Source organism: Anomalospiza imberbis, chromosome 2 (assembly GCF_031753505.1).
Source record: "Anomalospiza imberbis isolate Cuckoo-Finch-1a 21T00152 chromosome 2, ASM3175350v1, whole genome shotgun sequence".
In the NCBI taxonomy this organism is placed as follows: domain Eukaryota; kingdom Metazoa; phylum Chordata; class Aves; order Passeriformes; family Viduidae; genus Anomalospiza; species Anomalospiza imberbis.
The window spans coordinates 83,677,046-83,749,134 of NC_089682.1; the positions used below are offsets into that span (position 1 = coordinate 83,677,046).

Genomic DNA, 72,089 nt, shown 5'->3' on the forward strand with positions numbered 1-72,089 from the left:
CTGCTGCGTGAAGCACATTGGCCAAAGATGATGTCTGTCCTAGGAACCATTGTACCAGAGCTTTTGAGAAATGATACTTTACCAGCAAGCCAACACTGTAAATTTCATATTGGGTCTCAAATGCCTGTAAAGATAAGTGCACTTGGACTTCTTCAAACTGTCAGCTACAGGTCCCTTCCTTAGCTGTCAAACTGCAGTGTCTCTGGGGAGAAACCATGTGTAATTCAGATAGTCTGACAGTGAGGATGTCCTGACCTGCTCTGGCAAAGGACAGCACTCATCACCCTGAAGGGAGACATCTGAGCCTGGACTCATTTCACTTCAGGCCAAGTTGAGAGTCTTATTACACTTTGACTTTTTCCCACAGTCTGTGGAGAGATGCACCACCAGACCCCTTGTCAACACTCAATGAAGATGTGTTTTTGTCCCCAGTGACCCTGAAGGACTGCTCCTGCCACTTAAGTATTCAGTTAAATGCCTAAAATGAGATGAGGTGGCCTGGACCAGACAGCAGCCTGGTGTAGCTGCCTCCACATGAAGTGCAAATCTGCTCCAGTTCAAGTCCAGTCTTGGCAGGCCAGGACCAAACATGCCAGGCCATGCCTGGCATCACACTAACATCTAAGGATGCTAGGTACTGGGACTTTGGGGAGATGACCTCTGCTCCAACCGTTTTAAGCACCATCTGAAGTAGGGAGAAGTCAGTGGGAGAAGCACATCTTCATTTCGTGGTGCAGAGTAGACACCTGGCTAGACCCAGTGGCTATCCCCCGAGGGCTCTCCTCCTCCCAGCTGGCAGTGCTCTCCATTGTGCCTTTGGCATGCTTGAGCCCCTGTCCAGGAGCTTTCCTGGTCCATCACATGCCACCATTAGGGGACAACTTCTGTGTTCTTTTCAGAGCTTTTACTCTGCTTCAGCTCAAACTGTATGTATACAAGGATGAAAAAAAACTCCAACTGAATGAGATCATTTTTCTCCTCTCATCTCAGACATTCAGCCTGCTAGCCAGGGTTACTGGAATAAAGCAGGGAAGCTCTTTTTCCATAGCAAGCCATCTGGTTGACATAGACTCACACTGATGCTAATCTGTTGGTTTCTTTCTTTTTATTATTTTTTTTTTCCTGAGGAACACTTCATCTGCAGCTGTAAATTCAGACCTGCTTCTTCTGTGTGCGGAGCATTCATTTTGCACACATATTTATTACCACATTATGCCCCATTGTAGGTGTCAGGAAATCATTGTTATCCTTGGTGTGTCTACGTTGTTCTAATGTCAGGGATGTACTTTCAAATGGAAATTAAGCAATTATGTTTCACATGGGGAAACCTGACAGACGCATAGATTTTTACACCACTGGCAATGTTGCTGTCACAAAAGCAGACATTGTTCTCAGTGGACTGCCAAAGAAATATAATGTATTTCAAGAGCAAAGTGGGAGAGGGAGGGGAGCAAGAAGGGGGGATGTGGTGTAATTAACTGTGTGATTTGAGTTCATAGATCATGGAGCTGTTTAACTTCAAAATGCAGAAGTGACATGACAATGAGGCTACTTAACCCATCCTTGAAAAGGTTTCCAGTAGCCTTTTAAAACACAAATAAATGCTTTCAGCACTATCTTCAACTCCTAGTTAAATCAGGATGCTACTGCATGTTGATTATTTGTAGTGCTTATTTAGGAATTGGTCTTATTAGCTACTAAGATAAGTGCTGTAGGAACAAAGAGCCATGCTGGTTCCCAGTTTATTGAACATCAGCCCTCTAGCCCTGTTGGCTAGGTGGTGTCCCTGGAGCAGGGAGATGGGCAATCCTTCACCTGGTGAGGAATGTGTGCTGCAGGTTGGTACCACACATGCTCTAGGGATGGGAACATCCCGCTCGTCCCCCACGGCTCTGTTGTTGTAACGAAGCACGCAGAGCCCATCTGGAACCTCGTGCAGCACAACCCGCCTTCCCTCCTCCTCCTCCCACCTCCCCCCAGCTATTTTTGGTTTGTTGCAGGCTTTATTCAGCAGCCTTTTGTGTAACTCTCCTCTGCCCTTGGTCATTAGCTTCATACTACTCCCTCGGGTGTAATAGACCAACAGCAGTCCAAAGCCAGGAGCCAGTGAGCTCAGGCAAAGGGCTGTACTCGTGCCCAATTGAAAGCAATAGAATTCTGGGGCCCAAGGAAGAGAATATCTTAAAAATGAAGTATTTAAAAAATATTTCAATCAAATCCCCACGTTTTATAAAAAGGTCTGCTAAGAAGCACAGCAGTGTACATCATAAACCAAGCCTTCACTTAAATGGAATTCTAAAAAATAAAAATAAAAAATAAAAAGGATATCTTCAAGGAGAATTTATTTGTTTCATGGATATTTTAGATGGGCAAATCCTGTAGCCCCGAATAAAACAAAATTCTTACAATTGAGATTGAGAGGACTAACTAGTCTTCAAGACTTCCGTAAGCCAAGAACTGCATGAAGATGACCGAGAAAATGGCTGTTGCCTCAAGGAGCTCATAGTAAAATACAAGGCACCACAAAACCACTGAGATGGGGAAAAAGTGGAAATTTCTATCCTTCCTCCCCTCCATGAGGCAAAAAAGGTATATTTATCATCCCAGGTCTCAATGGAATTTTGGAGCAAGGGAAGACATGTAACCAGATTTTTGGATGCCAGTCAGGCTTTTAAGCTCTTCCTTTGGCCATTCAGGTCACCTTTACCTATGTGAGAGGGGAATAAAGCCCACAGATGTTTGTTTGAGTCCAGCTGGCTGCAGATATCCTGCTCATAGAGATGCAGAGCAGAAACACTTGTTGGCACCTGGACACTTCTGCTGAACATGAGAGCCTACCCTATCTCCACAGTCCAAGAAGGCTCAGTGGGCAACTGTGCCTACTGCCATAGCTTTCAGGCTGGGAAGCACTGCTGATGTAATTCTCTTCAAGATATGAACCTTTCTTTTCCTGTCTTCCACCTCTTCCTGCCCACTCACCAACCCTGGTCACAGGCTCTAGTTTTAATTATTTTCCTGGCTCCTCAGGGAAGACATCTCTTTTTCATTAAGACGCACCACTCCTCATTCTTCTTCCTGTCTTATTTATTTCTTTATCTCCTGCAGAAGGTAAACCATATGAGACCTGAAAGCTCTCCTTGAAGAGTTTGTAGATCACTGGACAAATAAGTGCTGCTCTAACACCAGTAGATTAATACCACATAGCTTCCTCGACAAGATGGAAAAATCAGTGTCCCACAGATCAGGTGGGAAAAATGAACCAACAGACTCAAATTATAGAGCTCCCTGTAGGTGCAGAAGAGGAATCAGTATCAGCATCATCTGTGTTTCTGTCAAGCGAGGCTGGGGTGGAGGGACACATGACCTTTTTTGGCCTTCTGCAAATACATGTTTTACAATAACTTGGCAAAATGTCCAAAATGTTTTCTAGGAATACTTGCAGCTGATAGGATGCTGAAGCAGGTAAACAAGTTAGTGACAGTGTCAGGACAGTGGGCCACAAGCAAACCATGAAGCACTGCCAAACCCAGGTGTAAAGAGCACAGACCAACCCAGGAAGCAATGGATGTGACAAAAAGGCATGATGTGGGCTCAGTGTACTCCTGATGGACCACCCTCACCATCCCCTATATTGTGGCTAGCAGGGAGAATGTGATTCTTGGCTATTAAATTGCAAAATCCTGAGTAGGATCCAGATTTTTAATGAAATACTCCAATCTATTCAACTTTCCCTCCTGAAAAGTGACAACTTGGAGTACAGATGGTGGTTATGTTCTCCACCTCACAAAGGAGGACAAAAACAAGTCCATCTCTTCCACAGAGGAACTCCATACATCCAAAAGGCTTCTTCACATAGACAATAATCCCTCTCTGCATCTTTTCTGCTTTGTTCCTAAGCTTGTATCAATCTGCCACAACTCTCCACTTGGGCAAACTCTCCACTTTGTCAGATGCGTCCCACCTGTTCCTAGCAGTGGGTTCCATAGTTGTCAATGCCCAATTCCTGTTGGCACCAGATGTGCAGCCAGGTGTTTACCCATTGCAGCTTCCCAAGCCCTTCCCTTCACTCATGAAGACGAGGTATTGCGAGCATAATAGCTTAGGTTATGTCAACCAAAAAACAACCAAAAACTGTTTATACACACTGTTAGTTTAAGCTCAGTGCTTCCAAACCCCTGGACAGAATTCAGATACACAACTGCCCTTCTGCCCAACAGGATTTGTGTGGTTACACTTTGGCAGAGTTGAAAATACTTGCACACACGTGGAACAGAACACATGGACACAAGTATGAGGACATCTGAGAATGTCACTGTTTGTAGTCATTCTGTAAGCCCACTGGGACAGACACCTCATCTCTCAGTGGCTTCAAAGCCAAGTAGGACTCTTTTGTACACTGTAAAAATAAACAGTTTTCTATGAAGAACTGCTGAAAAAGGCCCTGGCAAACTGCACCAAGAATCTTTCTGATCCTTGCAAGTGCTACTGGCAAACTCATTTCTATAGTGGTTTTCTCTTAAAAGGGTCCAGTAACATTTTCTCCTTGTCATGGTGTATCATGTCCATTTTAATGAGTTACTGCTTTTTAGTAGTTGCCTGCTATCTAGTGGTTTACACATACCACTGGCACAAGTAAAGAAGAACTTTTAAAGCATGACTTCCAGATAAAATGAGAGCACGGAAAAGTGCTGAACCATGGTCCTCTTCACTTCCCTGTGTTATTCCAGCTCTCTTTTCTCTCTGCCCTTCCTACCTCCACTCCTTTATTTCCAGTCTTATTAGAGTGATAGAATTGTTTGGGTTGGAAGTGCCCTCTGGTGATCATTTAGTCCAGTTTCCCTGCCCAGGGTCCCTTGGAGCAGGTTGCACAGGCATGCATCCAGGTGGGTTTTGAATATATCCAGAGTGGGAGACTCCACAACCTTCCTTTGAGCCTTTTATTCCCCCCATATTTTCCTGCAAAAAAACACCTCCAAACAAGCCAACAACAAAACCCTCTGATCTCTGTAGATCATTTGGCCCATGCTGCTTGTCATTAAGCAATAGTCCTGGAAGGGAAATGCTCAAGTCAGACATATGCATACAGGGACAACTTGCTTTGGAAATAAAAACCACAGCAAATAATCCTTCCTGAAGGTCTCCTCTCTGCCAAAGCTGCACTCTAAACAATGGGCTGGGGAAAAGGTACATAGTACTCACTCTTGCTGCAATTCTGTGGTAGCACATCCATTACAGATTTCACAGAACTATAGAACAGCCCATGTTGGAAGGGACTTCAAACCATTAATGGTCCAACTATTCACTGAAGAAGAGCCTAGAGGAGATTATCTAGCACCCTGTCCAACTGAACCTTGAAAACCTCCAGTGATGGGGACTCTACAACAACCCATGAAAGGTTGTTCCAGTAAATGATTGTTCCTAATGTAAACAATTCTGTCTGTGTCAAGACAAAAGCTCTCCTAGTGCAACTTATACTTGTTGCCCTTTGTTTTAATGTCCTGGGATGACTTTATGGTGCTTGCATCCCCAATTGTTTGTTCTCTTTATGCTGGATATTACGTTCTGCACCTTTAAGACTGGTTCTGAGAGCGAAGAGGGGAGAGAAGAAGTGCAGAGTTTGTATCCTGCTCCTCGACATCTTGCTCCTCAACTGTGTTGTCTGCAGCATGGACAGACGGCGGGAAAGAGCTTTCTTTTGATTTTTTGTTAGTTTTTTTTTAGCTAGCTGAGGCAGAGAAGTTCCTGGACTGTGGTTTTTCTTTTTCTTGGAACTGTTCAAACCTGCTCTGGACAGAAAACTCAGAAGAACACCGCGAGCTCACACCTGTGACCCACTGGGGCCAGTGATGCTGCATTCCAGCACCAGAGGGACTGATAAGAGACTGAGTGAGCTGAGCTACACTCCACGAAAAGGACTTTCTGAATTTGCCATCTCTTCTGAGCAGCAAGAGGTTATACTGTTTAAAAATATTCATTTTCTATGCTTGTGAATACTTTGCTTGTTAAATAAACAGGTTTTTTCTACTTTTCTCTAATGAAATCTTTTCCTGAACCAGTTGGAGGAGGGGTGGCTTGAATTTGCTTTTCTAGAGGGACCCCATTCAAAGGTTTCCTCCCAAAATTTGCCCTAAACCAGGACACTTTTCCATGTGACTCCGCAGGAAGACAGAGACAATTCTCTTTGGGAATGTGGCTCTGCAGCACCAGTAGCTGATGCAAGTGGGACTCACTCATTAGGAGCCTTCAGGCATTGGTGGCACCAAGATATTTTGAAATACAAGAAAGGACGTGGTCCAGTGGCTGCACCATCAAGAGATGATGTGGCAGGACGTGATGCTGGGGGAGGAAATTGAAGTCAGAAGAAGGGTGAAACACATGTAAGGTGTTGCAGACACCACACAAGCCACCCAGTGCCATCTGCTGCTGTCTGGAGATGATGTGAGCCCTGTAAAGGGCATGACACTTGGGGACCTCATATGGAAGGAACAGCAGGATTGAGCTCAGTGCTGCTCCATCTGCATCTGGAGGAAAGGTGCTGCAGCAAATCCCACTGCTGATAACAGCAGCCCGATCTCTGTATCCAGTGTGCCCACTCAAGTGGCACCAGATCCCTGGCGAGACCATAGCATGACTGATGCCAATAAAGGTAGAGAAATTCAGCAGAAATTAAATATAGTCTTTTTCATTTGCGCCTGCATTGCTGTTGCCTTCTTCATGTCCAGCTTTATTGTGATCTTTCTCCACATTCAATTCAACAGTTCGTTTTCCACTATTTCCTTCCTCACTGCCTACTTTTTCTTCATTTTCAACATTGCCTTTTTTATTTGAGCCAGCTTTGCTGCCTTCTTCTTAATTTCCATCCTCATTGTTGTCCCTCTAACCTTTCTGCACAGTTTCTCCAGCATAGGATCGACTACAAGAGAAGAAAATACATCAGGTTGGGGTTTTTTCACTTTCACCCCTACTGAATTCACTCTGAACTGTTTTGGAAGAACCTTTAGCAATGCCAGCTTGCACAAGGAATTCAAGAAGAAGTGGTGATGATTCCATTCACAACTAGGGCTGCGGAGAGTTTTGATTTTGGCTGTCCTCATGAATGTGGATTCCTCTGAAGTCAAGGGGAGATGGGGCTATAACAAATTAGCATCTTCTGAAAAAGAATCAGATCCTCAGATTGAAAAGAGAAAGGGTGAACAAAAAAATGACCAAAATCCCAAATCAGAAGCCAAATTTTAAAGCAGAACTTTTCACCTTCCTAATAGCTTCCCCTTTTGAAAACTGATGAGACTCACAGGGCCATTGTTTTACCTGACACACCATTGTTAGCTTTGCAACTGTCTCAGGGTATGCAATGCATTTTAAAAGGGAGCTTTGGAAAAATTAGGGCAATTTGCAATGTGACAGACCCTAAAAGACAATAGTTGTGCACAGAGGGGGGCACAAGAGTTCAGCTTGGACACCTGAGCTATAGAAGCTCTTTAAGAATGTAAAGCAATGTGCTGTTTTCCTTAGTCTTAGCAATGCTTCACGAGATAACTTCATTGAACTAAGAAATGTAAATGCTACTTCATATTTAAATAGATGCTGTGCCATTGCTTTGTTGTTAGCATTGGTGCTTCTCTTTCTTCAGGTAAGTGCTGGTGAGCGATGGGTATATGAAATGGCACAAGCCTTACTTCTTTCCTTTTTTGGTTTCATTAATATCAATAAACCAACTTGACAGCCAAATTAAATACCCATCACCTTTGCTTTGCCCTTTGTTGTCTGGATTTTATACATGAAATGACTGTAACTATCCTAACAGCCTTGAAGCTTCATGTCAGCACTTACAATATCAGGGTGATACCAGGACAATATTTTGGTAGAGGAACAGCTTTTCCTCTGCTTTATTAACAGCTTTATTAACTGTCTGCTATTAAAAAACCTGGAAAATAATTGTTTATCAGTTCCATGTCAGTCTGTGATGGAGAATCTATGTATCACACACGTGATGGCAAAGAATGCAAAATACGTAAAAACTCACACAAATAATCACATCATTCTCTTCACCTCCACTCTCTTCATCCCACGAACACTCAAAGATTCACCACCATATTCACGAAAATGAAAATGTCCAGAGTGTGTAGGCCAGCAACTGTATGCAGACAGAGATGGGTTCTCTTTAGAACACCTGTACAGTAAGGTCCTTAGGGATTAGCCTAACTGCATCAATGAATCTGTCTAAATGAACTTTTAGATTTGCATTTCAATCAGGATTCATTATTTCCTCCAACTCAGTCCAAAAGTTACTGACTACCCTGTGGAGGGTAACGGCACCAGTAGCCTGACTGCACCGTGTTTTTCTTTGCATTCTTCTGCGATACTAGTGAAGAAATAATCAGCAAATTATTCCAAAAGCATTTATTTCTTTCTTGTACATTAATTAAAAATAAAATCTTACAAAATATGGAACCACACACTGAAATATATCATCTTAATTCATACATCAAGCATTTTTTAATGTAAGCTAGAAAAATAGAAATTTCATTTTGGACCCATGTAATAATCTTGCTAAAATTCCTAATATTCCTAATAATAATTCCTAAAATTCCTAATAATATTAATATATTCATAATAATATTCCTAAAACTGATGTTTAAATACTTTTTCCTTAAAAAGGGAAAGTGCACATTGCTTCACCAGACTAACAAAAATAATTCAGTGCAAATTCCTAAAACAGGCATTCAGATTACATTTCCTCTCATATATGATTTCTAAATAGTTATTAGTTCAGGTTTTTCATATTCTGAAACAGAGATTAACAGAATTAGTTGGAAAAAAAATTGAATAAGCTATTGCCTCTGTTCTGGAATTTAGTTTTCAGCAAGGTCATAATAAACTCTTCTTGGAGCTCTTCTTTACTCAAAGTTAGGCAAAATTTGCTAGAGTTGATGCAAAATATTTCTTTATGTTTTACCTAGAACACTTCAAATACATTCAAGCTTTACCAGCCATTTTGGCCATTTGCAATAGGCATCTGTGAACTGGGGTCACAGTTGGAATTTACAGAAGTAAACATTCATTCTGTTCAAAATCTTGTCAATTATTAACTTTAAAAAGTTCTCCAGCAAGGAGTGATATATTAATAGTAGTTTGATATACAGGTATTTAAGTTAAGAACATCAGACTGCATATGACACAAATCAATTCCAGTTCTCATTAGCATCCACTTTCTGCATGTTTTATATAGACACAGGCTGACATTTTGGTTGAAGCCCACTCCACAGAAAGTGTCACTTACATTAATAAATAAAGGATAATTAGGTATTTTTTTTAACCTGAAAAATTACATAGGTTTTGGTTTAGTTCTTAACACAAAATGTACATGTTATCGTATAGATGTTTGTAATGCTTCAATCCCTTAGAATAAAAGAATAAAAAATACAGCTTCTCCATCTGCCCTTCTCTACCCGAAGCTTTAGCACTTAAGTCATAGTGTCCACACAACCTGAGCTAGGTGACACCTGTGAAACAGGTCAGCATTGGACAAAATCATGTAAATTAAACTCAGTGAAATTATTTTTAAAAATGTAGATGTCCTAAAAAGAGTCAATATTGGGTTTTTTTCCATTTTGGTTGATTTTATGACTGAACATTGCACTTCTCATCCAAAAAGGCCACTTTTCTGAATTTGGATAGATTTTGACAAAGAAAGAAGAAATTACATAAAACATGCTATACAAACATATTTTGCTATACAGCTTCTAAAACTTGCAATTACAGTCACTAAAAGCATACATTCTATTAAAAAATGAGTACAAAACATAGAAAATCAAGTATTTAAGACTTGCTCAAGGATGCAGTTGGTCTGATCTTGCAACATACTTGGGCAGGTGCTTAATATTAAGCATATGAGTCATTGTGCCAAGAGAGATTTTATGGTGAACACTAATGCACAAATATTAGACTGGCTCTTCCACTTCAAGATAAGCATGGATGTAAGTGCTTTGCTGGATATGGATCAGGATGCTCAGCACCTAACAGGGCTGCAGGCACCGATCCAGCAAAGCACTTACCCACACGAACAACACGGCTGACTTTAGGATCACTGCTCATGTGCTTAACATTAGGCATGCTCGTAAGTGCTTTCCTGGAAGGGCCCAATAGACCAATCATGTGTAAGCTATAAAATTTGAAGTAGAGTATGTTTAACACACCGCATATTTAACAATGCTAATCTGTTGAGATTTGCTCTTTCTTGGAACAGGGCATGTCCGATGTCAAACATTTATTTTTCAGTAAGTGTGTAAAAAAAGCCGTCATAAGCAGCTTTGTGATTATGGCAAGTTACAATAATATAAGAAAGTCTCCTTATGCTCCTTTCATTTCTTCTTTACACGTCTTTTCTCAGGCATCTACAAAGGAAAGAGAAAACCCTAGTCAAAACCATTACTTTATTCAAATAACCATCCATGCATTTAATTTTGCCCCAATAAAAATCATGTCAGATGCAACTGAACACCTGAAAACAAGCACACTGAAGCCTTCCAGATTTCAGATCTGAATGCAAGTTCTGCCAACTATGCCACCTCTTCCACTGAAAATATTCAAATCACCAATCACTTCTACAAATAGAACTGAGTTTATTACTTAAGACTGAAAACGATGTGCCAGTTTGACCCTTACATATTCCTAAGCCAGTGCTTCTTATTTCCATATTTTCCATGCCCACTAATGTTAATCCATTTGCTATGCAAAGTCTAAAATAGTGCAAATGTGAGAGCGGTTTAATCCCAGATAAACAATTATAAAATCATCACAGCTCATCAGATATTTACATGAACATGTAGAGATGTCATGTTAACACAGAAAAAGAAATAAAGACCACATTTCTATAATAGTGCTGGCATGTTGCTCCATACTATGCTAACCAAGGAAGAAATAGCAAACAGCACTTCATAATGACCTACTGCTACTGCTGGCCAGGCAGGGTAACTATATTTAAATCCTTATTGTGTAGGAAATACTGTTTTATGCACTTGGCACCATATGCTCTTCATAACTTCTTACAGATACATGTAAGTATCAAAGTTACTAAATGTATTTCATGCTTTCCTTAAGGGAGAAAAGTTTTTGTTTTCACATGAAAGCTCTAACGGTTTTTGGAAATGGCTTATTTTTTTTGTCATGCACAAATTCCTGCTCAACTAAAAGCACAGTCACTAATAAAATTACTACTGTGGTAAGTTACAGCATAGCTGACAGCTAAAGCTGAGATGTGGCACTAAAGCAAAATGCATCCCTGGACAGAGGAAGAACTCTAGACTTAGTCCTTGAGCACAGCAGCAGATGTGAAAGCAATGGATGGGTACAGCAAGAAAAAATAAAATCTGGTAGATCAGAAGTTAGCACTAAGACCTCTCATCTGTATCAGATTTTTTCTCTCTCTGTCCCAAATTCTGACCAGAGAAACTGGGACTTTTTCATAGAAGGTTCTTGAACAGCTCAGTCAATGAAAAGGTGCACTTGCAAAATTTATTTCACAAAACTTTTGAACTGATAAAACCCAAACCCCTAAAAATAGCATATTTAAATATCCAGATGAGCTTCTACCATATATCTGTTCTGCTCCATAGCTCCTGTTTCTGACATAATTCTCTCCCATTCTTGGTTTTCCAACAAGCACCCACTCCATGCTTGTCTGCTTTCTCAGCATCTTCTAGAACTGGCTTTTCATTAATAGATACAAAACACTCCTTTTTTCTACCAAAACACTCCCTAACTTGTTGCTTCCTGCACAGAACTTCTCCATTAACATGACAGAATGTGCCTGTTCTTTTTCCTTCTTTTTTTCCCATAGCATCATCTTGCATTTTTGATGGGTGTTTTTCAAAATTGCCATTACTTCTGCATCCCTTCTACTCACATGAATTTGGGAGGTTGAATGTTTTCCAGAATTTAACCCTTCCAGTTCATATCCACAATTGCTTGTTCTGGGCTCATCAAACACTATTTACTATCAGAGATAATAATTCTGTAGATTTCCAAGTATTTTCCTCTATCTGGAATTCCAACCATGCTGACCCTCTGCACAGTTGCAAACTACATCCGACACTTTGTAAAAAACACCAGTTTGAAAGCACACAAGACCCAATAAGAACTACAAAACTGCATGGAACACATGGCAAGGCTTCTCTTTCATTTCTGGCTGGAAGAGTGCGCTACAGAGCTTTTTAACCTAACAGACACCATTTTAATCCAAGGGTTGTAAATGACAGCAAGTAAGTTTGAAGCAGAAAAATGGCTTAATTACTCAAAAAGGGGGAATTCCTAATTTCTCTGAAACTCGCATGACCAAGGGATACAAGCAGATTCCCTACTGAGCTGAAGTAGCAAAGACTGATGTGTTTTAAGAGTGCCTTTCAAAAACACAATTTGTAGTTGATCCACAGTAATGACTCCGTATAACAACTGATGGATGACATTGATTATGGTACAGAATAGGCTAGATCGGTACAAATGATCCCAGTGACTCAATCGCTTTTTCAATTCTATGATTGAGGGAAGCCACATCATCAGCTTTCCCTCTAAATACACAGGAATACTCTGTAATGATGAAAGAACACAGAAAATAGTGGGTAGTGCATTTTAAGTAACAGTCCTACCTTGTGCAAAACTTTGTAAAACTAAACCTTATCTAAGACACTCATACTTAAGCTTTTGAATCCAATGCCAAACTGGCTTCTTAAAAAAACCCCCACCCATTCTTGCCTTTAAATCAATTCTTCCCTGATTATTTTTGTAAGGACCTCTTGACCTTGGAACTAAACATAAAAATACCTCTATATTGCTATGTGCTAAGAGATTTATCATGTAACGCCAAAGAGATGCCAGAACTCTTTAAGGATTAAAATTTATACACAGGAAAATACCAAAAACACGTAAAACATGTGCTGAAACCCTACCTAACTTTTGAAGCATACAGCAAATACAGCAAGCACAAGTTTGTTACACAAAGCACTTTATTGCATTACGTGTACACTGACATTCATTGCCATTTGTTTCCAGCATATTGAAAACAACCCAAATCCCAATACAGAGAGTATCCTTGCCTCAATAAAATACCACCACTGACAATGCTTACATCAGCACTTACATTTGGGTCAAAATTAAAATGCAATGATGCCATCCTACTCTGATGTAACACTGGGTAAAAAACTTCATACGGTTTTAAAAAAATAATGCTCCTTATGAATTTAAGAAAAAAAATCATCAAAGGTGGGCAAGTTTTCAGCCTACAATGAAGTGTAATGGAGAAAACTCCGTGGTTGGCTTGATTGGGCTTGCTCTAGAAGGAGCAGCAGCACAGTATGGTACCCTGCTAAGCCTTGCTTCTAGCTCACAGCACCATGTTAATGCAGCTGAGCCATCTTCCCAATCCAGGCTGGAAAATCAGATATCATGGTACTGCCTTGTCTCACTAAGGCCCAACAGCTCTGTGCCCTGCCAGCTCACAGACCTCTCCATGACACTCGTACCCAGACATGCCCTGATACACTATACTAACAAAAAACTCTAGGAGACATCTTTAGCTTAACATAAAAATAACCACTGTATAAAATTCTTTCAAGAACAAGTCTTCATTTTGATGTTTTAGGTTTGGAGCTGAAGAAAGCAGAAATGGATTTCATTCCGCTCTTATCAACTTTGGCCAGAGCCTTCTGTGCTGCAGACATCTTGGTGTTTGCCTGTGAGTAAAATGATAAACAGAAACAGTTAAACAGCAACTCCATAGGGGGAAAACAGATACTACAAACTCCAAAATACAGAAGTCAAGCGATAAGTTGAATTGCTTTTTTAGTATACAGCCATAAAGATAATGTTATGCAGGCTTTGAATTGTAGGAGACAAACATTAAAAAACAAATTTGAGATTATTCAAACTGAAGAATACTTGTGATGAATTACTTAACCTCAAACAAAGACAGAAAACCAACTACAAGGAGAAGAAGGTGAAACATCTTTCCTTTCTGCAGAATGAGGTATCTCAAATCAAACATTTACTTTGGGATAATCCCTGAGTGTACATTAAGAAGAATAATGCATGCAATAGAACAGATGCATTCTGTACCCTCCGACTCAATCTCATGATTATGCTGTCAGCAGGCTGAATTACAGACCTGCATTACAGATGATGAATAATTCACACTGATTTACTATCAAAGGCTATGCACAGTGAAATAAAGAGAAAAGAGATTAAGAACTAGGAATGAAAAAGGTAACTAACGTTTCTAAAGCACTTTTGAGGCCACTGGGACAACTTTCCAGACTTCTACACCTAAAACACATTTTATGAACCACATTTTATAGAGCTGAACTCTTTTCTTTCTTGTATTTTGAAGTGTTATGTTTTAAATCTCTAGCTGCTTTCCCTATTAAGAAAACTTTGTATTGACCTTTCTTTATGATACTCCTCAGTCTGCAGCACTTCCCAATAACAGTACTTGGGATCAGCTAGATGGCTATGGATACAATGGAGATAGGCAACAATTGTATGATTGTCTGTGTTACTCTACAAACAAAACCACTGCCAAAGTATTTTAAAAAGAGTAGTATACTGTACAGCGTCCAAGGGCTATCTTTTCTTTCCCAGATTCCCTCATCAATGTGCATTATTATTTCAGAAGTAAATAATATTTAATGTTAAAATGAATTATCTCTCCTCAGTTTATTTCTATCATTTATGCTAAGTTCAAAAGCTATAGCATATAATGTGGGGAGGGGGGAAACATGCATATTTAAACTATTTATCACCTTCACTTAGGGGGCAATCCTCTTACTTCCAAACTAGAATATGCAATGAGTACAAAAAAAATCTGGGGTTTTGGGGGGAGGAAGGAATGCATCTGTCACCAGCTGCTTCTCTTTGCAAAGGGATAACGAGTAGTCAGCATTAGACTGAAGGTCACAAGACCAGCACAGCGGGCCTTTTCAGTTCCCCATGGACTGGAGGAAGATTCATTTTCAATGTTCAGAGAAATAAGCCAGTACAAGCCTCACAGCTTTGGCAGACATAGACAGGATCTATTTCTTTTCACATCTCTGTTGCTCTCCTAGGAATAGTACAGTGGCAGGCACTGCTGGACTCAGATTTGGATTGGCCTCCAAACATGCGTTGGAGCTGGCAATCAGTAAGTTCTGTGTTGATTTAACTTCATTAAGTTGACATAAGTAAGTGCACAAGCAATATTTCTAGGTAAAAGTAAAGCCTGTCCTAGCATCCCTTGGAATTTAAGTAAATGCTGCCATCTTCATTTATTTTTTGAGTTACTGAAATTTACCAGTTGCTATCACCAAGCCATAGGATTTGTCATCGAAAGATCTTAAAGAGATTTTCGAGCATTAGCTGAGCATCTTAACACGTGTGTCTGAGTCTGTGAGGCTCACTGGAATGTTCACTGGTGAAATACAGCCCAGCAGTAATAGTACAAAACAGCTCAGTATAGGAAATTAAAACTGTCACATTAAACCTGAAAGAAAAGGTCAAAGAGATATAATTACAGATGTCAGACAATTTTGTATTTGTTTTGTATTTGTGATGAGTTTTGAAGGAGAAAGTTAAGCACTCTGTGCCAGCATTTGCTATTCATCTACACTTCAGCAAAACATGTATGAATGCAAGGCTTGCTTACCTTTTTGGTTTTCAGATTGTCGCTGTTAAATTTAGTATAGTCTTCTTGTGGTTCCACAGGGACATCTGACAATTTCCTTTTCTGAAATGTTAGAGTGAGGAAGTTGCTCTGTCAACCACTTTTATGATGTACACACATGGAAGTTCAAAGCTTTGGCTTTAAAACGTAACCATAGCACCAAAACAGGACTGGCAATCAACTGAAGAATCTGCAGCAAGAGTGGAAGACTTCTGTCTGCAATTGTCTTCTCTACATGTGAATATAAACCATCTTTACAGCATTCAGAAGAGAGCATTCAGTGTCAGGGGAAGCATTTTCTTCCTAGCCTTCTGAAGAGTGACTGTTAGAAACAGCCATGATTGTGACTTTGGTGTCAGTCTATTTAGAGAACTTTCTGGAGCAGCTGGAAGTTAGTGCCTGACAGTCAAGGAACTGTGGTGCTCATGATCTCATGGACCTGTGCAGCAACTCCAGTGCTGTAGCTATCTGCCGACACAAGCCAGTCATCATCTAGTCTGTTGTCTGTTTGTTCACAGCCTTTAGAATTTATTCATTTCTACAGGCTCGCAACAGTGAAACACTGCCATAGCTCCACTGACTGCTGCATCACTTGAATCCAACAGTACATTATGGAAGTTTGGCTCTGCATGTGCTGTGTGCCTTCTAACTTCAGAAATAATGCACATGAACGATTCTCGGCACTCCACAAGATCAGGCCATAAAAATGATTATTTCTTTCCATAAACTGTGAGCTTGTGTTTAGTTTAAAGGTGAAAACTTTCTGGTATGTTTCCAAAATAGAAAAAAAAAGTATGTAGTATTTTACAACACTGTATTTTTATTATTATTATTATATATCTGATATTACTACCCTGTCCTTAATATCCTGTGAAATCTAGACTGGCCTTCCCAGCTTTTGTGCCAGAGTGATTTTGCAAGCAACTTGGATGGTACCATACATTTTAAGATCCTGTTTTATTCATTTTGTTTATGGTGCTTGTGATATCTCTCTCTTTCTCCCCCTCCCTCTTACTCTTTGGCACAGAAGCTAAGTCTGCAGCCTAGATTTCTCAGCTCTTAGAACCAGATCCAGCTGAAGCCTTTTCTTTTGATTTCAATGGAATCTGGATCAGCCTCTTTAGGAGGCTGTTTACTGTGCTTTGATTACATTTTCAAATGACAATCTAATGAAGAATTACTTTTCTCCTCTTTTTGGAATCTGATAAACAAGTTTTTTAAAATTTATAACAAAAATGTTTGCATTTCAGCAAAGCATTTGCTGTTTAGCTGTAGCAAAGCCTAAATATTCTTTGTAAATGTCTCTCATCATCTGCCAATGGCCAGACTCCCTTTGCTGACAAACCGGACAGTGTGATGATTACAACACAAGATCAACAGCTTACAATTAATACAAAGAACATGCAATTTTGATTTAATCATTAAATCACAAAGACCAGGCTGTACCCAGTTTGTTCCTGTTCAAGAAAGAGAATGTGTCATTGCTTTTCGGCTGATCATTGAAGTTTCTACATCTTTCCTCCCTTCAGAGTTTAACGTAATGTCCAAATGTGCAATTATTTTTCCAAAAACGAAATGGATGTTAGAACCTTATTTTGGAATAACCATATATTATGTCTGTTAATACACCTTGCCCTCATGAAGAGAAATGTCAACACAAGTGATTAAAAATGGTCTGAAGGAGATGAAGTTTCCATGTATAAGCTACCTTGCTCCTCTGAGATTGTGAAATAAAGGAGTGTTTTAATCTCTGAAGTTGCAAGGACTAAACATACACACCCTGGTCAGTGCTCTGGAAATTAATCAGATCCTCAGCAAGGTCTCACTGCCCAACAACTGAACAGTTCTAAGCCTCATTTCCTCTGCAACCAAACTGCTGAAATAAAACTGTTTTTAAAAATAGATTCTCAGAACTATCCCAACGGTATAAAAGCTATTCGTACACAATATGGAATGTACATCACATGCAGTTTAATACAGTTGTTTTAACATGCTTATACAGCTAATGACTATCAGTTGGCTCCTGATGTGTGCTTAATATTTCTTACAAGGCATAAAGATAATTCTTAACTGAATCAAAGGGCCAAGTAACTGTGCAGCCAGAACAACTGTCCAGCCACATGGAAATAACATATCTCTGGATATCCATTGGAGAACAAATGCTATTAATAACAGTAGGGCTCAATTATTCCTCTATGTGCTAGCTGACATGCTGCTAAACAGAACAGTCACTGAACCAGCCAGAAATGAGGGGTTTTTTAGACTTTGTTTCGGTAAGTAGCAGGGACACTGCAGGAAAGGCTAGCATGGTACGTAATCTCATTTCAGCAGACATAAGCAGCCCAGTTTAAATTAAATGGAAAGGATTATCAAAAGTGGGGTTATTGGTTTTAAGAGGGCAAACTTTGCAAACCATATGCCTTACTTGTCTGAGGCAAAGAAAGGAACTTGATGTGTCAGAATGACACTTGAAGGTAAAAGAAAAAGACTGAAGAAGTGATTTTGGATCTTTTACTTCAAACAAGGTGAAAATCTTGGAGGAAAAAGTTTCTCAGACTAAACACTATAAATGTGGCTCCTTGCTCACACAGATGCACACATATTCCACCACCCCCCATCCATCCCCAAAAAATCCAACTGACACTAGGTGTAAGTAGAAGTATCTAATGAATGGGAAAAAAAAAGACTGGAGGAAAAGAAATATTAAAAAAAGAGATTGGTTTAGGGGTCAGGTAATCCTGGGACTAAGTGAGAACTGCCAAAAAGTCAAGCTGAGTTAGACCTTGGAAAGGAAATTAAAATAAACAGTACAAGGTTGTTTAGCCACAGAGGCAAAAAGGGAATTAAAAAAGAGAAAGTGAAGCTGCTGTACTGTAGGGATTGGATAGATATTAAAGTTAACCTATGTGTGGACCCAAAATGGAAGAACTCTTGCCTCAGTAAATAATTTTCAATAAAAATGAAGAGGTTAAGCACAGGACAGAAAAGGGAATAAAAATCACTCTATTCAAAATAGAAGTAAAACTCAATATGCTGATCCAGATGGAAGACTGCTTCAGAAATTACAAGATAAGAGACAGACCCTGGCATATATTCTATCAGGCAGGGACCATATTAGTGCAGAATAGCCAAGGACCCATCCCTAATATAAGAAAGAAGAAAAACTGATAGTAAGAGTCAGGAGAAGAAAGTGGGGAAAAAAGTGAAAGAAGGAAGAATAATTAAAGAGGAAATTAAACAAAGAAACATAGAGTGCTTTGGGTTTGAAGGGACCTTAAAGATCATCTAGTTCCAACCCACCTGCCATGGGCAGGAATACCTTCCACTAGACCAGGTGGCTCAGAGCCCCATCCAACCCAGCCTTGAACACTGCCAGGGATGGGAGTTCACAACATCTCTGGGCAACCTGTTCCACTGCCTCACCACCTTCACATATAATTTAGACCTACCCTCTCTCTCAGCTTAAGGCCATTGTCCCTTATCCTGCCACTACATGCCCTTGTAAAAAGTTTCTTGCCAGCTCTCCTGTAGCCCCTTTAAGGTACTGGAAGGTGCTCTAAGGACTCCCTGGAGACTTTTCTTCTCCAGGCTGAACAACACCAACTCTCTCAGTACGTCTCAGCCTAAAAACAAAACAAGGTAATGCCTACTAACTTGCCTTTATTTTCTCAAATATAACACATTTTCTGGTGACAGAATGTGAAGGATTGCCAGAAGACTTGACACAGTGCCACTTAAGCAGCTGATATTAAAGAAAACAAATACTGCATAAGAAGATTAAGGTAGGTGAGAAACTGGGAAAAAGGGAAACAAAGGCAAATAATGCAGAAAGGGATGTCAATGGATCAGATGGAGATTACTAGTTAATTACTACTTAAAGATAATAATAGAATGCTAACATTTGCTGAATGTACACCACTGAGTAGAATTATGAACACCTAAAGAGCTTTTAACACGGTGTAAAAAAGTCAGGGAACCTTCAAGATTGGAAACATTAAAACCAGATAAAATGTACAGAAGAAGTAAAAGGTCATGTACTCAGAAACTAACTGCATGAACTTCTTGTAAATCTGAGAACTGATCAAGTAAAAACTGCAGTGGAAAAAAAAACAACTGTTTATCTTAACTATTCACAGCACGACAGAGAGCTATCTGATCACACATCAATAGAGGCAAATGGGATTCTAGTCTGTAATGGGACAAAATCTTTCTAGTTAAGACAAGAAGGGAAGAATGCCATCATATTGTATGAGTAAAGGTTTTATCAGAAATAATTACACATTTTTCCAGTCACCTGCTTTGAAACAACTGAATTCATCTTGGAATAGGTGTAAAGAAATGTTTCCACAATGAGGGAATGGAGAACCCATCTCACACAACCAAACTGGCTTCTCAAAATGAAAACGCAAAGCATATTTGTTTTCCCTTTACACATTGAAAGAACTAATGTTAGGGAGGGAAAGGAGCCATTTCAATTTCAAAAAACAATGATAAAGTTAGCACAAAAGGGCAGGGGAATAAATTGGCCATGAATAAATTCAAGGTGGAATTTAAAGAAAGGTTTCTGAGCATCAGAGGAATGAGGTTATAGAACACTCTTCCAAGAGAAGTAATGGAAATAAAAAATCCTAATGAGACTTACAGTGAAGAATGGTCAGTGTATGAGAGATTATTCAACATGGTTGTCTGGGAATCCATGACCCAGGAGGTCCCTTTCAGGGTCCTCATAAATTATATATGAAAGAAAACCTATGAGGTCATATTGTCCCATCAACCTCAATAAAATTAAATAAGCAAAACACGTATGAAAAAGACTGTTGACCAAAACCATAAAATATGCCTCTCTTTTCTCCTCCCCTTTTTTAAACAGGAAAACCAACCAAAATATTCCTTATTAAAAATATGAGTTACCTGGTAAATTTCTTGAGTCCATTTCAGACTGGCTTTTCACAAGGTCACCTTACTTAATGTATTGTACCCAGTGCTTGGTCTGGTCTAGTTTTAATAATAACTCAGAAAAATTAACTTACAACACATCTATCAATATCTTAATGTTCTCCTACCTTCAGTGGTGGCTCTGGTGCTGGGCTTCTAAGTTCTTGGAGCCTGCAGAACAAAAGATTTTAAATTAAAAATTAAGAGAGATGAATTGCACAACCTAAAGTTTGGAAATCCTTCTTCATGAAAGCTGCTTTGGTTATCAGCTGCTCACACATGGGAAGCACTTGCAAAAGAAAGCAGATCGTGGACTGTATTTCTGACTTATGAAACTGTTCAGCTATGGGGCTTCAGGCTGCAAACTGCACACTTTTCTGAAGGCCACCATAACAGAAGCCTTTGAACAGAACTGAGCTGATGAGTAGGTGCAGAGTCACAGTGATGATCCAAGCCAAGTCTGCTGCTGGCAGAAGGAGGATGCTGGCTCACCTTCCAGATTTAAATACAAACTAACACAGGTGAGATAAATAAATCAAACCCAGGCAGCACTGAGTGAGTAGGGAAAAGGAAAGAGAACTGGGGATGAAGACTCAATTCCTGGCTCTGCTGTTTGTACTTGACAATTCTGGACAAACTGTTTTTCTGGATTTTCCTCCCACTTGCTTTCAAACAGGATACATTACTCAGGGTTTCATCACACAACAGTGGTAACAGACATATCCAACTTTAATATTACATCTCCCCCAGCTCACAGTCCTTAACGCCATGGGAAAGCCAAAAAATAACCCATATCTATGTTTGAAAGATCACGTTTAAAGTGTGGCAAATGTAATCTCATTGTGTCATTCACTGCAACCTTGATGAACAAATCTCAGTATTCAACAGAAATGACCACATGGACATTAATCCATGTAAAGCTATACACTAGCTGGAACAATACTTACCCTAAGTATTTTAACAACTCCTTACTCAGATCTTCAGGAATATACTCTGATATTAACCCATGGGCATACCGCACATAGTCTTCAGGAGCAAGTCAGGGAGCGGGAAGGAGGAGAAAAAGAACATTCACGTTACATAGTCACTTTGCTTTAGCCATTTTGCATGTGCTACCATGAAGCACAAGGTTGAATCACTAGTAACAGATGCCTAATGGATACACTGTGATGCTTCTCTGTGTCGAGTAGTTTATGTTATATGACACTTGTAGGTTTATTTAAAAAGTAAAGACTTACTACACTCACTTTGTCAGCACATGTTACTAATATCTGCTGCATGTACTTTACAAAGCTGTTCACTTTCTGAGAGTACTAGATATCATGTATTTTTCTGAAGAAATTAAATTTTAAAAACCTGCAAAAGTAAAAAGCTGACTCAACAGAACATGCAATCATTAATTTTAAAGCATCTGGATCTTACAATTATTTGGCAAGGGCTTCAGTACTAAAGAACATTTTCTGGCTTCAACTGAAAACAATTAGATGAGACAATGAGTCTATTTCAAAGTCTTGTACTTAATTTTCAGTATTTTTTAGAAAATGCCAAGGCCTATCTAAACATCACTGGCAAGACAGGATAATTATCTGTGGAAATATGAACTACTAGAAGCAGTTTTCAGTACAGGGCACTCCTACTATAAATGTTTTTCTGAGAGACTGGGGAAAAAAAAGGTGACCCTTTTATAACACGAAGTCCTAAACCAGATCTTTTCCGGTCACGTTCTACACAAGCACTTACTGATTGTGGGCTGGACTTTTTAAACTTGCTGTTGTTGAGGCTGTTAGGGAGTAACTGCACCCATGCACAGGAAGCATTTGCCAGACAGATATTAAGTTAAAATCTCCCCTCTGAATTCCAACTCCAACAGGCCAGTTTATCTGCTCATATGCCTACACACTTAGAGAGTTCAGAAGCACATGGCATACCAACCTTAAGGTGGCAAAGAACTATTACCTTAGTGCCAGAGACAAATTTATCTTTTTTCCCCCCATTTTCTATCTTTTTAACCTCAAAAGCCCAATGCAAATTGGCAATGAAGGTGAAAGCATTAAGAAACTGACAGAAGCATATGCATTTCAACGGTGCTGATAAAAAACTTCTTACTATCACTTATTTGCACTTCTCCTTCCTTTGCTGCATAGATTCATCAAAGATTTTTCACTCTCTAAGCCCACTTTAGGGTCAGGAGAGAACAAGAAATAATTCCTACCCAAGACAATTTCACCTCAGCACTTAATATGTTCAATGTCTTAAGAAAAATGTTCCAAACATTTCACTCTTTGCATTATGACTCATTATGGTGAGCCCAAATCAACTGCTATTATTTCATACTAAATATAAAATCCATTCTCTTTGCATTTCTGACTTGAAGCACTCTTCACTGACTTCCTTTACCAATTTAAAATACCACTTTTTGCCTCCTATGGAGTCTGTGTTCTTGACGCCATTCTAGCTTTGTTATTAATCTTTCGCCAAACATCAGGAATACTTGCACACCTCCCTTCTTTGTCTTCTGAATGAAATATTCAAGTCCCATATGATAAACCTCCCCTACTTCCCTATTTGCTCTTATTACATCCTCCCCTATTTTTGCCCTACAACATCTGTAGATGTTAACTACATACACCCACCTATTTTTAAGGTGCTGAAATTTCATAATACCCCTATGAAAGCAATTTTCTACAGAAACAAATTGCACTGTCACAGCAATGAAAGGATCGGACAAGAAAATGAGACTTACTAGGAATAAGTGTTGAGTAACGTCCATTTGACTTCCTGTCATTCACCTTGCCACATACAGTGGGACTATCTCCAAAACTCACCTACTTTAAACCCCAGTATTCCCAATTTCAATGCTGCTCTCTCAAATATGAAAACCCAAGGTTTTTAAAAAGACTATTATAATCATGTCCCTATAAATAAAGAGCAAAGTGGAAAAAAACCACTGCAGATGAAGTATTTAATAATGAATTTCAGAGAAAAAGTATTTAAGCATAGTCAAGATGGTTGTTGCCAGGACACTTTCCCTTTTCTTTAAAAACATAGGGGTTGGGAAAAAGATGAAAAGCTACCGTGAAGTTAAAGTCACAACTTTTGCAATTTTGTCTCTCTTTAAAAACCATTTATTACAATCTCTGTTCTACAAAATTGTCTATTTGCCTCATAACTCTCATTTATGTTGTTTCCTTTGATATCACGACTTGATAGCTCATTTTCCACTTTGTCAGCAAGCTGCTTTGTTTCTCCTTAATATTCAATAGCATGAAGATTTCTGAATGTCTTTGTAATAAGAAACAATTTGCTTCGGTTCATCTTGCTCTAAACTGTTCCTAATTTTCATTAACATTTGAAGATTTTATTATGAGTCCATTTTCAGGTTTCTCTACAGAATTTTGTGTCAGTAACATTCAGGACATTGCCCTCCCAAGTAAAATGGTGAATAGAAGCAAACAGGATCCCACCAGACTTTTTGGTAACAGGATTGTTACAATTTAATACATATATTATTAAAATTTTGCCCTTAATAATTACAATTTTTGTGTATTTGTAGTGGGTTGAGGCTGTTAAAATGCCAGTAAACCCACAAAAATCATCCAACTCATACATTTGTTGCATAAAGTAATGTTTGGACGAGGAGCCCTTTCCCTGTGACAATGATTTCCTAAGATCCCTTCACCATTTTGAAGAATTTTATGAATGTTAATATTCCATGCTTTCTAATAAAAATAATATTGAGAAGATGCATGTTCTAATATAGACACACTTACTGGGTGAGAACTTATATATATTAAAAATATGTGTCCTATTCTTTAACACAGCCTCAGTTCAGCAAAGCACTTCAGCATGTATTTCACTGAGAAAAGTGTTTCCTCCTTGAACTGTGAAGAAGCTAAGAGAATCCCAGCTGAGATCATTGTAATTGTTAATTACAATGTCATCTGATTAAGCTAGCAAAGAACTTGGAAAGGCCAAGGCACAGAGTCACAACTTATATGGAATTTTCTATACAGGGTATAAATTTACTGCAAAGGCCAATTTCAATATATTTTAGTTTCTAATAATGTGTTTTATCTCTACTTATGTGACTTCATAAAAAAGGAATTCTTACCTTCCTGAGCATCTGTGATCTGTTTACTGTTGATAAATGTACTTGCAAGCACCCTTTCACCTACTGATATATTGTTGCTTTTAAGTGCTTTCACTGTTTGATTAACCTACAGAAAACCAAAAAATGAAATGCCTGTATCAATATTGTTATGCACATGTTAATGCAGTGACAAAGCTCTTGTAATTTTGTTTCAAGCATATAAAACACTCAAGTTATGGACTGTGGTGAAATTTAATATACATTTGTAATGACTAGCAGATGAGCTAAAAAACCCAAATAAACTAGCATGTCTTTGAACACGTTGCCTTGGCAACACAGCACCAATTTTCCAGCACCCTAAGATGAGCTGAGCTATTCAGACTCAACAGCTATGATTACATAGGTGAGAAATACACCTGCTCAGAGAACACTCCTGAGCTCTGCAAGATTGCAAAGGCAGTCCTGGTGGAAATCAAAGATTAAAGACTTTACAGGGCATTGATGTGCTGGATCCAACAGAGAGAGAACTGTCAGATGAAGGTATTTTCAACAACACAAACACAACCTGTTCACATGTAAATATTCAGGTAATCATTGCAAAATAGGTATTCATTCCCATGCCTCATCACTGCAGAAAGTGGACCAGATTTGTGCTTGTATTGATTAATTTAAATGACAAGGCCACCTCATAATTTGATGCACACCCTCTTCTTCTATAGAGTGGCATCATGTTAAGGGCACATGTGTGTGAGTAAAATGAAATTCACCTTCTTTATACCAAAACAAAGAACCCATCAAGCTCAGCTTTAACACTAGTTTATTTCTGGCAAACTCTACAGACCTCTTGAACAGCATGATTGGATCAGGATAATAGCAACCAAACCAGGACGGTTCTGAGTGAACTCTGCCAAAACTTTGGGAAACACATTTGTAGCACAAAACCAAGGCCATTCTGTCCAGCTACAAAGCACAGCAGAATTTAGAAACTGTAACAATCAAAACTCTCCTCTAGCCCATCTATGAAAGGGACAAAGCAAACGCAAGCCCCTCACATTATGCAAAGCCTACAGCAATAAGTTGACAGCTCCTTCTTCCTACCCACACCCCATATAAGCCCCTTTCATGGCCAGTCCTGTCAAAAAGAGAAATGCAACAAGCTTGTTAATATCTCTAACACCTGATCACATTCCCAAGTGGAGCAACTTTACTGTGATGTCTGTCCTTCTTGGACAGGACACATACCTTGAACTCAGGCACAGCACATGGCTCCAATGCAAATATGGACAAGCTAATAAGCATTTCCATTTTAAACATACAGCAATTTTTAAAGCAAAAGGGAAACACAATACCTTTTTCTTTAACCACTTCAGTGTCTTCTCTTGGCTGTATTTGTGGAATTTCTGACTGCCAATCTCTGAGAAAAAACAAGCAAGGGGAAAAAAGTCACATCTGGTTTGGATTGCATTTTCAATACCTTTAAAATCTTTAAACTTGTTAATTTGCATCTTGCACATGTTTGATATCAGGGCAGTAAGTTTAAAAACACTGGAAGCAAAAAAAACCCCAATAAACAGACTGAGCTGATATGAACAAGTCTGGACAATCTGATAGTCCTTTAATTAGGACCTAATCCAGCAAAGCACAGATTTTATTTATTTACGTGTAATCTTGGGTTCTCTTATTCACTAAGACTCTTCTCAAGCCCTTGTAGTCTCACTTCACCTTCACTGCCCTGTATCACTAGACTGGTGCTTTTAACGACGTATCTCATAACACAAAATGCTGGTTCCACAATTTTCTTTTTTTTCCCCCTTTTTTTTAAACAACAGATTATCTTAAATCTTTATGTAGTGAATTCCAGCACTTAGTAAGGAACCAGGACAGAGAGTTGGTTACTGAAGCTAAACCATCCACCTCTTCAATAAACCATTTCCCTATCAGTTCTCCTCTCTCATGTCAGAGTGACTAAAGCAGAATTTTTACTTCTATCCCCCTTTTACATAATTCAATATAACGTTAAAAGAAAATGCAGAATCCAAAACAGTGAAACTCACTCCTTGTGGGAGGGAGTACATGATTCACTCATGATTTATGGAGTAACACAAATTAACCTGATGATATAAGAATTTCGGAGAGTGCTTCCCCTGTGATAATGAGGGCATCATGAACACTTGCTATTCACATGTGATCAGTTATCTGGAGATACATGAGTTCAGAACATCCAGGCAAAAGAGAAAATTACCAAGGCTCAGGGAAATTTCAGTATAAAAATTCAGTATTAACTCACAGAAAGCTATATTTGGATGCCTAATAAGATTTCACAGATTTTTGAGCCTGCTGCTTCAGTCTTTTTCTTTAACAGGTATTTCAATACATTCTGACCTCCTGTATACCATTCCCATAAATACCTACATCTGTTTCATGTCATTTACTGATACAGTGTCATATTCCAACACTTATTTCATGAATTTCCCTTCTCCCCTGGCAAACAACAACATATTATTTATGATTCCTTCAGCATTTCCTTCTTTGGGGTTTATCTTGGCTCTTCCAAATTGCACACAAACAGTGAACTATTATGTGCTCTTTCTGTATGTATGGCAGGGGGTATGGAGAGGTCGAGGAAAGCTATTTGCAAGATAAAAGTTTAAATCTGTCTCAATAGTTGTATAATAGCAAAGTATAAAAATTCTTCAGAGCAAAAATGAAAAATACACTAATGTACACTTTGCTTTATGATGAGCTGCAGGTAAAAGAATTAGCTGTGACATTGTTGGCTGCAGGCTTTAGGACTTAAAAGCTACTAAACGGCTCTGAAAGAAAAGAAGCAGAAAATGGAGAAACTCTCTGGATATTTGAACCTGCTTCTCAAAGGGCAAACATGGTTTGGGTTCAAGCACTGTGAGTACAATTCATGGATTCCTCTCTTATCTAAGAAAGTTCGAGGAAGGGACATCCTCTGGGCACCATCCCCATACCCATGCTGAAAAGTAATTCTAGTCTGGATTCCCAGGCAGACTCCCCCACAACAGCATGATTCAGAGTGACTCAGAGAAAGGAAATGTAGAACTGTGAAGCCATTTTCATTAAAACATGTGAAAAATAATTACACTGAACCCTTCAGAGATCACTTTGTTTGAAAATATTTTGTGTGCTTGACAGTTTTGACTATTAAACTCTAGAAACTGACAATATTCGAGACCTCCGAAGAATTAAAGTGAGTTATGAAAGTCACAAACTGCTGACAAAAGGATTCAATATTGGAACGTGGATTTAACATGTGATGCACATTTGATATTGGTGAGAGTTAGTGACGACGTTTGATAATATGAGTATATATTGGAAAGCCTTTTGTTCCCTAATGTGTCTGGTGCCTATAAAACTGGTCTGAGACATCTGGAAAGATTGGGTTTGAGAAATACAGATGGAATATAAGTGGTTCTACAATTAAATAATATGTTCAGTGATCGGGTAATCGCTATGTAGACTTGGAAGTTTCCCTGATGTATTGTTGAGCAAACTGCCTAAAGCACATTTTAAAATCCATTTTCTCAGTGTTTTCCATAACTCTGAAACTTATAGGGCCCCTTTTTTCCTACCTCCTGGGAATACAAGCTTGGCAATATTATTTAGTTCTTCTAATCAGGTAAGTTTTCTTGGCTCTTCATGTTAATCACATCAGACAAGATCATAGTGCAGCTTTTGCCTTGCAAAATGAAACAAAGAGTAACATTCTAGAACTGGAATTCATAACCCTTTCTTAAACTTTCTCTACTGTACATTCAATCCAATGTCAGAATTTATTAGCAAACAACCTGCCTCACCCAGACTTAGTGAGCTGTAACACACCCTTTCCACAACTACTAAAGCAGGTAATTCAGAATTTAATTCAGCTAAATGAATTTTCAGTGCTCTTCAAGAATGAGGCCAGGGAAGGTGGATTTTCTGCTAATTCAGTAGGTGTAAACTGTGAGTGCTCTGGGGTAAGAATTTCTTAGACAGATGTTAAAAGTCTTAAGACTAAATGAAGAGTGAAATAATTATGTTGTTAAGTTCTGTCAAGCAGAACAGAGCTGCAGAAGCCTTAATGCAACTGGTATTTCTTGCCCTAATGTTCTACTCCTAAAATGAGAAAGGCTACAAAGTGGACAACAGGTCTTAAGAGCCAGAAAAGAGTGAGTACCTGAAGTCATAATGCTGGTATTTTTTACAAGCAATAAAAGACATGAGAATATGAAACACATAGAAGTGGATTAAACAGAAAGGTGATGCGTGCATGACAGGCAAGCAAGTGCCAATTGGTTCATTGCATAACAGTACTCTTGGAGTTCCAAAAAAAGAAAGAAATCCTAAGAACAAGACTCACTGTAACCCAACCCAAACCCGAGCAAGAAAAGAAGCAACATGTACATGCAAGTACATGCCTAGGAAAATCCAAGAACATCACATAAAGCTGATGTGTGCATATGTGTACAGCTTTTATGACAAAAGCATTGCTCACCTCACATTTCAAAACAAAAACCAGGAAGTGAACTCACATTTAAAAGCTAACACAATTTGTTGGCAAAACAACACAAACTTATAGGTGTATATAATACTTCACTTACAATGGAAAAAAAAAAAAAAAAAAGAAGTGAAGCATCTTCACTATTGTCCAACAGATTACAGTTTATGGGATGATGCTCCCAGACAGATAACAACTGCAAATACAGTATCAGATGGATACAGAAGTTAGACCAAGACACAAGATCTTGTCTATAGCAAACACTTTTTTAAAAAGCTTTGTTTTGGGAACATATACTGCCCAAAGGCTGTACTGTTGTTTAGAGGAAGTGTCCCTTCAAAAAAAAATAATCCAGACCTTGTCCTAAATTCCTATGCAGACTCAAGTATGACAGCCAAAAGGATGTGGCTCCATTTTTCCCCTTCTGATACGAGTGATCAACCTGACCTCCATTATGATAACGTGATCTCCTTAGTGGATGAGGAAAAGGCTGTGGATGTTGTCTATCTAGACTTCTGGATAGCATTTGAAACTGTCTCTCCCAGCACTTTCCTACAGAAGCTGGCAGCTCATGGCTTGGACAGGTACACTCTACACTGGGTAAAAAGCAGTCTGGATGGTCAGGCCCAGAGAATTGTGCTACATCCAGCTGGCAGTGAGCCACTAGTGACCCCAGGGCCAATTCTTTATCTAATATCTTTATCAATTATCTGTATGGGGGGGTTGAGTGCACCCTCAGTCAGTTCACAGATGACAGCAAGTTGGGCAAGAGTGTTGATCTGCTGCAGGGTAGGAAGGCTCTGCAAAGGGATCTGGAAAGGTTGGATTGATGAGCCGAGACCCAACGGCATGAGGCTCAACATGGGCAAAAGCCAGGTCCTACACTTGGGACAAGAAACAACAAACCTCTGCAGCACTACAGGCTGGGGGCAGAGCGGCTGAAAAGCTGCTCAGCAGAAAGGGATCTGGAGGTGCTGGTCAACAGTGGCTGTACATGAGCCAGAGTGTGTCCTGATGGCCAAGAAAGTCAAGAATGCACCCTGGCCTTTATCAGGTATAGGGTGGCCAGCAGGACGAGGACAGTGATTATCCCCATAAGCACTGATAAGGCCACACCTCAAGTTCTGGGCCCCTCCCTACAAGAAGGACATTGGGGTGCTGGAGTGTGTCCAGAGAAGGATAACAGAACTGGTAAAGGGTCTGGAGCAAAAGTCTGATGAGGAGCAGCTGAAGGTGCCGGGGGTGTTTACTCTCAATGAGGCTCAGGGGAGACCTTATTGCTCTCTACACCTAACAGAAACAGAACGGAGTTGCATTGAAGTGGTGTTGGTCTCTTTTGCCATGTCTCAAGTGAAAGAACAAAAGGAAATCGCTGTAAGTTGCACCAAGAGATCTTCACATTAGATATTAGAAAAATTTGTTCACTGAAAGGGTGGTCAGGCCTTGGAATAAAGTGCCCAGGTCAGTAGTGGAATCAGACTCTATAAGTGTTTAAGAGGAGGCTGGATGTGACACTTGGAAATACAGTTTAGGAGTGCTTATGGTAGTGCTAGGTTGACACTTGGATTAGACCATCTTGAAAGTTTCATCCAACCTTGACGATTGTGCCACTCTGTAGACAGAAGTTTAACAGCTCTTCTCTCACCCTGGCTACTCATCCCATGTTAAGCAAGTTGTAAGGCACAGCAATTGCTTGAAAGCTTAAAAATACTTTTTAATGGAAATACCTGCCACTTCATGAGAAGGCAAAGTGGTTTTGCATTTCAGATGCACCTGTCCTAAAGAAGACTATTCAAAAGTCAGAACGCCCCCAAAGAAAACTATTGTTTGGTCCAAATGATACAAAAATGTGACTAGATGTTTCTGTAGGTTCTTTTGGAAATGCAGGAGGAATAGTAATATTACTCCACAATTATGTGTTTATGGAAGCACATAATTCCAACTACCCCGGTCCCAAACAGAATGTGACAACAGCCTTGCTATCTAGCTTTCTGCTCCCTTGTGAAAGTGAGCATTTTCAACAGAAACATGTCCTGCCCTGAAGCTCAAATGCAACTTCCCTACCTTACTGCACATGCATCATATCAAGTTCAAAATACTTAAACTTGTTCACCTAAACAAACTTACAGCTTCTACCCCCAAAAACACCTTAATGTTCTCTACAGCTAGAAGGAGGTCTGGACTTTTACTTAGCAGACTTTATTCTTTCATCATCTTTCCTTAGCCACTTACCAATTATCTGTAGATCATCAAAATATTTCTTCTTATATATAGATATATCAATGATAAGGGTGAGCTTGCTTCGTGAAAGCAAATTCTTAATGTTTGTAGTTTTCAATCTATTTTTTAACTTTAACCTCAACTCCTTGGATGAGCTCTGGTGCATAAGAATCAGACAGCTCACTAGTTTTGCACTCGCGGTGGTGCAAAAGATTCCTGTACGATCTCCTGCAGATCTCTATGTGCACGTAAGGAAATCTCCATTCCCTATCAGGGAGTTAGCAAGCCTGTTTAAAGGACTGAAAATAAAACCTGAGGTGTTGCACATTTTGCATATCTGCAAACTTGCAAAAATAATGTCATGCTCCTGTCCCTTCCCTAGAAAGCATATATTGTCCCCAAATAAAATTACAGCCCCCACAAAGGGAATTCTGAGCAAAGGTTGAGAAACTGCTTACAGAATTGATAGCCTGCTAACCTTTTCCATTTGAGTTTTCTCTCTCATATACTTATGCATCCCAACCAATTTTTGTATTTTAAAACAATTAAGTCTTTAAGCTTAAACCCACAACACTAAATTATGCAAAGCCAGAAAAATTGTGCTCTTCTTTCTCAGCAGCATATTCATTCTTCTCCAGCTTTTTTCTACTTATTGTTTTAATGCTTTGTGACAAAGGATGAAAAAAGTAAAATGGATCACTTCCACACTAGACGATCCTACACGAAATAAAGAATTTAGAGAGATCTAACATTCTGATCCAAGTCGAAGAGACTTCACAACATATGCAATAATGTCAAGAAGCCAGCTCTGATTGGTTTATCATTTGTATGACACCTAGCAACAAGACTGCATGAGGTTTTCAGAATTGCAGCAGATAATCTGAGATCCACATATTTCTATTCACAAGACTGCAATGACAAGCTCTAAGCCTAAGCTTCTGTTTTTAAAGTATAGCTATGTCCAGGACTTTGGTTGTTTGGTAAAGCAAAAAACAGTATTTAAATATATCTTGTAATGAGGTGACACTAACAAATTGAGTATTTTTTCTGTCCTCCCTCCCCTGCCACCCCTCACCTTTTTCTTCTGTTACATGCTGTATGTACTGTTTAACATCTGCACACTTCAGCAGCAATGGGCAGCTAGGGTATTCTGAGTCTAGCACAACTTGATCAAGTGGCTGGAACTTTCCTTGCTGCTGAAAATACATCAAAGGGATTACAAAAGCATTACTAAAATGTTAAGACACATATATACACACTACACATATGTATATAAATATATATGCATGCAATGGCCATAGTTTTAAAATAAAGGATTTAAAGAAGATCGTATTTTGCATGGCAACACATGACACATTCAGAAACTGATTACAAAGCAAGCTATAAATATTTATTTCAGACCAGTAAATACCTGCAAAAATGCTGAACTCCTCAAACACTGCACTTAAAAGGCCAAATTTAAAACAACATAGGGAGAAACTAATGTGAAGTACAGCAGAATTTTTTGGAAGATGACATAAGACACAGTAGTCAGTGTGTGCCAATAGTGTTTTAGACCAAAACCTGTTGGATTAAACCCAGTGTCATAACTTCCATTCAAATTTTGCTTTTCCTTCCACAAAGATAAAACTCAAAGGAGCAGGGCAGCTTCTGGAACACAGTATTAACCTTTCACCTCTGCAAAGTCAATTCCAGTTTGGCCAGAGTAGGGATATAGGGATATAAAGTGATTTTGGCACAACTTAAATAGCCCCACACATGACAGAACCATCAAACAAATTTTGCCATTGCCAAACAATGTATAATTATTCAGCATGGTTTGGCACAACTGGCAACCTTCCCTTTGGAAAGATCCTTTAGTGCATCAGTACAAAGACTCTGTGAACTTCTTATGCTCAGAGAGTGCGTGGTCTCTGCAGCCAAGGCTGAACTCATTATACTGGTCAGCATGAAAAACCCACTTGGAGTACACTGCTTTCATTATTAATTAATTCTCTTGCTAGACACTCAGAGGCTTAATAAAAGTAACCAGCTATTGTTAAATCACAATAAAAACAAAAAAAAAAATCCCAAACAAACACATAAAAAGCAGAACCAAGAAAGTATTTAGAGGGTTTCATCTCCTTAAAAGGGAAAAGGCACAATAACCATGGCAAAAAGAAGTTAGGAGACACAAAAATAAAACTGCAATAAGCTCTTTCTTGTAGATTACTTACCTGCTTGTGTCCCAAAACAAGACAGCTGCATTTACATCATGCATGGGCACAGAGCCTAAGCAAGAAAGGTGCTGTATAGGAGATGGCTCTGCTCAGAAACACACCAAGCAATCCTGCATCACACTATCAGAATCAAAGCACAGTGCAAAGAATAATTCTATCATATGCAGTGATATCCATTAGCTCAAGCTGGAAGTGACTGTGCTGCATTCAGGCTAACCTTGCCTCAAGACTATAGAATACACTAACATAGGCAAGGTGCTGCAGGAAAGCATTTGCCCTTTTTTAGGACCCACGACAGCTCTACGCATTTATCTGGCATTGTGCCTGGCCTAGAAAACCAGAAAACCTAGAAAACAACGTACTGAAAAAGGGCAGCACAGGACTCTTCCCATGCACAGAAAAAGCAGCAGTAGCTGTCCTTTACTCAGGCTACATCAACACCACTCCATATAAAGAGAGATTTACTACTTCCCTAATTTAAGTTTGGTATAAAGCTTTCAAAGGAATGATGAATTTAGGGAACAAGCTGAACTACTTTTAGAATGACCTCTTCTGATGGACCAGCCTGACCACCTAATTACAGAATACATCTGCACACCCTATACTTTAAATAATAAAAAAGTCACGATGGAACAGTAAGTTACTGTTACATAGGTGTAGAATGACTTTATATCTTCACCATAAATAATTTGTTCTCCTGCATTCTTCACTTGCAATATAAAGCAGAAAATAGCAAGCAACCTTGTAGAAATTTTTTTAGAGCAAAAACTGTTAGGATGCATAAAGTCCATTGTCTCCACAAAACAAAACAAACAAGTAGAAAAACAAAAAAATCAACATTTTGATTTTATTTTGTGCCCTTTTTTTCAGAGGCTGCTTATTTAAAAAATCAGAAAATTTGCCTGTGACTTTTGATATATTTCAGAAACTTAAGTGAGGTTTTGCTACACCCACGATAAATCAATGAAGCCATTTTTAAATTACCCAACATTTGGATACTCGATCATCCCATTGCTGTTTTATGAGATGGCATCTCTACAAATGTTGCTGTTTCCTTTCAAGTTCAAACTGCCACAGAAATGTTCCTCCTTCCTCCTCCATAGCATCCAAGTTTTTCTTTCTTTTCCCCTTCTTTCCCAAAATAACCATTTTACTGATGCCTCAGAAAGGGCTCTGATCAAAAACTCAGAAAGGTTTTGATCTGATGACATTCCAGCATTTTAAATTCAACAGTTCTGGAACAGGCTCTCACACAAAGACAAAAGAGATTCTCCTCTCTTAAAAAAGAAGGTGATTAGTGTTTGTTGAGATTGAAAGCTGACTCTTGTAACATAATTTACCAACCAAAAAACTTGATGGAAACAAAAATACTTCTAGGTATTAAGATAATTCTGCTTTAAAAGCAAATTAAATTTCCATTATTATGGAAGCCACTCTTTATGAAATTAACATAACTTCTGCAGAACTGAAGTCAGAAATAATGTTTTCTCCTGAGAATTTCAGATACGAAAATAAAGCAGGCTTACCTCTTTGTCTGCCTTTATGAGGTAGTAAAGTATCAGAAATAAGGGGTCCATTGGTGTAACAAACAGCAGGCGACCATCTAGGTGACAGACATGTAAAAGTAAGTTTCTACAATATATTGACTTTTTGGGACTTTAGGATTATTTTAGGAGTGTGATTTTTTTTTTGAGTAAGTATCCCAATATTTTAATAAAACAAACAGAAACATTTTATTTGTAATTTTATATTAAAAATACAGAAATAACTCAATTGTCTACCCTGCCAAACCAAAGCACAAACTCCACTTCAGGACTTCTGCTTCATGTACTCTGAGTTTTGCCTTTTTTCTGAACTGTATTAAAACCAGCAAAATTGAAGCTGCCCTCTATTGGCAGATTTGGGGGCAACAGAAATTGATTTGGTATACTAGAGATATTCAGGAATACTCCACCTCCAACACTGGGCAAAGTAACACCGCGATGGCAGACAAGAAAGAATTTCAAGGATTTCAAGGGCTAGTTAAGTGAGAGCTACCTTCATTTGTAAAGGGAGAATCTGTTGCAGTCTCCTAATGGAACAAAATAAACTTAGATCAGAAAATATGGCCCAGTGTGTTGCATTCAAGGTTACACACAAAGGAAGAACTTGGTCTCCCATTGAAACAGACACCTCTGCCCATCTGGAGTTCATTGCAGGACAATGGCTTAGTCAGGCCTTTTGTACAACTGCAGATAATCGGAAACAATGTAACATCAAGGAAATTCACTAATGACACCAAATAATTGATGACAATTTGACAGTAATTAGTAAACCAAAAGCAAATAAATGTAATTTTTTTGTTTTAAAGCACATGATTAAGATAATTAAAGAAAAGGAAATCCTATTATGGTGACCCTAAAACTAATAAAAGATCATGTGGGAAAAATGTGTTTTGGGAAAGCTGATATCCAACCTACCATGCGTATTACCAACATGATGCTCAGTGTGAGGCAAAGCAAGCATCAGGACTACTTACAAACACGAAAGCTTTGATATTGAAATTGGGAGGAAAAAGACCCACTAGCCACTTTCTCAAAGCTTCCATTTAAATGCTTTCTATCCAATAACCAGAAAATTTGTTTTAACTGCAAACACACAGATTTGTTTTTTATGGTGTTCTTCTCCTGACCGTTTCAGAGATACAGCAGCCCTAACATTCAGGAACAATTTTTCCACGGTATTTTTAAAAGAAAACTGAGGGCGTGATTTCTTAAGGCAACTGTTTCCCAAGGGCCAAAATAAAGGTTAGAAAGGGAGAGAGAGAATACAATGTGGACATAATTGGGAGCAGGGAGCAGACCCAGTCTGTTGGCTCACCCCCAAGACAGAGCAAGGAAAAGCTCAGAGACATACTGCTTGCATTGCTTTATGTGCCTGCAGAGGATGTTTAAAAGTTAGCACACACTTTGGGATATTACCGTTAAAGAAGGCATGTCTGGATGGGTTGCTTTTATTTATTACTATAAAAGGACTTTTCTCTAATGGAAAGAAATAAAACAAATATACCTTAATCTTCTGAATTAATACTTATGGAAATGCTCATCTGTGGACATGCTGGCAGAGAAACACTGCTACAATAACATCCTTACTGAAAACGGATTGTAAAAACCATCACAAGCAAGTTACACAAGCTTCCTCCTCATTTCAGAAAGGTGAGCAGGACCAGAGAATGTCCAGAATAGTACAGACCAGCTGCCTTCAGAGAGGACACTGAAATAGCAGCTTCAGAGCTCTCCTGAGAACCCAGCACTTAGGCTGGGGACTACAGAGGCAATTTAAAGAACACAAGACCATACATTCCAGTGCTTAGAGCTCTAACACACCACTTCGCTTGGCCTTCCAGCCCTTTCTTTTCTTTCCCATAGGATAATACATATTAACTTACACAGAGGACTTGCTGGTGTGATTGACAAGGAAAGCTAACTATTTTATGGCACTTCAGTTTAAACACAATTGAATTACTTACCCCTCCTTTCCCCTTCAAGAGATGACAAATGAACATCTGTCTAATTGAGGCTGCAAAAGGCAACCTTCTAAAGAGAAATGACAAAGCCCCCAGCCCTGGTTAAATCCATATGGCAAATGAGTCTATCAGAAGGTGGGGATAGGATGCAGCATGTCTCAAACAACTAGGAAAAACACCTGTAAATTTACTAGAAGAAAGAGAGAAGGTCTGTGTACAAACATTAGCTAAAGATGGGGGAAAGACACATTATCCAACTCACCCTGTTGAACAGTCTGACCTATAAACCAGGAACGACGTTCCTCGTGAAAAGCTTTTACTTCAAACAGCTGCTGTGCACCACTATTGAATAAGTAAAGGGTTGCTTCCCCTGTTGAAAAGAAATCTGGTTTGTGTTTGTAAGCTTTCAGAAAAATCAAAAGAATAGCCAATATGTTTGAAGAATGTGCCTTATATACATACAGACACACAAACATACACACAGTCTATATAAACTCACTACAAAGAGAGCTCAGACAAAAAACACTATTATATACAGATGTTCATTTACCAGCTCTATAAATGAAACTGAATTTGAATCAATAAATAAGATGTGTGAATAGTTCATCTTGCAACACAAAGCCTTTGATCCAAACCCAAATCAAAATCACTCAAGAAATCAGTTTTTTTCTGCAGTGAAGAGGGAAGGTGAAAAACAAGAGAATTCCCTCTCCTTCCATCATGTTTCTCTTGAGGATATCAGACTCTGGGTTAGGGGAACAAAAGTCCCAAACCTTTCATGGAAAACTTGAAACACTCTTGTTTTGTGATGACTCTGTATGGGTAGACATATAAGTAAATGAGGAAGCTAGAAGAAGTTGGTTTGAAGTGCCCATCAGAACCTTAATAGTTGGGAAAGGAAAATAAAAGCTTTATTTTAGGTCATCCCATAACACAGCTCTACCATTTTACATTAGTTTTGGGTTACAATGAAAGAGTGACAAACACACCGCAAACAGGACTGGCATTTTCCAGATCTGAAACGGGAAGTAGCCACAACTACAGAAGGGGCCACTGAACTGTGGTCAGCTGAGTCTGTTGGCTGGACTGCTTCTATCTCAGTTATCAACCCATCTTCAAGAAACAAGAGCAACATCAGCAGGGCTGTACTGCTCAGAGCACATAAATTGCAAAGGTGCAGTGACTTGCAGATGATGGGCTGGCTCAGAGAAGCCTCAGTGTAAGCCCTGAAAGCTGACATCAGCACTGCTCTTCTCAGTCTGCAGACACCCCCAGGTGCGGAGGGAGGTCATCGAAAATGGGCAGACACATGAATTCCCAAAAATGACTGATAATGCATTTTTCCCCCCTTTATCCAAAAGGCTGACCAGATGTTTAACCTCACTTAAGGATATAATTTCAGTACTCTGATAATTTTTCTTTTGGGTAGGGGAGGAGGGGAGCAATGAGTAGTCATAAGGCGGAGCAGAGGTTTCAATCATTACCATGTGCACCCTCAACAAGGGTCTACACCGCAGTTTGATCAGCCCCATATCAAACTACTCACAGAAGTGCTGACTGAACAACTTAAGACTCCTACCAATGAGTGTGCTAGCCAAATCCAGTGGTGAGCTATGAAATCTTGGGAAAAGGATCCTTCTTATTACCTAAGTACAGCTCCTCAATTTATGTCATTATGCTAAAAGGACAGTCACCACAGGTTCCCTACAGTACTGTTAGACAGGAACTGCAGGGGATGGAGAGAGAACCCGGACAGTTTTGCTCACGACTTCACTGATGGTTCTTGTGGTACTTCCGAATTGCAGTCTAATCTTACTTTATAGTCTTTGTAAAGAATAGAAATTTTGTTCTTTTTACCTGTCTATATAAAGGACAAAGCATGCTTTTATTTAATAAAGTTAGCATGAATTCTATAGTGTGCTGAATTCTTCAGTGCCCACTTATACAGTATCTGGCATCAACAATTCATCTGTTAGACCCAAAGGTAAGGAAAATACATTAATAGTGTGTTCTCAGTTCTTCCATTTTCAGACTTTGTATTTATAACAGGCTACATAACTGAAAGTCTATGCAGGCCTATAAATAAGGTCCTGTAAATTCTAAAGGAACACACCCGGGCAATCATTGCACTTTAGGTTTTCCCCAGAAAACTTTCCCAAGATTCTACAAGGTAAACAGATCTCTTTTTACATAGAGAAAAATAAATTAACATATATGCTTTTAAAAATATAACAAACTTCAAAGGCAGTATGTTACAGCAGGAAATAATAACACAGGTGGAAAATAGATGTGGCTTTATATTCCCACTGTAAATCTGAGCAATCAAGAAACAGGTATCATGATGAGTAAGTAATTTTACATTCTGTATTATTATTTTTGACAATTTTCATCTTTCAAGAACAAATATGGTTCCTATACTGTGACAATAAAATGCACTTGAAAACTAAGTTACACACATATATGTAAATACATATAAATACAAGCAGTCAATTTCAGACCAAAACCATAAAACTTCAATCTACAGAAAAGAAATAAGCTCAGGCAAAGGAAAAAAGCCAGCATGAAAAACATTTTTCAAACAGAATGTTAACCCTAACAAAGCGTTACTGCAAGGTTCTGTTGCAAAATCACACACTCCAATTATTAATTAATCATAGAATAATTACAAATCTTTGACAAAAATGGGATGGTGATGTCATTGTATTGCCTGCATTTGCTGGTCTTTCTCATGTATTTTGAATTCAAAGTGCCTCATCCTCTGTTAAGGGAAAAGAGACACCATGACCTGGGCCACAAAAAGAAAATTAGATCTAAACATGAAAAGATACACAATGCTTGGTAAGTACAACTGAATCACTTCTTGTAACTCTATTTATTTTATAGCATAAGATGAATGCTAAGAAGCCTAAATTTGGATTAAAAAAAAAAGCTTGGACCCAACACCCAACATTCTAAGCTCCCCAAAAGTAATGCACTTAAAAACAGAACTTAAATTACACCCCTTTTTTGTTCTGCCAATATTTCTGATGAATAAACAGTTCAACCAATTAAAATTATGAAAGAAATCCTAAATGTTTGCACAGCATTAACCACCTGGCATAACCAGCAGTATCTTTGGCACTTAAGACTTGTACCTATCATCATTATTTCAGCTTTGTGAAATATGAATCTTTTGGTGGTGGAGAAAATCAACCAGAATTTTAACGGGCTCATGTCACAGTTCCAGAACTTGCCTGTGCTTGGGTTGCGCAGTTTTGTAAACAAGGGTTCGCTGTCAGGTGTCTTAGGGGGGTCAAGAGCAGCCTCTGTAGGGGGAGAGGAAAAAGTTATGAACTTGTAAATTGTGAAGTATTTCACATCTGCTTCACCAAGACATTCAGAATTAATTGGATTGACACTTTTTGGAAACACACACGCACATCTGCCTAAAAATTGTATGCCTCAGCCCAAATTCATCCTACCTGATCAAGGCACTTAAATTATGATTCCAGACTTCCTGGCACTCTCTATCTGTCACAGGAAAGATATGCACCTGGGGATGATTTAGATTTTGAAAACCACTTCCCCCTAGAGAGCCTTCAGGCAAGAGAGCTCCTAAATTTGACATCTCAGCTAAGTAAGATGAACCGATATGCTGCCCTGATTAGTCACAAAGACAATGACAATGCTTTGGTTAGTTATGCTTTGGTTAGTTAGGCCAAGCACAATGTGGACACTAAGGAAGTCCAAAAGGCAAAATACACACAGGAAGAAACTATCCTTTAAAGCTTTCATGAAATCAGATTATGCAGGAATTAGCCTATTCTAGTTGTTATATCTGTGAAAAACATGCACACTTATTTATCTGTTATGTATAAACTTGAAATATAAAGACTGCATTTAATTTCCCGCACAAGAATAAAGAAGCTCAGAGAATGCAGCACCTCTGGCTGAAGCAACTTACAGTTATTTTCTCTCCTGTATCTTTGAAAAACAGAAGATAAAAAGCAGAGCCACAAAGGCATAATTTTTTCTGTGAAACTGAAAAAAGAAGGAAACAGCTACCACAAGGATGCTGACTCAAGTACAAAAAAACATATCTATAAGCATCCCCAGTTAATTATATTCTAGCCAAGTTCTCTTTGTAGGGAAAGTCTAACTTATATTTATGAAAACAACTTCTCACATCTCAGAAAAGAGCACCATGATAGCATCATCTTTCTTAGCCTGCAAACTGCCAGTTCTGCCTCAGTTCCTTTCATACAGGCATTCATCAGAGCAAGGAAAATTACTAAAACATTTCACATATATAATGAGTATCCAGACCCCAGAGAATGGACTAACAGAGATCTCAGGCTGATGTCTGTGTTACAGTGCTGCTGAGAAAAGCAGAGAAGAGCAGTAAAGGCAGACTGCATGATTATTCAAAGGAACAGAAGTGCCCAGCAGGTTGGGGAAGAGGGAGCTGGCACAATTCTTTGGCAAACAGGGAAGTAGGAACAACTGAAAGTAGCTGTCCTCCACCCTACCTGAAAGCCCCAACATATCTGAAAAGGACAAGTGGACTTCTCACACTTGGCTCTTCACTAACACCTCATGGGCAAAAAAGAAAAAGGCCCAAAGAACTCTAACCTTCATATCCACTCCTTGTTATTCAGTTGTGCCACCAACAGAAGTTGCCCAGATAAAGACATTAAGCGGGACACAAAAACCAACTGTGTTCAGTGATAAAAGTGTTGGAGGGTAATAATTCTCAGGGTTGTTCAGAGAATTGAAAGTAACTTTCTTCCCTTCAATACTCAACTGAGTCTTCAGGTGGCTTGAAAAAATGCTTCAAAAAGTTTCAATATAAGTTGAGGGCTTTTAATGGAAAAAGTCCATATTTGCTAACCAGACTTGCTTCATATGCTGATACATAAACATATGGTTGTCAAGCTACATTTGCCCTGGCAAAGGCAACTTTCCAATCTCTAAAGCTGTGTATATTTCAATTCTTGACCACAGTTTAACATTAGTGTATTTTTCGTTACTTTTTAAAACACTGAAGTGATTAATGATAGTGAAAGAAACACACTGCACGTGTTTACTTTGATGTGTTTCACATGAACATATTAAAATATACACAGTAAATGTGAGCTTCAAAATTTAAAACAAAAAGCAAAACAAAAAACCCCAAAGGAACTTTCAGTGCTCACTTGTTCTGCTTTCTTCATGCATAGATTGATGAACACTGGGAATGAGTCCAGCTGAGCCTGAAGTTGCATCTTGTCAGCAATTAAGTCAACAATCCTTCCTAATTTTTTGCTGTTTTTAATGACATTTGCATCTTTACTGGGTTGAGATGTTCTCTTCCTAACCTGCTAGTAACACACTGAATTTATCCATCTCTGCTAAGCCTGGGGGACACCTATAGGTAGGGAGCACTAAGTGTAACAAGCCCAAGGAATACAATCTCCCTTCTCTTCCTCATCAATCCTCTATCTTCCCAACCAGATAACCACGCTCCTTCATCCAGGCCCACCCCATGCTACCCCAGGTTCAGCACCCTCTACTCTGCCCCTCTGGCCCTGCCAGGAGCTCTCCCCACGTGGTGAAGAGCAGCACAGCTCCGTCCATAGGGGTTCTTTGGTGCTCCTCACGCTCCAAGGGGTTCAGCACGGCACAGAGGGCAGCAGGGATCAAACCCCAGCAAACAGTCCAAGTTGCAGGCTTCTGTCCCAGTATCTCATGGCGATGGGATCAGAGTGTATGTCACACTCTCCACATGGCTGCCATGGAAAATAGTTTGCCTGAAGGGACATGCACACACACAAGGAGAAGGGAAGGACCGGGCAAAGGCAAAAGCGGTTTCTTTGAGTTTCTTTAACATTCAATTTCCTCAAAATGTAGGCAGTATTCCACTCCATTTCCAGGGGCATCTGAAGTATATTTTTGTTATAGATCGGCTTACTATATGTCAAGTTGGCAGACAAAAAAAAGAGGCAATTGGGAGAATGCCTGCTTGGAAAACTGGATGCAGTATTAATATGGCCTTAAGGGCAAAGAAGGCCCTATTTATCTGAATTTAAATACCTCATGACTAGGAAAATGCTGAGCAAGGGATTTTTGATGTTAGGTGTCCAAACCTAACTTATTTTGTGCTCTGGACTTTAGCCAGGAAAGGTAACTGGATTTCTTTAATGCCATTACATTTATCAGTCCTTCTATTTCACCAAGGATCTCTTATAGCTAAGTAAACATGGACTTCTTTAAAAGCAGTACCGTAGCCATTTTCTAGCAAAACTGAGAGTTAATCTGGGTTAGGATTTTTTTTTCAATTTTAAGGTTCACCTCCAGATAAGAAATCACCCTAAAGAAAATAAATAGTAAAAAGTAACATTACAGGAAGAGCTGTTTTGTTAAATTCCAAAGGAAAACATTAAATGATTGCCACTATGCTTATTATAACAGTTCCCATAGCTCAGCCCTGTGGATCTTTTTCCCCCAAGAATACTTGGGGAGAAATAGGTAAGAGCTTTTTGAACAGTACACTTTCTACCAACAATGGCCCACAGTCAGGTCAGCTTACATGTAATGTGTCATTACAGCATGATTTTCTCCTAGGACAACATACACTACAATGATGTAAAAAACTGACAGAAGGGTACAGGGGGGCTCAATTAATCCTGTCTCAAGGAGGTATCTCAGCCAGCAAGTCACTCTTTAAACTGCCTGGGAAGACAGAAGGCAGACACTTCAAGGAGGCAGCTGAAGAAAAGGAGAAAAGATTATGGTGTTTCATGAAGGTCAGACATACAACCAGGCAAATTCTATAAAATACATAAACAAAACAAAGTGAAAATGAACCAAAGGACTTCTGACAGTAATTTCTTCCACAATGGATAGATATGAGGTACTAATGAATCTGCTCGTTAAAACAAAAAAGCGTTACCTGGTACAGCAACATAAATAAATTGAAAAACAACGTAAAACTCCCACTAGGAGCTGTGAAACTGTTATGGATGATGCAAAGTCTATTCACCTTCTTTTTTAAAACAAAATGCTTATAGAATACTATATATAACAGACTAATATCAAGTTATATGGAGTTCCCATGCAAAAAGCTGCCAGCCAAGCAAGCAAAAAGGCTGTAAATATCTGTCAAATGCGTAAGAGGAAAAAACCCTCTGAGAGCACAAATTTCCCAACCACCACCACCCTGCAAAGAAAAAGGACTATTTAAGTCTGGAAATATAAAGTTAAGATTTCATTTAAAAACAGATATTAAACCATACGTCACCTACACAAGTCTTTTCCATTCCCTTCTTAATTTCTAACTGTGCATGAAAGGTGTGTCAGATGGAGACATTATGATGGAGCCCATTAAACAGACATTTTATGGAAGACTTTAAACTATGTAGCCTAAGGGTACAGATAGGTTAGATCTATTAAAGTTTTTGTGTTCTTTTCAGAATCTCAACCCTCAAGAAAATGGCTTTAATTCACTGTCCATGTCCTTTGTTGTGCAGCATGCCCTGAAAAAAGCCTAGCGAAAAATAATTAATAAATCCAGTACTTTGTATCACCCAAATTTTTGATAATTTTTCTAAGTTACAAGGTAATTAACTGCAAGCATAATAAATGAATTCAGGTATGCACAGACTAAGGATACAGTTTCATAAATGGCTTCAAATGATCAAAGATCACAGTCCATAGAAAAGTGCACTCCTGGGGTCCCCAACCCTGCTCCCTTCTTGTTTTGTACCTCTGCTGCTTTTTTCCACCAAAACTAGCAAGCTCATGGTCCCACAGCAAGTCAGCTCAGTTCACTCATTCAGCTGAGAAGTAACCAATGAAGATGTAAGTAACTTTCAATCCTATCAGTAAGCTCATTGGAACAAGAGACAGAACCCACGGAAGGAGCAGATGGTATAGAATATATCCTACTCCATATGTGACACAGGTGTCTTGGACCAGTGCACATGAATTAGAAAACCAGATCATACGTGAATTTACAGAGAAAGCAGAAGATGAGCCACGGGTCGACATTGTTGCTTCCTGGGCTCACAATACTCAGGGGAGCACTGAACAGAACACAGCTCGATTTGCCTCTGCAAACAGCCAATATTTTGTAGGTGCTTACATAGAGGGTATGGGTTTGTACTTGCCCACACTTGGATTTTTGGAAATAATCTTAATTGTTATTCAGTTATGTAAACTCGATGTTACCTCACCACCTTGCTCTTTCTATGACTGTACATAGAACTTAGTACATATACTACTACATACACTTAGTGTACATACACTACTAATTCATCCATTACTGAAGTTGAGATGCTTGGCAGAACATGCAGAGTTTCAGCTGAATAATGGGTAGGTCAGTCTTGAGAAGTTCAAGAACTGGTTATCATTTGAAAGGATAAAATCTACAGACTTCCCTTCTCAATATTTATAGGGTCAGCACTGGTGCAGCTGTATTACTGGCTGAATCAGCCCTATTCCCATATGCAGAGAGGCCTAAGTTGGCATAAGTTGGTCTCTTCCAAGCCAGATGGCAGAAAGCAGAAGTGGGAGATGGTGTTACACATTAAAACATCTCTTTTCAGTTATTTTATTTGCTATGCTTCCTTCTGGCTCCTTAGCTTGCCAGTTATATCTGCTTTATTCACAGCAGAGCTCAGTACGCCTTTTAGGAGATGACATGTAAGAAAGAGTGCAAATTACCTGCAGGCAAGAGGCTTTGTTCAGGAGATGCAAATGCCAGTTTAGGGGGAGGTCTAGCAAAATATGCCCACAGAGTGCTAATTTTTAAAATAAGCATATTCACATTCACCTTATTAAAAAGGTATATAAACGTGTGCAATTATTTTATATAGGTTTTCTGATGTTTTGACTCAGCTGTTAAAAAAATACATATTTGTTTATTGCAAACTTATTTCCAAGTCCTTTACCTAGATTATTCTGGAAAATATTAATGTTCAATTATTCTGCTTAATTTTGACACTCATTACAGTTTTTGATTCAAGCAACCTAACAGCCCAGCAGTGTGATCTATTTTGTAGCAAATAAACGGAATTTTTTAAAAACGCTAAGTGAAAGCCTGTATCAAAGTGCAAGGATGGGAAAAAAAAATTATGCAAAACCTGTCTACTTCTGTTTTTAAAGCAAACCATTTTCACAAATTAAGTATTCCACAGCTTCTTTTGCTATGACACCTTCTCCCACTACGACCCAAAATTTTCAAGTCAAATACTTCCTCGGTTACTGCATGGAGACAAAAGTTCCTTAGTCTCAACTGAAAGGATGGAGGATTAATTTAATGTGTGCTGATGCCCCATGGTTTGGCATCACAGTCCATTTATTTCTGCCTCCATTTGACTTTTGGCATATATGAGATTTGTTCAAACAATTTGCCAAGTATAATGTGAAACTGCTCCTTTTATTTTTGAATAAGTAATTCCTAAAAATAATAGGATTGTTAAATTTCCTTCCCCCATTGCAACCCTTCCAGTTCTATTCATATGGCAGTTCCCATAAAACAATAAAAGAGCTAATCAATTTACTGTTTAAAAAAACAGCAGACTGAAAAAATGTGCTCAGCTAAACTTGTCTAGCTCAGAAAAATAAAGGCTGAGAATAATTTTCAGCATGCAGCTAACCCCTCCTTATTTTCCTAATACAGACAAAGACAGAACATATTAAATACATCAGTCTTAACTTTAGGTGTAGAGTGGAACATCACACTTAAAAAACTGCCTTCAATTCCTGACCTCTGTGCTAAAACCAGTGAAGGATATAAATAGTTTCAGTTCTGACATAACACCTATCCTTGAGGAATACTGAAAAAGAGACTGTCCTTCACACCAATCCTGTTAAGCAGCTAGTGTGATTTTGCTAAGACCAGTTTGAAGCCATTGCATAAGAATGTTTATTTGTTCTACAGAGCTCAGATCACATCTATGTCAGACACAGTGACTTTACCACAGTATTTGAGAGTTTGCCAAAGCTCTGCCTTTAGATTTAGATAGCGCTAAAATTAAAAATCTTTAGATTTAGATAGCCCTAAAATACTGCTGGGTCTCAGCAATATTTCTCAGTCTGGAAAATAACTTCTAGCTTTTATGATTTTCAGAGAACACATAAAAAAGGTAGTTCAACAGGCCCAGCTCAAAAGGCAGGTAGAAATTTCCTACATTCCCATTAAAAAGTAGCAGTATTTTTTTTAAAAGTACATGGATACTCAGTAAATTCAGACAGAATTTGCTATATTAAAGCACATCATTAGTAACTTTGTAGCTGTGAGAGAGCCAAGGTTTAATTCTCAAGAGCTACTATTTTTCTCTTGTACTTGTTCAGTAGCTAGACCAACAACAGAAAGACAGTACAGGCATTTATACATTCTCTACAGGTAAAGTGTTTGGACACAAGGGTAAGGATTACCCAACTCCCACTAGAAATGCAGGAAAGCACTATCTGGAAACTCAGCCATCCACCAGCAAAGCCTGTGTGGTCCTTCAGGACTCGTTAGCACTTTGGTGTCTCTGTACCATGATTCCTCCAGAACTCCAGATTCAGGAGGTCTTCTTAACCATCGACGTCAACCACTCTGCACAAAGCAAGCTCAGGTCCAGATTTCCAGCCAAGCTAATAAAATCCCCTGGAACATGGAGCACAGCACAGAAACACCCAAGCGGGTCTACACAGAGCCAGCTTGGTCCATCAGGACTTATTAGTTCAGACACTGTCTGAAAGCAGCTGCACTGCAAAGCTGGTTCTGGAAACAGCAGAGATGTGTTAACATGGCACAGCACTTGAACTAATAAACTGCTAGTTCTGAGCCGAGCCTGCCCCAGGCTAAATCTGGTGCCTGTATATCCACTGCACAGTAATCTGCAACTGCAGAAACAGCCTGAAGAGGTGACTATTTCAAGGCCAGCATGCACAGCTCTACCACTACCAACACAACCAAGTTTTCTGTCCTTTCACCTTCCTCCAACAACAATCAATCCTTCCACCTACCCTCTTCCTGTTTGTTCACTGTTTTCACTCCTGGCTACTCACATCCATTTCTCAACCTTTCACTACACATCCCCAATAAGGCTGCACAATGTACATCAGCGGCTTCCAGCTTTTCTGGAGTGATTAACATGGTTAACACCCTCTTCTCACCCTGCCTGAGCAGCACTTCCTTACTCCTCTCCCACCACTTCTGGCTTCCCTCTTTGTCCTGTCCTTGATGGTTCAATCTCTAACCAAGGAACCATTGCACTTACAAAAACAAAACAAAAATATGATTGTATTTGTATGTCAAATTGCCCCGTCTTCATGGAAAAAAAACAAGTATCAGTAGAAACACCAGTACAAGACCTCTCACCAGGCCAAGGGCAGGCTACCATCTCTAAAGGTAAAATTTGCAATCTCACCCAGAAGAGCAGACTTGCTTAGCAGTCATATCAGATATGACTGAGGCTCTCCTTTTACCTTCCTACTTGGACTCCCCTTTGTGCCATGCTCCCGTGCCAAACAGCCCAAGCGTCTTGGTGTGGCAGAAGAGCTGGTGAGGACAAAGACTGGCTCAGTCAACCCTGCTTCCCCTCCCCACCTTCACCCACCTCTACAAACCATGCAAAGTAACTGCTGAGCATATGGTTTGTAGCTCTGTCCTGTGATGTGCAGGCATGAGAGGACCGCTAATTACCAAACTTTTACAGTACTGGAAATATGACTGAATTAATCAGAATTAATTTGCTACAGAAAGTGACAGTCTGTCCCTCTAAAAACAGTTCACACCATTGGTAAAAAACTCACTCTAACTGCATTCCTCTAGCCAGAATCATGATTTCAACAAAGAACATGCTCAGTTCTACCTGACAGAAGAGATTCCTTGCTTCTGAGCTGTTTCCAGAACACTGAAACCAATATAAAAACTACAAAATCAAAAATAAAACTGAAATTTGTCCTGTCAGTCATCACACATGCTCTGAATGGCAGAGCAGCAATTCATTGTCCATTCAGTATATCAGTGTATCAATGTGTACTTACACAAGGAAATCAGTAGCAATTTCATAACCTTCAATATTAAAGCAGACAAGCTTTTTTTAGTAGACTCAGGAACAAATGGCATTGAACTCACACTCAGAAACAGATCCTGTACTTATCTGCATCAGCTGGTTTTAAGTATGTATGTATCATAATGCCACACAGGTATTATGAAGACAGAGATTGTCATATGAACAGAATTTTACCATCAAAGGACAGTTTTGTTCTAAATCCAACTACAACCATCTTCATTCCTGAAAGTAATCAGGTGTTCCTACTACATATTCTGCTACACAGCCAATAAAAAAATTCTGAGATTCATTCAACAGAGCAGTTATGAAATGCAAAATTCTGAAAAGAGGTAACATGTTAACTTAAAAAAGATTTTCTGAAAATAATGTTAAAACAAAACTAAAATCATGAAATGTTTTGTTTGGCTGGCTTTCATCAGCTGTGGAGTTCTGAACTTATCAGCCACAGATTTTTTTTAAAAATCACTATGTGCTTTGAAGTTCAACTAAGGCTTAATAAACTTTCTTACAGGTCTGGAGTACTATATAAATTTTGTCAGAGCTGCGCTGGCATAATTGGTAATACAAACTGTCTGGCTTCATGAAAGTTACAAGCTCTGGCTCCAATCCTGCAAACACTTACTGAAGAATTTAACTTACTGCACAGCACTGACTACTTATGCATAAGCTAGGCATATTTGTAAATATTTGCACAGTATGGACATCTGTTGGCATAGCCAGTCACTTGATACGAGATTCAGCTTTTAATCCTAGTCTTCATAGAGTCAATATAAAAAAAAGGAATTCCTTACTTTATAAATTCCTTTCTTAGGCATCAAGCACGTCAGATACCAAAGGGTGGAACCGAAAAGTTAAAACTAGAGGAAGAGAGGAATCAGTGAAATCATAACAATTTTTTCTGTTTCCCATGTACCTAGAGAAGCCTGGTTTCATATGGACACATGTCTCAAGATTGAGCTCCTGCCTTATTTTCAACCTTTGCTGAACAAAGTTCTTTCTGTACCTTTCCTTCAGTGATGCCATTTACAGCATCTCTCACATCATCACACCCAAAGTTCACAAAATTACTCCAAAGAACTCATCCTTTTTATTAGGTTTGGTTATTAACACTCTCCAGTTATGGACGAGTTAGGAAATAGCCACAGTACAAAGCTGGCCAACAGATAATCATGGAGGTTGCATTTCCTTAAAAAACCAAACTAGAAAAAGACAGTTCTGTCTCCTTCCTCTTATTGTCTTGGCATTTGAACACATCCTGTTTCACTCACATCCTGTTTTCACTCTTTAACCGCTAAACATTTTGTGATCTGTTTGTTTAAACCTGATACTAGGCAGAAATACATGTAAGGAGCAAAGGCATCTTCCCACTGATTCAGGGCGGCATGGGAGAGAGTAAGCCTCCACAGCACAGCGATATTGCACCTGCAGAGCTGCCGTGTGGAGCTCTCCTGCTCCACATTCAGGAGCTGAGGAGATCTCACTCTGCCTTAGGACTGAAGTCTGTTTCACAGCTGTGCCTTAGGGCACTGAACCGTTTCCTTCAAAAACTGCAGGAAGGGGCTGAAGGGATGGAGGCAAGGCGGGCCACCAGCTCCGGGGAGGGGACAGCGAGACCCCATCAGGGACATCGGCGGCAAGAGCCCTTGGCAAAACCCTAATGACAGACATAAATGAAATGTACTGATCCAGCGGGGGAAACGGGGTCCCTGGAGAGGGGAGGGCGGGTACCGTGCGGGGCCTCTTGTAGAGGCCGCGTCTCAAAGCGGCCTTAGCACACCCGGGCGGGGCCCGGCCGCCCGCAGCAGCCCCGGCACCCGCCCCCGGCCCCGGGGACGATCGCCCGCCGCCTGCCCGAGTCGGCCGGCGGGGCGGGAGAGCTCGGCGCTGCGGCAGAGCCGCCCCTCCGCGGAGCGACCCCGCCGGGTTACCTGGGGCAATGAGCACCCACTGCGCGGGGTGCGCGCCCGCGGGACGCCGCTCCGCGCCCTGCCCGCTCCGTGCGCCCCGCATGCTCCGAGCGCCCCGCGATCCCGCGATCCCGCCGCTCCCGTCCCCGCCGCCGCCGCCGCAACATGGCGGGCGGGGCGGGCCGGGAGAGGGGCGGGCGGCGGCGGGGCGCGGCCGTGAGTCGAGCTGTGCCGCCGCTCCGCCTTTTCCCCTTTCCCTTCCCGGCACCCGCAGGAAGCGGGCGATGCGATGGTGGTGGGAGAGAGCGCCGGCGGCGAAGCTTCTCCTCTCCCCCGCCCCGCGGGACGTCCCATCCGCAAGGGGAAGGGAGCCCCCGAGGTTCCTAAAGGCTCGTGGTCCAAAGGAGCGACACAAGTCACAGGGTTCGCAAACAATCAGAAAGTTTTATTAGTGAATTGCACGCTTGGCGTGGAAGTTGTTTTGTTAGTCCCTGACCTACTGTGTAAGAGCACGGGAGTGGGTTTTGGATATAGAGGTAGGTTGAAAGGGAAGAGAGAAAGGAAGAGATGAGTTAAAGAGGGGCAGAGAGAAAGAGAGAGAAGAAAAGAGATCACCAGTCCTGATTCCAGCATCGATCCAGCTTAGGGTCCTAGGGGTCGCTGCCCAGGCTTGGGAGGCGTACCCTTTCATGGATAGGTTTTCTCCACCCTGAAGACAGGCTTCTCACTTTCCCTGTAAATTAGATACCAAGTGCAGTCTGATCTTTCTGGAAATGGGTCAGAGGGCTCTGGGGGACTTGGGTGGTCTTGATCCCCCTCTACAGTCCATGCCCGTCTCCTGATTTCATCATTCCCATGCTTAAACTGTACTGTGATAGCTCATCTCCAGGAACTGGAACAAGGGTGTTTCTCCAAGAAAAGTGCTGCCCTACCTCAGCATGTCCCCATGCCCCCCTTCTCCAGTCACATCTTGTTCTATCTCATGACATGGCAGTACTGTAGTAGTTAGTTCTTTCTAATAGTGTGGCAGGGCTTGACGCAAACGGTGCAGACTGAAGGAAAATCCATTTAAACATAAGAAAATGTGTCTTTAGCGGAGCAAGTTGTCATGAATGACCGTGGCATGTCTATCAGGGGAGTATCAAAAACCAGGCTGAGTGTTGCTCTGAGCAGCCACTGTAGCTATAGCCCTGAGAAGGGTGCTGGACTAGACCCTCTCCAGAGGTGCCTGCCAGCCTTGGCCATTCGATGGAACCTCAGTCCTACAAGGCTGGTTGAGGGCAGAGCCACAGTTCTCTCATAGTTGTCATCCTACCGAGCTGTGTGGGTCATGTGTACAACATGATCCTGGTAAAAAGGTTCTTTGCCTCCAGATCGCACTGAGAAGCCGTAGCCACAACACAAAACGCATATTTTCTTGCACATGTACATACATGTACATAAACTTGGCTTTACCCGCACAAGACCGGATTGACGGCCACCTTCCCAGAGATTTAGGAATAAATATTATGTTATCAAAAGTATTAAAGTATACATTTCAATTGTAAATCTCACAGATATGAAACAAATATTAAAAACATACTAACATCTATTCCCCAAAATAGAGCAGAACTAACCAAGGCCAGCATATGCAAAACAGCTGAGTTGATGTAAGGCTGAAAAAAATAATTTCCTGAAGTTTGAGCATATACCTTCATCACTGAGATTACATTAATCTAAATTTGTTTTATTTTAATTTTTCTGACTTTTTTTCCACTGATTGAAGTAAGGCAAGATTTAAGTGCCAAAGACCACACTGTACCATGTGTTTTGAAGTCCCCGGAGAAATCACTTGCTCTCAGAGTGATTGCAATTTGCCGTGGCATATGCCTGGATTGCAACACTCACTGATGGGTCCTGTAAAAATCTCCTCGCTACTTGTGTTAGCAAAGAGAGAAAGAAGCTCACCAGTTCCATTGTAATCTGTACAAAACTGCTGGAAGAGCAGAACAGAGCTGATTACTGTGTTTGAAACCTTCCTAGAAGGAAAGCCTTCCATGTGGAAAAAAGGGTTCTCCATAAGATTTGGCTTCTAGTCCTGAAAATGGCGACTCATAGCATGTTGTACACCACTGAGCTTAACAAAGCTCTGGAAAAGCCAGGAATCCAAGTCTGCCAGCCTCCAGATGCAGTGTGCGTCAGGATAAGCTGCAGTTGTTCCAGACCTCCTATTTCCTCCCTGACTGTAGTGTGTGATGGAAATGTTGTAGCAAACGTTGCTGTATGTTTACAAAACTGACTTAATAATGTCACATTTTTCAAAGCACCAATCCATCCTCATTTAGGCACCTGGTAAGCAAACTAATTTTCAGAGGTGCTGAGTACTCCTACCATCAACTGAGCTGAATGGACATTTCAGCCATTCATTTCTTTTGATTTATGAGCATCTTCCACAATCTCTAGATAGATGTATATTGGCCCTGGGATCTATAATGTCCTTTTCCAGGAACTTTCAGATAGAAATGTTTTTCTCAGATGCTTTGAAATGCCCCAAACGGAAATTCTCAAATAGGCCTGGACAAGGCTCTAGAATGACATCAGTTTTGGAATAAAAATTATGCAGTAATTTATACGCATTAAATATTTAAAACTTTCTGCTGTTACTCATCCACACTTGATATATACTGTTCCCCTTTATAAACAGAGGATATACTATATAATTATAAGCAAAAGATAAACTAATTAGGGATTTCTGTCAAGAGGTGATGATACTAAAATTTTATTTGCTTAAGAATTAAATACTTTACCTTCAGGCTTGCCAACACTTTTAAACTGTAGTGGTGTCTCCCTGAAAGAAAATGCTGATGTTTAAAACACTAGACTGATCTGAACTGCTGTGGTGATATCATTTTAAATACTCAAATCTTAATTTCATGCACATGGGTATTCTCATTTGGATCCATATGACTCATTAAGTCCAGAAAGTTAAATGCATCCAATATGGGACTAACCCTAACCCAATCTGAGGACAATTGTTTTCCACATTTCAGAGCCATTTGATTTGCATTCAGACTTCACCTACATGCTGTCCATTCATTTCTGCTAGGCCTGCTTCTTATAATGCAAATATCTGTGCAAATGCAAGCATCCCTTTTTCCAAACAAAAATTACTTACTTTTGGTGCCAAAGAAATGCTACCTCTTGTCTACTTTCAGCTGCAGAATTTACTCCTTCCTTCTACCCTACATTAGTTTAAAGTGAAGGCAGTTTTGAGGTTTGCTCAGAGCAAGAAACAAAAGACTGTAGAAAGAAGTGTGATTCATTGTTAAGAAGAGGTTGTTGTTTAAAAGACAAAATTATTTCCACAAAATTATATTTCATTTTACACTGTTTCAACAAATATGGGCTAAGTTTATCTACTTTATGCTTCAGTGGTTCAAGCATTTGCATGCATGGCTTTGCTCTGCACATTTAAGGGACGCCTTAAATCCATTGCTCTGCACATTTAAGGGACGCCTATATGTAGGGATGCAAGGGTTACATTTAATGCCAGTAAAAGGCCTAGTGATACACATAACTAGAGGATGTACCATGATAATTATGACCCATTTTAAGTTATCTTGTTTAAAATACTGTTCTAAGTTAATCACAGGCCAAATTATCGCTTTGTTTGCTTTTATTCAAAACAAAGCATATGTGGCATTGAAACAAATTGAAATATGGAGGCCAGACACAGAGATGGCGTTGACCTGAAAGGACACATACTGACATTGCAAACCTATAAAACATAATTTGAATTTCTAACTGAAATTTCAAGTCAATGTGTCAGGCTGAAAAATAATTATTTTAAATTGTTGTTCATGACAGCATTTGTCTGAAGCAAGTGCTTCCCTTATTGAAAATAGTCCATTTTAAGGAAAATAACAGTATTCATTTAAAAGCACTCAAGCAATGGTGAAAAATATTCTAACCAGCTCTGAACAGAAATCATTTTTTCCTTTGCACTAAACAAGGTTGCATCACCTTGTGCACCTATAGGTAACAATTATAGTTTTTGGCCTTAATAGAAATAACCTACTGAGTTCCAGAGTTTGCCAGTATGTCAGGTCAAATAGCAGTAAGAGAGAGAAAAGAAAGAAAGCTGAATTAGATGGGAAAATGGCACACCCACAGAAACCATGGGATTAATATCTCCTAACTTTATACTGTAAATGTGTAGTTTCAATCTGATTATATAGTGTCTTTTTTCCACTAAATGGAGAGAAACAGACTAGCATCTGTCTGGACTACTTCATAAGTTTATGTCAGAGTTAGCCCACCTGTCTAGAGATAGATATCCAAATTGAAGAAACCTCAGATGAAAAGTGAGAACTTTTCTCCACTATATATATATATATATATATATATATATATATTTTTTTTTTTTTTTTTTTTTTTTTTTTTTTTTTGTCTGTACTGGGAGAGGTCCCTGTTTACATACAGTTGTGATCATTGTTATCATTCTCCCTTTCCCCCTGTTTTTGGTGCATCCATTGCACCCTAAGAATGTATGAGGACCTTATTGTGGGGTTAGCACAAACAGATATTTATTGACACAAGTATGCTAGATCTAAGCAATGTTATCGTTCCTCTGTTTAATCAGCCAGAAAATTCACTTATTGGAGGTGTGTTGCTATAGCAAGCAGACCTAGGTCTGTTTATAGAAGCTGCTCAGAATGATGTATACTGTTTAGAGAAAAAAGTTGAATGAGTATACAGATTGTGAGCTGGCTTGAAATGAACAGTAGCAACACTTGTTTAAAGTGCTTGGTACATTTATCCACAGCAGTAAGTTACTGCAAAATATCCTCATTATGACTCAGACACTGATAAAAAACCCCAAAACACACACGCACAAAAAAAGCCCAAACAAAAACAAACCCCCCTGCCCCAAAGCCAACCAACCAACAGCAAAACCAAAAAAAAACCCACACCCAAAAAAACCCCAAAAACCAACCAAAAATAAAATAAGGCTACGAAGCCCCTGATACATGTTTTTTTTTTTGAAGTTAAACATATAAGACTTTACTAATATTTTCAGATTAAAAGTTGTTGCATCAAAAGCATTATAGCAGCCATATTAACTCTGCCTTCCTTTACTGTGTATTTCAACAAATTTCTCAGCCCCATTAGGACACTCTCAGAAAGCAAATGTTCACTTGAAAAACAGAGCATGAATAAAAGCTATGAAACAAAATGTCCAGGTTGGTAAGAAAGAAGCTAACACTTGAGATTGAATGTTATAATGACACTTACAAGTGCTGTGTGATGGCATTATTATTGTTATTTTTGCTGGTATTATAGTTGTTGTTATTATTATTAGCCAAAAGCACTTTGATAGTCTTGAGGCTGCAATTTTCCTTCCAGAGTATCAATGGTTAAAAATGTAATATCTGTAGGATTAAAAAAATGTTAACAATACCTTTCTACTACAGTTTCTATACATGTATACATACACTGTACATGTATCTGTGTATACACCTGGACATCCACTTCTGCTCTAGTAGGGCACTGTCTCCCATGGGTCTTTTGTCATAACCTCTAGTTGCATGTCCACGTGTCAGATACCTTAGGGTACCTCAGATGACATTAGTGACCTTTCTAGGGAAGAAGAGGATTGTGAGATAAAGAAACACAAATTCTAAATGCCTTAGAAATGAGTATTTTGATGTTAAAATGCCATAAGGCAGTGGAATATCAACATCATAGCCAAGATTTCTGCCCCTTAATTATTCCTTCTTCTTGTCATGCTTTCAGCTGAGATAGAGTTAATTTTCTTCTGAGTAGCTGGTACAGTGATGTGTTTTGAAATTGGTATGAGAATATATCTCAATGTTGACAACAACTGATGTTTTAGTTGTTGCTAAGTAGTGCTTACTCTGAATCAAGGGCTTTTCAGTTTCTCATGCTCTGCCAGCCAGCAGGTGCACGAGAACCTGGGAGAAAACGTGGTCAGGACAGCTGACCAAAACTGGCCAGAGGAATATTCCATACTGCAGAACACATGGCCAGTATTTAAACTATGGGAAGTTGGCCAGAAGAAGCAGATCACTCCTTGGGGACCAGCTGGGCATCAGTCAATGTGTGGTGAGCAAATGTATTGAGCATTGCTTGTTTTTTGGGGGGTTTATTTCTCTCCCTTCCTTTTTAATTATGAATATTGTTGTTATTATTATAATTAATATTATTAGTATTATTAATATATTTTATTTTGTTTGAATTGTTAAACTGTTCCTACCTCCACCCATGATGTTGAATATTTTCTGATTCTCCTCCTGACCGGGAAGGGTGAGAGTGAGTGAACAGCTGCAATGGTGCTCAGCAGCCAGTTGGGGTTAAACCACAGCACATGTAGGTGTGAATATTCCTGAAGGCTTCCCAGCTTTGAATAATAGCATTTGTAAAATGGCTAACATGTGCATGGATTATGTGATGTCTAACAAGAACTTGAGCTTATGCCACAATTCTAAAGAAAATTCAATCACCTACAGAACTCAAATTCATTAGAAAATGAGCTTCACCAGTGAATTCAGAACATCGTTTTGTTGTTGTTATTCTAAAACGCAAATATATTAGAAGGGGTTATCTGCCTATGCCCATCTGTGGTCATGCATAGAAATCCCTCCATGGGGCCAGAGGTGTGGGCTGTGTAGTGGTTGTGTGAGAACCGAGCTTTACCTACAAGTGAAAGCAGAGTGCTTTACCTACAAGTAAGCAGAAGGCACAGGTATGAGTGGGTTTAGAAAGAAAGGCAGTTTGAGACACCTGAGCTTTAGGTCCAAGAAGCCTCATTTGACGCAGAATACAAACACTGCCCTCACAGATGAAGCAACATGTTTAAGACAAGTTATTGGTTCTTCTACTGTTGGAGTGGCCAATTCCCACAGAACACAGATGACTTCTCCTGCTTCTTGCATAATTCCAGGTTGTGGCTTCTTTACTGTAACTGTGACTGTCACTGGTATCAGGAGAAGTAAAATAAACAGGGCTAGAACATGGCCTCAAACACTGTCCAGAAACCATCTGTATTGTCTAATTGGTAGCAACTCCAGCCTTAATCCTGTGCCATGTAGTAAACTTCCCAGACATTGCACCAGCACAATGCCAGGGACAGCAAGACTTTGCCCATTTAGTAGTGTGAGCAGTGTGAGTTGGGTTTGCATGGCAAGGTTTTGGTAGTAGGAGGGGCTACAGGATGTGCTAGAAGCTTTCCCCATGTCTGAGAGATCCAATGCCAGCTGGCTGCAGGACAGACTCTCCACTGGCCAGGGCTGAGCCCAGCAATGACAGTGATAGTGCCTCTGGGATAGCAGAGTTAAGAAGGGGAAAATCCCTGCACTGTTGCAGACAGAAAGAGGAGTAAGACTACACAAGAGCAACAGTTCTGCAGACACCAAGGTCAGTGCAGAAGGAGGGGCAGAAGGTGCTCCAGGCACCAAAGCTGAGATTCCCCTGCTACCCCTGGTGCAGATCATGGGGAGGCAGATGTGCCCCTGCAGCCCATGGATGTCCACAGCGGAGCAGAGATCCACCTGCAGCATATGTAAGACCCCACCCAGAGCAGGTGGATACCCCAAAGGAGGCTGGGAAGCCTCCCATGGGAAGCTTGTGCAGGAGCAGGCTCTTGGCAGGACCTGTGCCTCCGTGGGGACTCACACTGGAGCAGCCTCTTCCTGAAGGACTGCACCCCATGGAAAGTACCCACACAAGAGCAATTTGTGAAGAACTGCAGCCTGTGGGAAGGATTCACGTAGGAGAAGTTTGTGAAGGACTGTTTCCTGTGGGAGGGACGCTATGCTGGAGCCAGGAAAGAGTGAGTCATCCTGCTGAGGATGTGTGATGACAATGTGTGATGAACTGACCGCAGCCCCCATTCACCATCCCCCTGCGCCACTGGCAGGGCAGAGGTAGAGAAAATGTGAGAGAAGCTGAGCCCTACCTGGAAGAAGGGAGGGTGGGGGGAGTGTGTTTTAAGATTTGGGGTTATTTCTCATTACCCTGCTCTGTTTTGATTTGCAATCAATTAATTTCCCCAAGTTGAATCTGTTTTGCCCATGACAGTAACTGTTGAGTGATTTTTCCCTGCCCATATCTCTATCCACAATCTTTTCCTTATATTTTTTTCCTCCATCCAGCTGATGTGGAGAGTGACAAAGTGGCTTTGGTGGACATCTGGTACTTAGGGTCAACCCACCACACAGGGCCACCCTTTGTTGGGGGAAGAGTACAGTGTCAGCATCACGCTTCTTCCCTTGGGTCCATGGAAGGCACTCTGGGTTGATATATTTACTAGTTTAGACACAGCCATGCTTCAGTACGGCTCATAACATGCCCAGTGAGAATTTTTGCCAAATAGGACGGCTGCAAGCAGGCACAAGAGGTCAGTAGTCAAATAAATCTTGCAAGGCTCACCTATTTCTAGGACTTGTGGATGAAGATTTCATAGGCATGGCCAGTTCATGCACTGTGAGCTTGATGTTTCTGGAAGTGTAAGACTTACTGCACATGAAGAAAACTTAATGTAGATCTGCATCTCTGTGAAATAGGCCGTGTAACAACTGCAGGTGTGTGCAGGTACTGGTGCACGCACGGTGTCCATTTACCCAGAACTACCAGCCCAGACAAAGTGATTGCCACGGCTCCAAATGGACAGCCAGACATGCAGGACTCCTTGACCATGTTTTTTTTCTGACAGTAGACGTTTTCAGGAAGTAAAAAGGGTCTTTTCTGTGGAAATGTGGAGATATACCTAAGAATTTAGGATTTTCAGTTGTTGCTGAGGTAATGGTTTCAGCTTCTATACCATATAAAACTTTTCACTTCACAGCAGTTTTTTATTTATATTTTTAAAATCTCCTGAATTCATGTGCAAAATAAATCTTACTAGAAATTAGGTATTTGATGAATTCTTAGCTTGCTGCATGTGTTAATCATATTGAAACTAGCTATACTCTCAGCTTACTTTTAATTCAGACTGAAAATCAGTATTCTCAGTTGAATTATGTATTGGCTTATAAAGTGTTGTGTCTTCACTAATGCAATTAACTCTTATTTTGTGAGCACTGCAAAAAGATTATATTGTTAATATATATAAAATTTTATTTCAGCCAAGTATGTTCTCAAGGGAAATTCTAGGAGGAAAAGGGTTCTTGTTACTTGGAACATCATTAATAGTATTTTGTGACCTTCAAGGGAGATAATTAGAAGAATAACTTGTTAAGGTTTATGTACCATCCATAGCTTTATTGAAACAAAGGACCTGTGTGAGATGCTGCTTCAAAGATTCTCTACAGATCAAGAATTGTTGTCTTTGACATAACCCTTATCAAGACCATCATACCAGAAATAAAGAATTGGCAATAAAACATCCCCTGTACTGGATTTGGGAAGTAACCAAACTGATTACAAAGAAAGATTGTAAATTGATTTAAAATGTGAAAGGGTTGTATTAAACTTAAAGACTGCTGTACTTGTTCCATATCTTTAGAAGTGACTGGCTGAAGACTGACTTGCCCATAGTCTGAAACAGACCTTTTATCATCTGTCTGCTGGATGGAGCAATACAGGCATCTTTCATTTATTTAGAATATGGCCAGGGGCCAAAGAAAGATTAAAAATGTAAGCAAGAGTCAGTGCAATGGTTGTTCCTGTAAGAGTTAGGCATTTGGACTGCAATATCAGCAAATCCACCCACAAAAGATATATTCCTACAACAGAGGATTTTCATTTGATGTCCTGGAAAAGCAATTGGTATGGTAAGGACAGGCTTACCCATTACTCCAACAGTTGAATTTGGAATGCATTTGGCATTTACAAGAGTAAACAAAAGCAACTGACACACTTGGATTAGTTGTTTTGTGCACAGCAGAACTAATGAATGCAAACAAATTCTAAAAGGGACAAATTGTTCCTTATGGAATTCTGTCTTTTTTCTTCAGCCTCCCTCATCACAACCTCAGCTCCCCTGCCCAGGTCCTCTGCACTTTTTGAGCCAGCTGAGGCTATGAGTCTATATGCTGCAGCTTACTCAGAGCTGGGGTGTGCTGTTGGCCCCCAGGCCCTGCCATAGCTGAGCTCACTGTGTCTCTGTCTCAGTGAGGGCAAGTTGTCTGAGGACCTCTGTCCTCCAGAAAAACTTCATTGTTTCATAGATGCCTGAGAGGGGCTCAAGCTTGCTTAACTGAGGGACCTAACTTGAGCTTAAATTCAAGAAAGCCAGAGAGCCATTCTTATTTCAGTGTTTCTGCCCTACCAAAGCAACAATAGATCATTGCTGCCTTCCTGAGACTAGGCATGTAATTTTTGCAGACAAGGTCTGCCTTCAGATAGATCCAAAGGTATTCACCTGTCTCCATTGACTGTAGAGGGAAACTTTACCCTAGGAGAGCTTATTCTTTAGTTTTCTGAAATGTTTGGTCAAGTTAAGAACCTAAGGTAAGACTCCAATTTGAGCATTGTTCCTTCTAATTTGGTTGAAACTGGCCATGCAGGTCAGGAGAGGAGGACAGATTGCCCCATTGTGGGAATTATGGGAAACTATGCAAAGAGTAATAGCAATTAGGAGGCATGTGTATTTGATATAGTCATTTAAGTGCTTTAATATTGCTCTAGATACTGTAGAAAAATACTGCAAAAATAGAATAAATTTTCATTTCATTTCATTAAAACTTATTTTGAATAGTTGAATACAAGTCCAAATCTTGTGTGTATCTGGAACAATTTAATTCAAAAATATAGAAGAGTTCAGACCAAAATTTCATTTCAGGTAAGGCAACTGATTCTGTTATGTACATTGGTAGTGAGTTGAACAGAAGATGAAAACTTCTTGAATACAAATTTCTGTAGAAATGCCATGCATCACCAGTTGAACTCATCTTCTCTAATATACCTGTGTCTTCTGAAAGTGGCTGATGTGATTCCTTAATCTTTCTCCAAAATATGTTTTTAATTTTTCCCTGACACTCAGGTGGATCAGAGATCTACTGTTTTATGATTTAATTCTCTTCGACTGTTTTGGAACATGTATAGCTCATTACACAAAAAAAACCAGGAGAACTGCTGGTTCAAAGGGATAATACTGAGTTCCAGAGTTTGCCAGTATGTCAGGTCAAATAGCAATAAGAGAGAGAAAAGGAAGAAAGCTGAATTAGTCCATTTGAATAAAAGAAGAAACCAGCAGAGCCTGTAGTCAAAAATTCTGACTGATTTCAGATCTGACTGATTTCAAAATCTGGCTGAAATCTTTTGCACATTTGGGTAACAAAAACCACACTATAGAATGAAGGTTGGTGCCTTCTCATCCTCTTGGGGTGAGGCCAGAGTGAGGGGATACTCTGATGGCAGCTCCAGAGTTCCACTGTGCTGGCTCAACCACAAGTGTGACTAGGAAGTGGATGAGGTCTCACAGGATACCTGTTTCCAGCTCAGTTGCACAACAGAAGAACTGAACTGTTTAGGAGTAAGCATACCTAGTTTTCTTCAGTGAATGTCCGAAGATTTTCCAATAATACCTTGATATTCACAGTATGGAATGCCTGTCTATTTGTCCACCCATACCCCCCTCCTTTTTTTTTTTTTTTTTTTTTTTTTAGCTTTTTATATTAAGAGCCAGTTTGGCCAAGGTATGCTAATAAATCTCTGATCATCTGGGCTGGCTTTGTTTCATAGACAGCTCCCACAGGAGTGCTGTCCCCTCTTCTGTGAGCAGTGATGTTGGTACAAAGAAGAGCAGTTCTCCTTGCCACCAACAACCAATCTGCCTTAAGAGGGCAAACGGGTGAGTTCCTTCACTTGCAGCCAGGCTTTGCTTCTTTTCTTTTCCACCATGCAAATACTCTCTAAGCCTTCTATGGTCTGGCTCTAGACCCATCTGCAGTCACATTTTTCTTCACAGAGTTGAAATAAAATTTTACAAGTCAGTTTTGCTTAAGCAGCAGAATGCTTGGGGAACCATCCTGGACACAGGGAGAGGTATTTCCACTGAGGTATTAAAAATACTAAAGTGCTAAAACTATTATCTGAAAAAGAAGAAAGCCTAAGAAATATGGAAAAACCAGCTGGGTTTATTTGTGTAATATATAATTTGTGAATTACATAGAACACATCTAGTACACTATCAGTCCTTGGGGAGGCTATCTTAGCTCTGCCTCACAGGATTTCCACATTTAATGTACTTAGGAGTAGAGAGGTAAACCAAAGCTTAGTTTTTGTTAAACTAAGATTTCTATGCTCAACTCTGAAGTGATTTAATGTGGAAATTCTGAGGGACAAAAAGCAGGAAAAGGAAAGAGCAATTATAAATAGACCCACAAGAAATAAGGAGGATAAAAAGATAGAAACAAAGAAGTGAAATATGTCTAGTGGGAGAGAAAGAAGGAGTAACTGCAGGGAACACCAGAAATTTCCTAACCATGGGACAGTATCAGCAGCTCAGACAAAAGTAGCTGTGCCCAGCAGAGACCCACATTTGCGAGAGACCGTAGGGCTGTCTTGACAAAAACTAGACCCAACTTTCAAATGCCAAGCAAAACAAGGTTAGAGATGAAGAAAGCTTTTTACCTTAAAAAAATAAAAATCTTTGCCTTAAATAAAAACTTTCAAAGGACTGGCCCCCTTCTCTTCTGCTGCATGAGAAATAGAAAACTTTAGCAGTCAATGGCTGTTGGGCTCTGTTGTCAAGGACTTGGTTATAATGCAGCTTGGACAGCCACAGTGGAAGAGGCCAACGGGGGATACAAATGGAATGACCTTCTTTTGTTGCATTTTGCTTTTCAGTTTTTATTAAAAAAAAGCTCTTTAGCTGAGGTCTCTACCTAGGCTTTTTTTTTTTGTAACTGAGATATAAAACAGTTTGGCTCCATCTTAACTGGCCAGCCAAACTTACAAGGTCAGGCCATAAACAAATTTAACAACTGTTGTTAATTAAATAGTTATTGTAGTATAGATGGGGTCAAATAAAGGGTATGTGTGGGAGGGGAGGGAAAGAGAGGGCCTAAGTGGCAAAAGGTGGGGGAATCTTGGCTCCTGACTTAGAAGGCGTGAACAAGCAAGAGCTCTGTGGAACAGACCTCTGGGACATAACAATAACAGTTAGCATTTCAAATTTTGGTGCAAATATTAAGAAATTAATAGCAAAAAACCCCAACTCATGTTCTCACATTTACACTTTCCTATTATGTGAAACCATCCTGGTAAGACTTGGCTTTCCTCCAGCAGAAATCCTGTATCTGCCTCTATCAGTGGTATCACTTCAATGACATATTAATGCCTCCCCATGCCAGGATGTTGTCCAAGTTCCAGCTGTTTGAAGGAGTTGTTACAGAATGGGAATTCCAGTTGGAGATTTATAGAACAGCAACAGAAATAAAAAAAAAAAAAAGGAGGATTATATTTAATTTTAATACTCAGAAATGTGCTTTTCTTGTCATGAAAGTGGAACCCTGCCTGCGTGTCTGCAGCCTGCCCTGCATTCTGATTTTGTGTGTGCCTAGCTAAAACCAGCGCCTGTGATATGATCTGATTTTAACTCTACAGAGGAAGGTAGGAGGAACAAAATTTATGTTTCAGGTCTGTAAGGCATTTTAAAGTTAATCGGGTCCTTTGGGTCTGATATAATTTGTGTAAGATTGCTGTTGATGATTAGAATAGCTATTTAAGATTTTTGTTAATAGTCTGTTACATGGACCCAGTGGAAAGATTCCAATAGCAGTCTGTTAGTTTTTCCCTGTCACATTCAGGTTACAGACCCTTCACAGATGTTGTAAATAGACATCAATACTAAAAGGGAATATTACACAAATTAAAATCATAAGTGTGCTCAAACTGCCAGCATAGACATTTTGTTAAAAACATCTGTCACATAAAAGCAAACATTTAAGGCCATTATATTTATAACAATTGTTTTCGTTTTTAATATGTACTACATATTTTTCTTTTCTTCTCTTATTATTGATTTGAATATTTTTTCTTAGACTTTAATACTTATTTTTTTCCAACATTACTTATGTCCTTGACCATATAAATAATAATGTGGACTTTTAATGAAAAGAAATAAATCTCAGTGCTTGGAAATCTAGTGGATACTTTCATAATGAACGAGTCAACAGAGAATCCAACACCATGTTCTCCAAAAAAAATATAGTTATCAAATGTTACAAACACAGGTATTAAGCTGGATGTCTGTCCAATTATATCCAGTTATTTCATTCTGTTCTGAAATTAATTTCTTAGGTGAAAAGGATAAATGACATATAAATGTCCTATTCTGGGCCTTTTTGTTGCATTGCTGCTGATGCAGCTGTTCTGACTGTACAAGTACTCACCATAACACCGTGCAATAGAGCCCCCCAAAGCTGGACAGCCCTGAGGGGCTTTCTAACACACCTACTGCACTGATATTATCCACCCTTCCTTCCCCCTTTCCCCTGCTGCCTGCAGTTTCTGGGTAAATCTCTGGAATCTCTAAGCCGAAGATACTCTAGGCTTGTCTCACCTGTGCTTTTGTTTCTATTACAAAATAGAAGAGGGTGAGAAGCAGTGAGTGCCCTCATTTACCCTGCTTACAGCTCCTCTCTCTCTTGTGTTTGCTTTGGGGACAACTATTTGGAGCTAAGGGAGAAAAAGAGACAACAGTAAAGAAGAGGGGACACCTGGACCTTGTGCACAAGTTCAGCCTTATCTCCTTCCATTTGTAGCAGCACACCTTCACACCTTCTAAGAGCTCAAACTTGTCAAAAGATCATATAAATACAATGAATTGTCACAATCAGGAAGAATTTGCTGCTCACAGAACAAGAGTATTGGTCTGGTTAAAATCGATGCTTGCGATTTTCTTGATTATCTGTATTCAGAAAACCACTTACATATACGATCACCTTTAAGTTCATACTTAGCTTTTCCTTAAGTTTGTGAGATATTTCTCCATGTAAGGCCTCCATATAATTAGATCCAGTTGAAGAATAGTTGCAGTATCTTGAGACACTGTTATTTGCATGGCACAGGGGGTGTGCTGGACCCTTTACAAATGTAGAGACACAGCCCTTGGCCAGGGGAACTGTTGAACCAACTCAGACTCAAAAAAAAATGTCATGAAAAATGTAAATACTGACTTCAGGTTCCACTCAAGAACAGATTTTGTGAAGAGATTATGAAGGTGCTCTGTTGTGTAGGAATGAAAAAGCCAGGCCTGTAGCATCATAGAAATGTCAGATGGAAGAGATCCCTAGAGATTTCCTGGTCATGCAGTGTAACCTCCCTCCCAAAGCAGGATTGCCACCAGTACTAGAGCAGCCCTTAGTCTGAAAGAACAGTGTGTTTTTTTTTTTTTTCATTGCTGTGCATCATAGTGTATAATTATCCTTTGAAAGTGTCATGTGCAGCTTCTTCAGAATTATCCTGCATGTCAGGATCAGGACCAGGTCACTCATTAAAGGCACGATATGTTAAAAAGAGCAATTATTATGGTCACAATAAAGGCAAAACCATAAGTCACTGAGCTTCATTGAATTGTTGAAACATAGTCAAGAGTCAGATAGTAAAGGTCATCTTTGTAGCATCCTGCTGCTGCTGCTGCCGCTGCAGGCTTCTGGTTTGCCATGTGTCCTTTCCTAACTCTCTGTCACATCTGCCAGCCTGTATAGATGCCTCTTTATGGAACCAGGAAGTCTCAACGAGACACCTATTTTTAGGAACCCCAATGACAGCAGTAAATGTCACCAGAGGACACAAGGAAAAACGACACACCACAGCTCTGGTCACGGCGAAGAGACTAATTTATTTCCTCTGACTCCAGTAATTTATAGTTCTCAAAAGGTGCCAGTGGGTGAACGTGCCACCTCTCCAACGACACTGGACAAATTACCAGTCCATCAAATTTCTCTGCCTCTATCAAAGAATTCAAAACAATAGGTTGTTTACAGAAAGTTGCATGAGAAAGTTGTCTACAAGAATGTAAACTCAGAAGGCTTTAGAAAATCTTAAAAAATCAGGGCAGCATAGTAAATAGATTTCACCTGACTGCAATGGGAGCTTACACAACATGCCCCCAGATAAATACCTGCATAGAGACACCTTTAGGATCTAGATCCTACCTGGAGTGGCAAAGTAGGAGGTTTCTGGAAGAAGAGTTTTGAACCCTGCTTTGAAGAACAATATGTTCATCACCTGTCTTTACTGTGGAGATACATATCCCATGTCCCTGTTGTTCCAAATGGAATATTGAGGAGGCCATGCTGTATAAGTATATGCACTAAACCAGCCTCGTTTCTCTCACATATTCTACAGGGTTTCTCTGCTGTCTAACACTTAACTGTACAATCATTGTAATTTTTAAAAGTTCAGTATTTATTAATAAGCATTTAATAGAATCTGTTCTATTGTATTATGTTTTTATTTTTCATTTAACAGAAGATCCCTGAGAAAAACAATAAGAAAATATAGTGACCACGCATAAAAAAGATGAGCTATTACAATTTCACAAAAAATGAGATAATGTATTTTTAGGGGTTTTCAGTGGGAAAACAATGGAAATTGGAAACACAATGGGTCACAAATAAAATGTTGCTCTCAGAATAACTGCTTTTATAAACTGCAAACCAGAACCACCAGACATTTGGGCAGTGTGTAGATAAGAACCATCAGCATCAAGGCACTAAACCGACAGATTCCTGTAAAGCACATAGCTCCTAGGTATGTGACCTGCATGGGGAAAATATACAATTCCTGAAATATGTCAGTTCCCCTGTTTTCTGCTCATTTTAATTTTTTCTGTGTGTCTTACTTCAAGATGCCTAATTTGCCGTGTTTGGCATTAGTTTCAGCAATGATTTTTCAGCATGTATATGTGTCTTGTGCCTTTATTTCCACTATTTTGCTCTATGGACACAGTTACTGCTGTTTGCAACATGAGTTCTGGTAGTATTGTCCATCTCTGATCTTTATGAGCTTAAAAGTGCATTAAGTCAGGCATTTATCTACATTTCTTTCTAATTTATTACCAAATTATGCCATCTTCTAGAACTTACCAGTAATTATGCCAGTAGAGATCTCAGAGAACAGGTTTGGGGTGTGTGTACTTCCAAAATATTTATTTAGAGCTAAAGAAAAGAAGGGTTTTTAATGGCTTTTGTTTACTTGTTTGTTTGGGGGTTTTGTTTGTTTGTTTTTCTTTTCTTTCTGGGCAAATGAATTGGAAGGTTTGGCAGGAAACAAAATGTAAGAATCAAACTGCTAGGCTATTTTTTTCAGAAAGAATGAAACAATAGAGTCTATGTTGAGAGGTAGCTGAGGGCCAGTGTAACCTTGCAGGGGTCTGGGGAAGATTTCTCCCCTGTATGATTTAATTGTCTTGCAGCTTTGCTTCGCAATTAGACTCTGCTGGGATAGAGGTAAGCTACCATGGGGAAAAGACAGCATGCAAATATTAGCTGCAAATCCACTGACATCATCCCTCAGTAACTCCATGTGCCCTTTTGTCTTGCAGAAAAGTGGTCCTTTGAAATCTCTTGCCTGTCAGCCAGAAAAGGTTGAAAAGTAACAGTCCCCTGGTACCAGAGAGGAAAGGCTGTGCTGGCCAGCACATTGGCAAAACACAGCTGCTAACTCTGCACTCTGTGACAGGTTGGGAAAGCACAATCTCTGGGGCTTGTTCTAGGTCCTTCCAGACATCAGTAGGAATGTTCATTGCCTTTTCTGGTGCTGGCTGAGATCATCTATGCACAGATTTCCCCAGTACCCCGTTCAGGTCCTACTTCAGGCACCCCCTGGCAAACATGATTTTGTAAACACTTTGTAGCACTCTGCCTTTGTGCCTGACTGTTGTGTCTAGGGCTGATCTCTTCCTTCAAGCTGCACAGGAACCTGTATTTATCCTCATATTCATTGTGCTTTCAACTGTGTTCGGCTCTTACAAGTGTCTTCTATTTGTTATTTTTCTGTTGAAGCCTTTGTTTGCCTAGGTCTTTGATCTCACATATCCAAACATAAATATTCTCTCAAACACTCTACTCAGATGGCCAGAGGAAGGAACAGCCTTTGCAAATATGCATTGTGTCAGTATCTCAAAAATCAGGCAAAGTCACATCCATAAATTATCCTCTGTTTATAAGTCAGTAAAGAGTAGGGAAGCTTCTTATCACAGCACAGAGCAGCCCTGGGCAGGAGTGGGGAGGTTTCAGAGGGGCTCAGTCCTGTGCTGGTAAGGAATTGTGGTGACATGGGTGGGGGGGGTGAGCAGATCGTGGGAGGGCAAGAAAGTCATGAAACCCTTTCCTGCTCTAGTCTCTTCCCCAGCAGAAGGCTGAGGTCCCTTACAGTGCCCATAGTGTGGTTTTAGGGTGGGGGTGATTAGGACCCGTCAGGGGTGGCTGGGGAGAGCTGTGTCTTCCAGGTACTCTTCATGGTTGCCACAAGGGAGGCTCTTAGAGCCAGCTAGTTCTTTGGTCTCCCCAACAGGACAGCTGCCTCGTGGAGTGAGAAGGTGGGGATTTGGCCACTGTGATTTACTTTTGGGCAGTAAATTCGAGTAAGAGACAGAGTTGTGTCTTGCTTCAAAATGCCTGGACACTCTGGGAGTACTGTAAATGGTATGACTGAGCTGTCATTTCATAGGGGAGAATCCGAGGATGGGCTGTTTTAGCTTAATGACTTCTGCTGTGGCATATATATGCTTTCCAGTAGATATCTCCTACAAAGATGACCTCCTAGTTTCTTTGGAATAAACTGAATGAATGCGACAAAAAACCCAACCGCCAAAAATGCTACCTGCTTACTTCTGATATGACAATAAATTAAATGCATGTATAAAATTAAATGTATGTGTTTCTTCATGCCTAGAAGCATAAACTGTTTTGCTAAGGATCTTTTTAAAATGGATCAAATTCTAGACCCAGATCTTCCTCTGGCATGAATTCCCACAGATATCTATGCAAGCATATCTGCTTCCATAAATTGTGGATCTGCCCCTGGTAATTTAAAGTATAAATTTTAATTTTGGAACAAGTAGACTATCTGTCTTTTCCGGAGAGATCCTAAGTCACTGCGGTTTACATGTTTTCAAGACGTAGAAACTCTGTATCCATACATGGCAAAAGAGGTGGGTCAGTGACTGGTTGGAGAGCAGTGTTTGTAATAGTTCTAGTAATTTCACCTTAGTTTAGAAAAAAAACCAAAACATTAAAATATGATTATAACTTGGTTGGCAATGACAGTGCTGGAGGGTGTTAAAGAAAAGGACTCTGGTGGCCTTCAAGGCATAGTTGTAGAGGGCACTTATAAGCCTGCAAGCTTCTCTCCCAGGAGGATAAAGAATCGTACAGTCATAGAATGGTTTGGTTGGAAATGCTCATCTAGATCCATCTTCTGTGCCATGGGCAAGGACACCTTCCACTAGATCAGGTTGCTCAAAACCCTGTCAAGCCTGGCCTTGAAAACTTCCAGGGATGGGGCATTCACAGTTTCTCTGGGCAATCTTTGCCAGGGCCACACCATCCTCACAGTAAAGAGTATCTTCCTAATATCTAATCTAAACCTAGCCTGTTTCAATTTAAGGCCATTCTCCCTTGTCCTAGCACTACATGCCCTTGTAAAAAGTCCTTTTCCAGGTCTCCTGGGCCCCCCTTTAGGTACTGGAAGGCAGGTACAAGGTCTCCCAGAGATTTCTCCAGGCTGAACATTCCCACCTTTCTCAGCCTGTGTTTGTGAGAGGTGCTTCAGCTCTTCATCTTTGTGACCCTCCTCTCACCGTCTCCAACAGGTCCACGTCCTTCCTATGTTGGGGGCCACAGAGCTCAGGAACCCATTCTCTCACATGGTGCCTTCCCAGCCATGGCCCAGCACACTTGCCATGCTGGGCAGTACCAGTGCTCCAGCCATGAGGAAACCAGTTATAAAGAGAAGACAAGCTGTGTTTTCTTTGTCACTGTATGAATTTCCCAAATATGGTTGCCACAGCAACAGCTGTCAGATACACCATGAGTTTGCCATGCAAAGTGGATGAGAAACTCAATCTTTATTTTGTGTCAGTGCTGTGAATGGACCATCCACCTCTACCAATGGGATCCACAGGGAGTATGTTCAGAATCTGCACTGCCTGCCCATGGTGCCACAACTCTCCTAAAGTATAATTTAATCTCTCTTCTGCTCTTATTCACATGCTGCCATTTAGGCTTTCCCTGAGTACCTCATCAATGGAGAGTAAGTGCAGCACTGGATTTGGTCCTTTCACTTTAATTTTTATGGTTTGTTCTTATATAAACACATTTCAAGGAGTTTTACAAAAGCTGCATAATTTAAGACAGCTTTTGGCATGATGAAAACAAAGTGAAAAGAGAGGAGAAAAGATCCTTTCACTCTGATTTCAAAATGAAGAAGTAAAAATTGTCCCAGACATCTGAGATGGGAAGCTCCAGAAAAGACTTCTTAACAGCCCTCTATCTACATAAAGAGTGAGCCAAATGAGCCAGTATGAAATGCTGTGAAAAGCCACAGCATCTCTGACTGTACTTTTCGGAGTCTCAGAGGTTGAAAAAAACCCCACCACTTTTTCAACATAGAGCTTGTTGGAAATTTTTTTACTTGGGCTGACCTTCCAGACAAGAAACAGTACTCTCTGCAAAAACCTACACTGGAAAGCACTGCTTTTGCTGAAGAAAAAAAAACAAAACAAAAAAAAAAAAAAAAAAAAACCAACAACAACAACTAGTTTTTGTTTAGAAAAGTCAAATTAAATATTTCAATTGAGGTTATCTATTTAGCCAGTTAAAAGTTATTTAAAATCGTTTGAAAAATCAAAATGCCAAGGCACTGTAAGAAAACATTGAAGAGTGCACTTTGTTGCTTAAATGTAAACCATACAATGGGGACTGAGATGTGTTGCTGTACCTCTCCTGCTCTCCAGCTGCTGCCCTAGAGAGGTGCTGATCTGCCACAGCCGTGTGTCTCATCTGTCAGCCCTTTGGGGATGTCTTTGGATCCTTTA

General features: G+C 39.8%; 1 protein-coding gene across 4 annotated transcripts; it reads right to left on the reverse strand.

The window, feature by feature from the left end:
- Positions 1 to 8,385: 8,385 nt before the first annotated feature.
- RNASEH2B (ribonuclease H2 subunit B) lies at positions 8,386 to 51,282 on the reverse strand. 4 transcript variants are annotated; one of them, XM_068182124.1, is made up of 11 exons: positions 51,119 to 51,276; positions 40,395 to 40,466; positions 37,424 to 37,531; positions 35,183 to 35,259; positions 32,513 to 32,630; positions 26,063 to 26,127; positions 24,735 to 24,840; positions 21,571 to 21,649; positions 20,752 to 20,794; positions 15,671 to 15,751; positions 12,984 to 13,727 (listed from the first exon to the last, which is right to left on the reverse strand). In XM_068182124.1, exons 1-11 carry the CDS (start codon positions 51,198 to 51,200, stop codon positions 13,620 to 13,622), a joined length of 939 nt encoding a protein of 312 aa, XP_068038225.1. In that variant the 5' UTR covers positions 51,201 to 51,276; the 3' UTR covers positions 12,984 to 13,619. The 4 variants fall into 4 exon arrangements, with proteins under 4 accessions (XP_068038227.1, XP_068038225.1, XP_068038224.1 ...); XM_068182123.1 differs by having other exon boundaries at positions 32,513 to 32,633; XM_068182126.1 differs by lacking the exons at positions 12,984 to 13,727; positions 15,671 to 15,751 and adding an exon at positions 8,386 to 10,394 and having other exon boundaries at positions 32,513 to 32,633; positions 51,119 to 51,280.
- Positions 51,283 to 72,089: the final 20,807 nt, after the last annotated feature.

Bases quoted from the DNA above. Each gene is read 5' to 3' on its own strand.
- RNASEH2B (XM_068182123.1), bottom strand. From the start codon at position 51,200: ATGCGGGGCGCACGGAGCGGGCAGGGCGCGGAGCGGCGTCCCGCGGGC. The intron at 32,634-35,182 runs GTAAGCCTGCTT...ATGTATTTTCAG, and splicing joins TCATAAAGGCAGACAAAGAG to CAGCAAGGAAAGTTCCAGCC. The intron at 24,841-26,062 runs GTATTGTGTTTC...GGTTTTCTGTAG, and splicing joins TGAAGTGGTTAAAGAAAAAG to GTTAATCAAACAGTGAAAGC.